The 50,828-nt window shown below is 32.8% G+C and overlaps 9 protein-coding genes across 11 annotated transcripts; 6 read left to right on the top strand and 3 right to left on the bottom strand.

Annotated features, from left to right (window-relative positions):
- Window positions 1-4,355: 4,355 nt before the first annotated feature.
- LOC114195485 (protein RADIALIS-like 4) lies at window positions 4,356-5,391 on the top strand. Its single transcript, XM_028085973.2, has 2 exons — window positions 4,356-4,734; window positions 5,162-5,391. Exons 1-2 carry the CDS (start codon window positions 4,457-4,459, stop codon window positions 5,184-5,186), a joined length of 303 nt encoding a protein of 100 aa, XP_027941774.1. The 5' UTR covers window positions 4,356-4,456; the 3' UTR covers window positions 5,187-5,391.
- A 4,249-nt stretch (window positions 5,392-9,640) lies between these two features.
- Window positions 9,641-14,256, top strand: LOC114193996 (Maf-like protein). Of its 3 annotated transcripts, XM_028084014.2 has the most exons (10): window positions 9,641-9,826; window positions 9,940-10,011; window positions 10,079-10,153; window positions 10,935-11,018; window positions 11,727-11,807; window positions 12,275-12,344; window positions 12,465-12,556; window positions 12,969-13,010; window positions 13,138-13,218; window positions 13,912-14,256. In XM_028084014.2, the coding sequence occupies exons 1-10, from the start codon at window positions 9,800-9,802 to the stop codon at window positions 13,981-13,983; spliced, it is 696 nt and encodes a 231-aa protein (XP_027939815.1). In that variant the 5' UTR covers window positions 9,641-9,799; the 3' UTR covers window positions 13,984-14,256. The 3 variants fall into 3 exon arrangements, with proteins under 3 accessions (XP_027939815.1, XP_027939814.1, XP_027939813.1); XM_028084013.2 differs by lacking the exon at window positions 10,935-11,018; XM_028084012.2 differs by lacking the exon at window positions 11,727-11,807.
- Window positions 14,257-16,592: 2,336 nt separating this feature from the next.
- KCS4 (3-ketoacyl-CoA synthase 4) lies at window positions 16,593-18,693 on the top strand. Its single transcript, XM_028084011.2, has one exon. It carries the CDS (start codon window positions 16,951-16,953, stop codon window positions 18,496-18,498), a length of 1,548 nt encoding a protein of 515 aa, XP_027939812.1. The 5' UTR covers window positions 16,593-16,950; the 3' UTR covers window positions 18,499-18,693.
- A 1,747-nt stretch (window positions 18,694-20,440) lies between these two features.
- Window positions 20,441-25,444, bottom strand: LOC114195595 (sugar transporter ERD6-like 6). The gene is made up of 18 exons (XM_028086113.2): window positions 25,049-25,444; window positions 24,903-24,965; window positions 24,711-24,800; window positions 24,565-24,624; window positions 24,366-24,431; window positions 24,213-24,278; window positions 24,061-24,136; window positions 23,268-23,332; window positions 22,769-22,861; window positions 22,575-22,655; window positions 22,393-22,477; window positions 22,016-22,062; window positions 21,872-21,934; window positions 21,720-21,779; window positions 21,539-21,604; window positions 21,389-21,448; window positions 20,976-21,090; window positions 20,441-20,894 (listed from the first exon to the last, which is right to left on the bottom strand). Exons 1-18 carry the CDS (start codon window positions 25,238-25,240, stop codon window positions 20,782-20,784), a joined length of 1,461 nt encoding a protein of 486 aa, XP_027941914.1. The 5' UTR covers window positions 25,241-25,444; the 3' UTR covers window positions 20,441-20,781.
- A 7,015-nt stretch (window positions 25,445-32,459) lies between these two features.
- On the bottom strand, window positions 32,460-33,825 carry LOC114195379 (uncharacterized). Its single transcript, XM_028085821.2, has 2 exons — window positions 33,281-33,825; window positions 32,460-33,076 (listed from the first exon to the last, which is right to left on the bottom strand). Exons 1-2 carry the CDS (start codon window positions 33,517-33,519, stop codon window positions 32,857-32,859), a joined length of 459 nt encoding a protein of 152 aa, XP_027941622.1. The 5' UTR covers window positions 33,520-33,825; the 3' UTR covers window positions 32,460-32,856.
- A 1,388-nt stretch (window positions 33,826-35,213) lies between these two features.
- Window positions 35,214-37,449, top strand: LOC114193597 (U-box domain-containing protein 6-like). Its single transcript, XM_028083468.2, has 5 exons — window positions 35,214-35,406; window positions 35,497-35,658; window positions 36,095-36,280; window positions 36,438-36,545; window positions 36,746-37,449. Exons 2-5 carry the CDS (start codon window positions 35,599-35,601, stop codon window positions 37,163-37,165), a joined length of 774 nt encoding a protein of 257 aa, XP_027939269.1. The 5' UTR covers window positions 35,214-35,406; window positions 35,497-35,598; the 3' UTR covers window positions 37,166-37,449.
- Window positions 37,450-38,400: 951 nt separating this feature from the next.
- NFD5 (pentatricopeptide (PPR) repeat-containing protein) lies at window positions 38,401-40,916 on the top strand. The gene is made up of 2 exons (XM_028084795.2): window positions 38,401-39,531; window positions 39,728-40,916. Exons 1-2 carry the CDS (start codon window positions 38,521-38,523, stop codon window positions 40,766-40,768), a joined length of 2,052 nt encoding a protein of 683 aa, XP_027940596.1. The 5' UTR covers window positions 38,401-38,520; the 3' UTR covers window positions 40,769-40,916.
- An 873-nt stretch (window positions 40,917-41,789) lies between these two features.
- LOC114194296 (uncharacterized) lies at window positions 41,790-43,675 on the top strand. Its single transcript, XM_028084424.2, has one exon. It carries the CDS (start codon window positions 41,859-41,861, stop codon window positions 43,533-43,535), a length of 1,677 nt encoding a protein of 558 aa, XP_027940225.1. The 5' UTR covers window positions 41,790-41,858; the 3' UTR covers window positions 43,536-43,675.
- Window positions 43,676-43,762: 87 nt separating this feature from the next.
- Window positions 43,763-47,320, bottom strand: LOC114194298 (tubby-like F-box protein 5). Its single transcript, XM_085665249.1, has 6 exons — window positions 47,039-47,320; window positions 46,763-46,879; window positions 46,036-46,444; window positions 45,827-45,914; window positions 44,774-44,906; window positions 43,763-44,692 (listed from the first exon to the last, which is right to left on the bottom strand). Exons 3-6 carry the CDS (start codon window positions 46,426-46,428, stop codon window positions 43,990-43,992), a joined length of 1,317 nt encoding a protein of 438 aa, XP_085521375.1. The 5' UTR covers window positions 46,429-46,444; window positions 46,763-46,879; window positions 47,039-47,320; the 3' UTR covers window positions 43,763-43,989.
- Window positions 47,321-50,828: the final 3,508 nt, after the last annotated feature.

The following is a 50,828-nucleotide window of genomic DNA, read 5'->3' as shown; positions in this document are numbered from 1 at the left end:
TTTTCTTCTATTTATGGCTTACCTTTTATTGAGAATATATTGCAAAAATGACATCCAATAAGTACAACAAGGTGCCAGAATATATCTCATCATCTATCAAATTTAATTCAATCCTTTATATTCGAATCTAAAGTATGAAGTATCAAACTATCACTTCTTATCACAATATAAGATTCTACTCATCTATTACAACCTGGCAGAATATATATATTATATATATATCAAATTGAATTAAATCCTTTATATATTCTCACTCATTAATAAAAATAGATGTTTCACACTAATGTATGTTATGGTGATAAAAGAGAAACTGATATGAATTATGTGTCTAAAGTTGGACCAAGTAAAAAGAAATAAGTGAAAGAGTACGAAAATATTGTGAAGGAATGCGAATTAATTCGTTTATGACATAACGACACTGTCATGTTTTTCAGCAAAAACGAAAACAAAAATATTAAACTAATCTTCATTCCTTCTTGCTCCAGAAAATTTATACGAATTTCTGCATCAGAATTTTTTCTTTTGGGTACGTGACTTTATGTCTCTTCTTTGAAAAAAATTCAAATATTCTCCCAGAAAGTTATGATCTGCTAAAACTTGATATGTGTAAGAAAAAGTGTGAAGTGAAAATCTGAGTCTGAGATTCTCTACTGGTAGCAGTACTTTTTAAAAGGAAATTGAGATCTGAGTTCAATCACATAAGGAATTGATATCATTCTCAACCAAAAATCTTTTTATGAGTCTTCATCCTTATATGGTGCTTAATTATTGAATATGGAACTTAGACTAACACTTGGATTCCCAACATTTTGAGAACATAACAGATGAATAGTCCAAAAAAACCCAGCAGATAATCCAAATTCAAATACAGATGTTGAGATAACATTTTTGGAATAATTTTTGAGACGAATTCTCTTTGACTAGTGTGAGACAAAGCATCAAGAGTTTGGAATGAGAAGATGGATCTCCCAATCTATGGTTACAAATGAGTGGTGTGGTCCTAATTTCAAGTTGTATAAAGCTTGTGAAGTAGAAACTAGATACTCTTTTGGTTGGGATATACGTGGATGATAAGGATTCCAAATGTATCAGCATCTCATCACTTCCACCTTGATTTTTGTCTTCAGAAAATCAATTTGTTTTAGTCTCCAATGAACACTGTTGGTGCCTCCATGGTTTAAATTCACTCACCAATTGACAAGCCTGGTTAGATATTCCATGCATAATGTAGGCTTAGACAAAGTAGCACGAGTCTAAAGATATAAAGATTCTGTTCTTCCTCACATGTAACTTTCTTTTTGCTGTCACATTCATTCCATGTAATTCAATGAATGTCTGGTTAGTTTACAGTTTGCATACCAACTATGATTTAAAACACTGCAAACTAGATTTCAATTTAACCATACACACTTATCTTACATAAACTGTTGAGGAGTGGACTTTAAGTTTAACTCAATCTTGTAAAATCGATTTATAAGGTAAGATTTGCACTCACTTATGCAGTGTAAATGAGTTTTATCTCTGGTCGATATAAGACTTCCAACTTAAACTAAGTTTTGAAATTGAATTAAAATTGTATATTGTTTAGCTTACAACCATTTTGTCGACATGAAAGAATGTATTAAGTGTTTTACATTATGAGTAAATTAATATAAGTAAATAAAATTATCCCATGTTACATGAATTAATCTTTTTCGCATAACCCTTGTTCCATGAACTAGCTTTTGTTTGAAAATTGAAGTGTGAGTCTAAGTCTTACATTAAGTAAAGATGAAAAAGTTGAACATCTTATGAAAAAGAAGACTCATGAATTCATTATCTCTTTTGTCCTCTCCAATTCCTCCACCTTTATGAACCTAGTTAAATTCTGCCATTATTGGAAGAACCCGAGTACTCTCTTTCGGATGCAGGAAAAAACTCTTATGGATCCTTTTTTCCTTTTGGAAGATAATGGAACAATCAACCTATTGGTATTGGAAGATTCAAATTATTCTTCCAATGTATCATTTTTATATTGGAAGTGGCGGCAATCCCTTGTGTGAATTAAACTCATGCATCATTTGATGTTGTATCTTCCCGGTAAATCTCCATAAAAAAAATCCATCAGATAAGTAGTTTCAGAGTTAAAGGTTCGTCTTGGTGAGTTCAGTATGTGACTTTGTACAAGATACTCGTGGTTAGCTTAAGTTGATCAAATTATAAAAAAAAAATTCATAAACTCATTATCTTAATTCCTCGAAACACGCAATAACTTTCTCGACAAAATTGTGTCAAAGCTAAAATTTTGAAGAGAAAGGGACATCAGATAAGGTGCAAGCTTCAAGATAAAGTAAAGTAAAAAACAATGTTTCTCCATGAAAAATTTCCTTTATTTGCCAACCATAAATCAAACACACCTTACTTATGTAAATGTGAAACAGATGGAAAGTGCCTTAAGCTCAATCTTTGAGGTACACTTTGCAGCACATAGCTTTTATCTTTTTCGTAAGGTTAAGATTCAACTCGACAACAAGATAAATACAGCTAGCCATGTTTGTTTTTCATCTTCAGCATATCTCTGAACAAACTGCTGATATACATATATATATATATATATATATATATATATATATAAAATTGTTTACAATGTCAAAAACCATGATGACTGGTGTGGACTAATAAACAATGCTAGACAGCTAAGAGAAAAAATGTTGAATTTGAATTCCCTGCTGAGTTTTGTTGTGCTATTCCTCTGCTGTACCTCCGTAATACACTGATTATCACTAATTTTGATGTTTTAAAATATATTAAAAAAATATATTTAAAATATTAACACAATGTATTTTTAATTTTCAGCGTAGGACATTACCCAAAAAAATTAGTAGAGAATCTGGATTAAAAAATGTTACTAGTACTTGACTATCACCAGATGTGTAATCTTGATTAATCTCTAAGTGACACGTTTTTAAGTTTCTAAATTTAAAATAAAGTAATTAATGATATTTAATTTCTCTGTCATGTAAAAATCGGTAGAACTACTCAGTGGTAGCTGAGAACCACCAAAAAATTTATTGAAGCAAGCCTGAGATTTTCATGGAAGATTGTTGGGTGAGTGAGGAGTTTTGTATGAATGGCAGGCACTTTTGTGGCAAAAACAGAAACACAGAAAGAGAAATTTGAAAACATCCAAATGTAAAAAAGGTGCTTTTGTGTTTTTGCTGTCTGATCCATACACAGAAGATCTTGGCATGAAATTTTCTACACTGCTGCATGATACCTGCGCCCGTGAACGTTTAATGGACCCTCTTGTCCTCTGTAACAGTACACCATGCTACCATCTCAATGCACCACAAGAGACAATAAAAATATCATGATAAAAACAGCTTAAGAAAACTGATTTTTTGATGTGAATTTACAATATATAAGTGATGCAAATTTCATCATAGATTTTAAAATTAAATATATTTCTGGTGTCGTAACTTTCGGTAAAAATTAAAGTTAGTCCCTTTTCAAAATTTTGGTCTAATTTAGTCCTCCAATTTTTGAAAATATATGAATGTAGTCCTTGTAACCACATTTTGTTAAGTTTATTTGACGTTTTAAATACTTTTTTCAGCTAATATTGAAGCGGGAAATGTGTCAAATGATGTAAATAACTTAAATGCTATCTGAAATGCGTTTGAAATGTTAAATAAACTTAACAAAAATTGGTTAAAAAAACTAAATCCAGATATTTTCTAAAATTGGAGGACTAAATTGGACCAAAGTTTCGAAAAGGTAGGGGTCAAAAACATATTTAACTCTAGATCTTATGAGGCTAAATTGGGTCTAAAGATCACTTCTTAAAATGGTATCAGGGATATAAATTAGAGTATATCTTAGCAAATTTTGTTGTCCTGATGTGAGGAGGAAGATGTGTTAGAAGTCTCATATGAAATAGAGAGAGATAAGGTCAATTTTTTCTTTCACTTAAGAATTTTCAAACCACGGTTCAGAGAGATTTACTAAGAAACAAGCCTTTTGACCGTCTGCACAAGTGATTTTTGAATGAAATTAGTGTTGGTAAAAAATGATTTTGCACAACTTGTCTTACCATTAAGCCAATAAATGAAAAGGTATTTATTTCTGGTTTCTGCAGAGACTACTTGAAGATTATTCCTTAAACAGACATAGAAATCACTAAAGTAAACACCTTTTTTTGCATTAAAGACTTTTTCATGCATATACACAAATGAAAGGAATTAACTGAGATTAGCATGGTCAAGTGAAAATTTTGAAAACACTAGTTGGTAGAAAGCAACAGCTAGCATAAAGTACAGAACCTACAACTCACACACACTTTCATCATCCACCAGTATATAAAGGGTATCACCAATGAGAGTTTCCTCATCCTCAAAGCTTTTGCCACAACAACATTGAACTTTCATTACCATTATTTGTCTTTTGATTGTTATCATTGCTATAACTTGTGACAACAATGGCCTCAAGCTCAGTTTGGACAACAAAGCAGAACAAGAAGTTTGAGAATGCTTTGGCCATCTACGACAAGGACACCCCAGATAGGTGGCAGAACTTGGCCAGAGCAGTGGGAGGAAAAACAGTGGAAGAAGTGAAAAGGCACTATGAGATGCTTGTTGATGATTTGAAGCAGATTGAGGAAGGTCGTGTACCCTTGCCCAATTACAGAAAAGTTGCTGCTGCTGCATCAGAAGCAGGCACCATCAGAGGTTACAGTTACATCAACGAAGAACAAAGGTTATAATCAAACCTCATTCAACAACCTCTTGCATATAAATTTTGTTTCACCATTGATGTTTGCTTTCCTTGTTTGTTTCACACCACTTAAAAGTCTTACATCTTTATATCAGTAGAAATTGGTGTCTGGTTTATTAATATCTTTACCTCTTAAGCAATCAAGACATTCTTTTACATGACTAACAGAAATGGTTTAAAAGTAAACGTTCTTAAAGTTTTTAAAGTTTTTAAGGTAAGATATGCACCTACTTATATTGTAAATTTGTCTTATTTTTTGATCGATGTAGTTCGTATACTACACTTATACTTGATTTTAAGTCATATGAGATGAGAATGACTTTTCTGCAGAACATTTTCCAATATAGAAAAATTTTCTTTGTTAACTAATGTGGGTTGAGTCTAATTCTGTGTTTTCATTCTCATTCAGGATGAAAGTCCTAAGCCTCAGGTGAAGGTGTAAGAAGGATATATATATATATTCTCATTACCAACCAATCAAGCTAAGTGAAGATTAAACTGCATGCAGTGATGAACCTACTTTGGTTCCATGATAACAAAATCAAGTGTAACTTTGTAGTTTTTTTTATTTTTTCTATGAATGTCATGTATCTGTGACTTTAAATGTAAAAGCAATCAAGTTAAGCTTTTGAAGGTAAAGCATGTATGTTCATGGACCTGTAGTTTGTGTGAAGTTCTTTTAGTAATTTCTCTTTTGGATGAAGATAATAATGATGGAAAGGACTTTCAAAACTGAAACGAAGTGAGAGATGAAAAAGTGCTTAAAGATGAGTTTAAGAAAGAAGAAAGTGCTTATTAAAAAATGGTGTTACATGCAAGTTTCTAACTCTATCCACCGACCATAACTTGGATTCATCATTAGTGTCAGGAAGGTTTGGAACCGCATGAAAAGGTTGTCTGAGTCAAAAAATACGCTACTTTCAAAATGCTGATGCAACAACAGTGCACCTTACATTCTGCAGTATGATTACTCTCACAACTTTAATCACTCATATTTTAGTGTAAAACATCTCAAATGGTAAAGGAAAATATTTTTTATTATTAAATTTTGACAATTTTTTCTTACAATTTTAGATGGTATTTCTTAAGTGGTTTTTTATTTTTCTATTTTTTCATTTTTAATATTATAAAAACACTTAAAAAATGACACATAATATTGTAAGAGAAAGTTGTCAAAATTTAGTCAAAATATTATTGTCCAATGATAAATCATATCAAGTAAGTGAAAAAAAAATATAAATGTTATAAGTATATATATATATATATATATATATATATATATATATATATATATATATATATATATATAAAGATAAGAAAGAACTTGTAAAGGTTGATTAGGTTTTCAAAAGGTGATTCATGTATCACTTATGATGTATGTATAACTACATTTTGAACTGTACTATATGTCTCATCGGTCAATCGGCCAAATCTAATTTTTAGGCCCATCGGCCAAAGTTGAAAAACTAGTACATGAAAGGCTATTGGTCGAACGGTCGAACGACCTCACGAATAAATTGCAGGACCACCGGAGAATCGGCTCTGTCAACTAGCCACGTAGCATTGTTAAACTATAAGACCATCGGTCAAACGGTTAAAGAAATAAGTCACGAGCCAACCATGTTCAGGCCCACCGGTCCATCGGTAACACCTGGTCGAGCGACACGGACCCTCGATGGCACACCGGTCGATCGGACACGTACGTGCAGCACCTAACCATAACACGACAATCAATGAACCAACCCTCGGTTGATCAATCTCTACACTTGTGTAGCCCTTCGCATATGTCTGTCGGTCGGCCAGACGTACATGAATGGTTCACTTATTAAAAACAATATAACTAACCCAGCCAAGCGGCCATCGGTCACACGATCAGACGGTCAGTCAATCGAGTTAATTAACGTTAAACGAGTCAATAATCTTGATTAAAGGATCATTGGGCCGTGATTAAGGAACCCTAATCACAGGCCCACACAGAAAACTATAAATAGGGCCCAAAGGTATGTTGGTGAGGATCTTAATTTCACATTTATTACAGCAGATATATTGATACACCGATCGGTCCTTTACTGACTTAAGCATCGGAGTACTTTAGACAGGTACCCCGATCGTCATCCCAGCCGATCGAGCTAAGGAGTGGATTTCGCTGAAGTTAATGGTGTGGAGAAGGATAGCGCAAGTTGAAGAGGTTCTTTTAGTAGGCTCTTGGTCCCTACCCCGAAACATGAATTATCTAAATGCCCTGTTCATTTAAATTATTTGTTTTAAAATTCATATTTAGTTTTTTAATATATATCTATATAGTATAATAAAATATTAATTTAAATATTTAGTAGTGTATTAAAAGCAATTACATTCAAATAAAGAGAGTGATTAAATAGTTTTTACTAAGTATTAAGATTTTGAAAATATATAAATTTGATGTTTCATGAGATGAAGAAATATTTCTAGAAGCTCGTGAACACTCCTTTTAAAATAAATTCCATTTATATAGTGAAATATATATTACGTATTTTCCTATAATTTAATATACAAACTATTCAAAACTTTATTTATGGTAAAATTTTATCTTTCATGATTTCCATAGAATATATTGTTTTAACAAAAAAATTAAAATAAATTAATTTTGAAAGTTGCGGAGGTAAAATGCAACCATGTTGATTTTCCCTTTTAAGTATAAAAAATTGTGATTATCAATAATTTTGTTTTCATGTTGAAAGAAATATTTAGGCTTAATCAACATTTTAGTGTCCTAATATATGTGGAGTTAATTTAATGTTAGTCTTAAAAGAAATTCCTCAGGTTTTTTTTATTTTATTTAAAAGAGTTAAATATGTTTTGTATCTTTAACTTTTACTTAAAATTGAAATTAATCTCTTTTTCAAACTAATTTAGTTGTTTATATATAAAAATGCGTGAATTTAGTTTTTTAATCAAATTTTGTTAAATTTATTTAACATTTCAAACATGTTTTGTGATAGCATTTAAGTTATTTATATTGTTTGACATTTATTCGCTTTAATGTTACCACCAAACACGTTTAAAACGTCAAATAAAATTAACATAATTTGATTAAAATAACTAAATTCACATATTTCTAAATCAAAACAAACTAAATTTAATCAAAATTTGAAAAATAGACTAATTTTAATTTTCACCGAAAGTTGATGGACAAAAAACATATTTAATCTTTTTTAAAATATTTACCATAGTGTCTTCCGTGACATTGAGATTAAAAAGTTTAAAAGATGATCATGTCACTTTATGTTTTTTTTTTTTGGACTTTTTGTTACTTTCTTCAACAATTGTTCCAACTTTCTTGTTGGAGACCTGAGGCTACAATCTCTCCCGCGCAAAGGGTGTCTAGACTCTTCCAAATGGAAATTGATCCCATTTTGGACTTTGTTGGTTGCTTCGTCTTCTATTTCCTAGATTTCACAAATTCCTCTTTAAAAGGGAGTAATGGATTAAACAAGTTGTGATATAAGTTCGAAGATTTTAGAGTTCGTTGTTAATTTAATATATGAAATATTATTAAGTTTTACTAACTAAAATATCTGGATAACAAATGAATCATAGATAAATTTAGACTTAGTTAATATTTTGATCTCAATATTTATAGGGTTAATTCAATGTTATTTATTGAATTATATTTGTCTTCAATTCAGTTTCCATTTTATTTAGAAAGGGTTTAATATATCCTATGTGTTAACACATTAAGGTGAGAGTGATAGTAACACGAGCTGAAACAGAAGATCGAAGGATTAGTACAGGAATGTATTAAAGAATTCGTTTAACTTTTTATTTTTTTATTTTTAATATTGTATTAAGTTTATATTTTATAATGTATTTTGAAAAACAATTTTATTAAGATTTAAGAAATGTGAGATGAATTAATTTATCTCCAATTATTATTATTATTATTATTATCATAAATACCTTATGATTTAAGAAATTTGGATTGTTACAATAGCTAAAAATTGTCAAATAAATCCCAAATTATCTTAATAATATAAATTTTATAAGAAGGTTGTTATATTTTTATTTACATATAAACATGTCATTATCTATTTGAAAATAACATCTTTTTGATTATATTTTTTATGAAACCAATTTAAGCAAGGCAAAATCAGCATAATAATATTTAGATTTTGATGACACATGTTTCCTTTGATAAAGGTAAAAGAAATTCTCACATTGTTATCTTACTTTTTCTGTGTGTGAACATTTAATGAAACATTGAATGAAAGTTAAAGGGAAATATCACAACATTGTGGTCCTAGATTGGCAAAAAAGACTTGTGCAGGGATTTTATTCACTGTAACACCAACATCAAATAATTAATTCATTTATTTCAATTTTTATCAACCAGAAAAAACAAAATAATTAAACATTCACGTTTCTATTCTAAAATGTCTATTACAAGCTCTTCAATTTAATCACAGGAAACAATGATGATCGATTCTAAAAATATAAATAGAAAGAGATTAATTAATCAAACTTAATTAAATTTGAAATCTCTCATAAATTCAATTCAAATATTAATTTTTTTTTCAAAGTGAATACTAAACATTTTTTTTTTACTTTTCAATTGACTGGATTAACATAACTATTATTCAACACATTTTAAACGAAAGTAAGTCATCATTCATATAAATATTAATATCATTAATCACATAATATCAAACTTATTAATACATGTAAACAAATAAATATAAGATGGAATATAATAATTCAATGACAAAAAAAAAGTCAATATTTAATTTAAAATATAAAAATATAAAGTAATCAATAAATTTTGTTTAGAAGTCAATTAAAAATGTTTAATTAATTAAAATAAAACTTAATCAAGCTTTATTATAAATTATCATAAAGAATAATACACTTACATACCGTAGAAAAAAGAAACGGGCACAGGAAAAAAGAAAGTTGTAATTTGCGTTTAGAAATCCCAAATAGAATTTGAATTTGGTTAGCGTGTTTGTGTAATTCGAATCCATTTTGCATAATTTCCCGCCATCCATTTGATTCCATCGGAGAGGTTGCGATGGAAGCTTCCACTTCTTCCTACAAGGTACTCTTTGCGTTCAACCTAGGGTTTCACTTCAATTTTTCTCCACTTACATTGTTTCTTCACTAATCACTCATTTTCCTTGTTAATTAACTCGCGCTAATGGTTAATTGCAGATTATATTGGGTTCATCTTCCGTCGCACGCCGCAAGATATTGTCCGAAATGGGATACCAATTCACACTAATGGTTCGTTCATGTTTGTTTCATCGTGCTTTCAGGTTTAGCTCTAATATTCGGTGTCTGTTTCGTGTAGACTGCGGATATTGATGAGAAGAGCATCCGAAAGGAAACTCCAGAAGAGTTGGTTATGGCTCTCGCTGAAGCCAAGGTTGGATTGTGCTTGTTTTGTATTTTCGGTTCATCTTATTCTAAATAAATAACTGCGTATTTTTATTATTATTTTTAAAAAAATATTCTAAATATGAGTAATGATTCTTTAAAATAACCGGAGTAGACCACCATTTTGGGCTTGGAGACAATAACAAAATCATATTAGTTCCTGGAACTACCAAATTTCTATAACTCCTTGGAGGTGCAATTTGTCAATTGTATTAGTTCATCTTTAAAAAAATATGACATATGTGAGAATATTAACTTAAATGATTTGAATTTTCTTCATTTTAAAGGTGTTTTCACTTTAATAACTTGTGTTTTCATTAATTTATACATAGTTTGGTAAATTTTTTAATTTGATCTTATTTAGTATTAATGTACTGTTACATTTTATTTTTTGACTTGCTATATTGCTTTCTTGTGATGTTGAAATGTTGAATTGTTGTTGTATTTGTTAAGCCTATATGTCATTAATAGGTTTTGTAATATTATTTTTTTGTCACACAAACTCTTAAGAGTTTACAAGTCAATTCCATGAGTCGACTGTACAGAATCTTCGTGAGTGTACGTAAACCTCCTCAAATATGACAACCTTGTTCTGGGACCGAGATGGTGGTTTACTCTTGAGCTCTAATTTTTCTTGAGAGTAGAGACACCTTAGAAAGATATCCTATAACTGCTTTCTGTAGTGAATTGTCTTGGTGCCTTTTCTTTGTGGAAGACTGTGTTTTAAGATCAATTGTTCTCTGATTATGAATGTGAATTATATGTATCAGGCCAATGCCATTATATCCAAACTGCAATCTACCAGTAATCAAGAGAGGGTTGTTGAACCAACTATTTTAATTGCAGCCGACACAGTATGTTGCGTTCCCCCTAGTTAAGTGTTGGTGGTTATTAGGTTCTATGTCACCTGGGCCATTTATTGAGGATATACAGTTTGTTAAGGATGAAGTGTACTCCAGTTTGTAGATTACAGATCCGGCTTCTTCGATCATTCTTAGGAAGAAATCACAAAATACAAAACTTGCCCATTTCCATAAGTACAGGCCGAATGCTGTCCTAGTGAAATTGCCATAGAAACTTCAGTTTTTATCTTCTTCCTTCTTGTTTTCAGTTCTTATCTGACTATTCGAGGGAACTACCAAACTCTTCATAGTATCATTGAGCAACTATCTTTCTAACACTATAACAAATATTGGAATGTTAAAATTGAATACAAAAGTGGAGGTTTTATGCTCTTTATCGTTAATATTTGGGTTCTGATTCCACGTGCTTCTATTTTTGTGGAAGATGTGTTTGTATTATTGATTACTCCTCTTCTTATAAATAAAGCATGAGCAATACCTAATAAGAGTAATTTGTTGGGTATCATGGTGCTCATAGTTTTGACAATAATGTCAGTCGTTCCTATTTTTTAAAAAAAGTGATATCATGGTTTCAGTTTGTCATCCTCTGTTTGAAGTTGTTACCTGGTTAGGTCATTTAATTATTAGTGCTACTGTTCTCTTATAGTTATGCAGCTGATACTCAGGCGCTTATATTAGTTGCTCTCATCTTTTCCTTAGGCAGAAGCCATCTTGCAAAGGCTCCCTGTTGATGACTACTTAAAGGATGCGGAGCCAACATTATTAATTACCTCCGACCAAGTATACATTATATTCTTCTTATTATTTCGTTTCTAGTTTACTATTGTAAATCTTCAAAATATCACCATGCATAAGAAACATGGTTGAGAAAAAAAAATGCGGGTGAATTTCATAAAAATTCAGTAATGCTATAACAGTGCTTCTTTCTAAACAATTTCCTCCTTCTCTCCCATGCTTCTTGTGGTTGTTAATAATAAAGTTTTTCTTTTTGGTTCATGGACTGTTCTAGTGTTTAATGTTTATTGATACTCTAAAATATGTCCAGTCCAAACAATTTGATTCCTTGTATTAAGAAAGCCTAAATGACTTCCACTCTCTAATGCTCAAATTGGCAAGTTTGTGCTTGTTACCTCAAATAAATGGCCTTACGGTGACTAGACTAGTTTGTAGCAGAAACTGTCAAGTTTCTTTTCTTCTGAGTCCAAGTTTGCTTTTATCTTACATTCATTGTCAAATGTGATTTGGAGGTGGTGGTGTACGAAGGTGTGATTAGGGAAAAGCCAACAAGCAAAGAAGAAGCTCGACAATTCTTGAAAGGTCTGCTTAATGTTATATAGTCCTACCTTATTTCAACTAATAAATAGTTTTCTCTCTTACCTCTCCTGTGATTATGAACTTCTAAACATATATATCTACTGGACTTTTGTACAATTTTAGATTATTCTGGAAGGCATGCTGCAACTGTGGGATCTGTACTAGTTACTAACCTCAAAACAGGATTTAGAAAAGGAGATTCAGATCGTGTGGAGGTATATTTCTTCCCTACCTTTGGTTTTCTTGATGATTATTATTTTAGTCGGTCTCCTGTTTTGTCTGACAAAAGTCCAAAATCGAATGTGATACCTATAAATGTCCAACAAACAATAAGGGAATTCTTACTCAATGATCTTTACTCTCATCTATGCTAATTATTAGGTAAAAAGTTTCCTCCATTCTCTGGTAAAACAGTGACATCAAAACTCAAAAGTGGTTCTAAACTTGTATTATTATTCTTGATTATTCTGACCTTTTATCAATACCAGTGAGGAACCTGTTTTTTTCAAACTTGGACCTGAACCTTCATTTTTTTTGTTTCTTGGCTTAGTGATGTTCATGGCTACATGAGTGTGCATTCTCTACTGTTTATTGTGTAAAATGATTTTGTCTTGTGATGTTTTACAGATATATTTCAATGAAATACCTGATGAAACCATTGAGAAGCTGGTATGTATTGTTTCTTGCAATTTGTTTCTTTTTGTGGATGTTTCTTATACGGACAGTGCTTCAGTGCGGAGCTATATTCTGTTGCTGAGTAGCTAATCTGCCTTTAATCCTTATTCTTCGTGTTTAGGTTGACGAGGGAATTACTCTCAATGTTGCTGGTGGGCTGATAATAGAGCATCCTTCAATATTGCCATTTGTCAAAGAAGTGGTTGGTTGACTCCTCTTTCATACTTAGGAATATCAATGCATCTTAATAATAGCTATAGATTGGTGGACATGCTGCGTTGATCTTGGGGGACAAGGACAAGGACAAGTCGGACTCATGTCCCTGTCTCACGCTAATAGTTTAGTTTATAGATAATGCCATCGTATATCTGGTCTGGTCTATTAGTTACGTTTAGCTGTTCTTCAGTATGAAGTGGCAGCATTCCATTATTCAATGTTCACCACTTAGAACTATTCATTCGTTGTCATGAAAAGAGAATCTGTAATTCACTTATGTTTCTGTGGTTAGAGATTTGTGTTTGGACTTGACCAAAAGCTAGAAAACCGATTTAGAAATCTGTAGACCATATCTAGTTTTGTTTAGGATTTCCTTACTTCTCAAACTAAAGCAAAACTAGGACAATGACAACAACCAATACTTTTCCCACTAGCTGGGATTGACTGCACGGATGAATTTGCATGCTGATTATCCTCAAATCTTGGTGAAAATTTCCACGTTTACCTAAATTAGCAGTTTAAGTTAATTGGTATATGTATACTACTGCTGATGGCACGGGGAAGTCTAATGCTGGCTGTTGATGTGGCTAGCTGATTTCCTGTTGGACACAATTGCTGGCATTTTACTTTCTAGTTCCTATCGGCTGTAAATGAATCCTAAATGATTGTATATTTGCAGGTGGGAACAACCGACAGTGTGATGGGACTCCCCAAAAGTCTGACCGAAAAACTGTTGAAGGAGGTTCTGTAGCTTACTTTTCAGGGGCTAAGTAATAGCTTAAACTGTGAATCTTAACCTTTGATCGGAACATTTTTTCTAAACTTATACATGTCTTTTCTGGTGTTGGTTATTTGTAAGCTGGGATGTACTGTGTGGCAGCTATGTCTGAACTTTTATTGGGTTCTGATCCAAGTTAATCGATTGGACCATCTTTTATCAGCAACATATGTCTGTATGATGACTATGCATTGTTTTCTTAGAATAATAATCGCATGCTGACATTGAATTTATTCAGATTCAATACATAGTGAAAGCATGGTGTCCCGGGTGGTTGAAAATTTCATTCTGAAATTAAGGGTGACGTATATGCTGTGATGTTTTTCTTCCTGGACACTTTTGGCTGCGAAGTCGTTAGTCCCTTATCTTTTGTCATTGACTGTGAAAATGCAAAGCATGATTTAATTATAGAAAATTCAAGAATAACTTGTATTTAAAGATCCACTGACGGCATGTAAATAACCCAAATCTTTGAGTTTGGGTTCTGTTTATTAATCACGGTCCCTTTTTAATCATTTTACATCGTTTTTTTATGCATTTGAATTATGAAGGTATTGCTAACATTGCCGCCAGTTGTTGGCTTTCCCCTGGACTGACTTGTAAAGCATGGCTTGTTCGTTGTCAGGAATCCAACGTAATTTAATGAGGTGACCTGTATTTCATTTCCTGCACTTGTAAAATATCCTTGCATTCTTACTTAGTCGGTCACATTTATTTTTAGTCCCTATCAAATTTAAAGCGTGATCAACGATAAGAATTTCGTTATTATTATTGTTTATCTGATGTGAAATTTAATATAGTATCAATTTTGCACATGTTTTATTTTTGTTATTCTGCTTCTATTGAATCCCGATTATATTTATGAAAGTCCTGATTAGATGTGATTCAATCAATATAAATAAGCACATGCAAAGTTGAGGAGGGTGTATTACAATAATTTAAAAATAGAAAAAAAAAGAGAGTAGAATATTAGAAATTGAAGGGACAAAACTTACAACTTAATTATTTTAATTAATTTTTCATAAATGTTTTGAGTAGTTCAGATAAATCTAGCCTCTGAGGGTTTTAATTTAAGAACCTAAACGAATGTGCAAATACCATTTTTCAGTAGAAAAATGACATCCCCAAAAAAAATGTGGTGGATGCATTGATTCGATAATACTTATTGAAAATGACATGAATGACGTAACGTTGATAACTTGTCATCCCATGGATTGAAAAAATCAATTTGTCAACTTTAATCAAAAGATTATTTTTTCTCGTGTGGCGTTTTGATTTGAATCAACCATTTCTGCTGGTCAGGGTTTAACGCCCTCCAATCATCCCATCCAATGCTTTCAATTTCAAAACTATGGATTTTGAAATGGTAGGAATCTTGTATTTTCTTTTTTATATTTTTCCGCTTGTTTAAGTTTACGTCTACGCTCCTCAATTTTCCTACACCATCTAATACTTAAATAAAAAAGTATTCTACTTTTATATTTGATTCATCTTCATCTATTTTATATGTTAAAACAAAAAATGTCATATCATTAATTTTTGTGAGTGTGTATTGGAAAATGAAGTGTTTATTTATCATCACCATTTTTTTTTTCAATAATAAAAATCAGGGTTGGCGCAGTGGAGTTCCTATGACATAATAATCAGGTTGTATTTGACTCGGTCATTAATTATCATGCACATTTTTTGACCACTGATTTAAATATATCAGGGTTGGCTCGGTTGAGTTCCTATGATATACTAATCAGTTTGTCTCTGTCTTGATCATTAATTAGTCTACATATTATTTGTGGTGAGAAATCGGAAAACGGAAAAGTAAAAAAAAAAGAAAAAAAAAATCTGTGAATGTTTAGTTAATTGGCATGGTTAAATTAGAAATAGAGTAAAAAAATGTTTTAGTAGTTATGCAACTTAATTTGATAAAATGTTAAGTATATAGACAAGTTGACTGTAGTATCCTTGTCTATGACATACAAAATTTGAAACTTGCTTTGTTTTAACCTATTAAATTGATTGTTTAATCTATTATTGATTATACAATTCTGGTAATGAACTAATTTAGAATAATGTTATTTTTGCATGTTAACTTTAACAGATGCTGATTGCACATGATTAATTAAATTTATAAAAATTAGGTCACAGGAAAACAACTTATTTGCTTACTCGATTCAAATAATTGATCAAAGTGAATTTCTTGAAGGGATAAAATGAGGAGTTTACTTTCTTAGCAAAAAGCCTGTCTATTCACATGTTAATGCCAGCTACCAACCAACCAGTCTCTAAGCCCAACATTTCTGCATTTTCTGGATTTATCATAAATCAATATTAATGAGTGTTAAAAATGTGTCTCTGACATTTTTTTGTTCTTTTTACACAAATAACATCCATCTTCCGTAGGAGAGAAATATTTTCAGAAGGGACCAATAATCATGGACCATAAAATTTTAACTCCAAATATAATATGAATTTGCCAAAATAACAATAAATTAAAAATAAAATTGAGGATTTTTTTTAAGGACTATCCTTAAAACCCTTATTTATGATTTGTCTAAATGGATGAACGTTATAATATGCAGATTGAAATATGAAAGAAAATAGACGGGACATAGAATAATAATGTATGAAAGTTTTGTCTTTTATTTAAAGAGGTGTGAGAAAGAAGAGAGATGATTTGCGTTGAGCAGCAGCAGAGGTGCACATTGGTTGCTCTCTCCTTGTGTTGAGTCCCAGTCCCAGGTGTTGGTGCTCAGTGTACGGAACACTGAAATAACCGTTTTCCCAACACTCCAAACTCCGAACCTTCCCAACGCATAACATTACAACGTAACCCTCTTTGGACTCTCACCACACTATCCATATATATAACAAACACAACAAACCAACGTTTCTTCATTCCTTCCTTCCTTCATTCACTCACGCCGCATCCACATTCACATTCCGATGACCACCGGAGGAGGAGGAGGAGGAGGAGGAGCCGTCGGCGGCTCCGCAGTGGGAGTTCAGATCCAGCAGCAGAGCCGAATGGCGCTCCCAGATTTCCTTCAGAGCGTGAATCTCAAGTACGTGAAATTAGGTTACCACTACTTGATCTCCAACCTCTTAACCCTATTTCTAGTTCCTTTGATCCTCGTCACGCTAATCCAGGTCTCCCAGACCACCGACCTCCACCACCTCTGGCTCCACCTCCAGTACAACCTCCTCACCATCCTCACCTGCTCCGGCGTCCTCGTCTTCGGCCTCACGCTTTACGCCGTCACGCGCCCACGCGCCGTCTATCTTCTAGACTCCGCCTGCTTCCGCCCCGCCGACCACCTCAAAGCCCCCTTCCGGAGTTTCATGGACCACTCCCGCCTCACGGGAGACTTCGAGGAGTCGTCCCTGGATTTCCAGCGCAAGATCCTCGAACGCTCTGGGCTCGGGGAGGAGACCTACGTCCCCGAGGCCATGCACTCTATTCCGCCGCAGCCGTCCATGGCTGCGGCCAGAGCGGAGGCGGAACAAGTCATGTTTGGTGCCTTGGATAATCTCTTCCAAAACACCAGCCTTAAGCCTAAGGATATTGGTATTCTTATTGTGAATTGTAGCTTGTTTAACCCTACGCCCTCGCTCTCCGCCATGATTGTTAACAAGTACAAATTGAGAGGGAACATTAGGAGCTTTAATTTGGGAGGGATGGGGTGCAGTGCTGGGGTTATTGCGGTTGATCTTGCAAAGGACCTTTTGCAGGTTCATAGGAACACTTATGCCGTGGTTGTTAGCACCGAGAACATTACTCAGAATTGGTACTTTGGGAACAAGAAGTCCATGCTCATCCCCAATTGCCTCTTCCGGGTCGGCTGCTCCGCCCTGCTGCTGTCGAACAAGCCGGCCGATCGGAGGCGGGCCAAGTACCGGCTTGTCCATGTTGTGAGGACTCATCGCGGTGCTGATGACAAGGCGTTCCGGTGCGTTTACCAGGAGCAGGATGATGCTGGCAAGACTGGAGTTTCTTTGTCAAAGGATTTGATGGCGATTGCTGGTGGAGCACTGAAAACCAACATCACCACACTTGGTCCTTTGGTGCTGCCAATCAGTGAGCAGCTTCTGTTTTTTGTGACTTTGCTGATGAAGAAGTTATTCAAAGCTGATGTGAAGCCTTACATACCGGATTTCAAGCTTGCTTTTGATCACTTTTGCATACATGCTGGAGGCAGGGCTGTGATTGATGAGCTGGAGAAGAACCTGCAGCTGCGTCCTGAGCATGTGGAGGCTTCTAGGATGACCCTGCACCGGTTTGGGAACACTTCCTCTAGCTCCATTTGGTATGAACTGTCTTACATTGAAGCCAAAGGGAGGGTGAAGAAGGGCAACAGGGTTTGGCAAATTGCATTTGGAAGTGGTTTCAAATGTAACAGTGCTGTTTGGCAGGCACTGAGAAATATTAAGCCTTCTCCTAATGGACCATGGGAAGATTGCATCGATAAGTATCCTGTGGAAATTCTCACATAGTTCAGTTACATACTCTGGTTGTTACAATTGAATTCAGGGTACCCTTCACTAGTTTCCAGATCCACTATCTATCTATGTTGTAGATTTCATAGTGTATTTCACTGCCTCTTTTGTGTTTGATGATTGTGGATTTCCATTTGGTCAAATTCATGTATCTGGAGTAATTATGATATGGGAATACCTGAATTTTTTTTATTCTTGTTGATGCTCTTTATATCTAGAGAAATACATATATATATATATATATATATATATATATATATATATATATATTTTTTAAATTCCTAGCCTTTAAATGTCGTGCTTCTCGCTGGGTATAATCTGCAACTGCATTGTAATCTTCTAAAAAAGTCTCATACCTGGTTTCTTGAAGGGTTTTCCGATCCTAAAAATGTGCAGCAATGCTGGTAATATCTTTGCTTATTTCTTTAGAATTTTCTTTCCTTAGTTGTTAATATTGCACTTTCCTCTGCAATTTGCTGGAACAGTTTGGCCAAATCAGTTTATCTTTGCCACACCAAATATTCAAGTGCTTAAATCACAGTAGCAGTATAGTTATATGTTACACAAGCCTCCATTATATAAGAGTATTTTTTGTAAACTAAACAAAGTGCTTGATCATTGCTTTGATGAAGTACACAAAAAATTTCGTTGTTCTCTATCTACATAGTTTATTCAAACTTCGAAGTAATTTTTAGCACCCAAATGGGGCATGCACTGCCCCAAAAGCTATAGGAACTAGCATTTTGGCATACCAATGGAATATTGAGTGAAAAGAAGCATAGTCATTGGAAATGAGGATTTGATTTACGTTGTGAGAAGGACGTGGTGATCCTGGTTTGAGGGTACGTTGCTGAGACCTTAGTGCATGTCCTTTAAAAGTTGTTGCAACTCGCATTTCTAGTTCTCGTCTCTCTGATTACGCATTAAGCAACTGTGACGTACATTTCACGTGAACTCTGTAGCTGAAAGCAATGTAAACACACATCCCAATCACATTTAACCACTGTAACGTCTTCTTTCCTTTTCGATCCTGTTGATTCTTGAAACAATTGTATACCAAACCCATTCTCTAAGCCCACTTGTTTTATTTTTTTACTTGCGGCACCCATAAATGAAGGACATACACGTTCTGATTGTTCTTGCCACAATCATGAATAAAAAAATATACATCCAAACATTTCTTTTTTTAACATGTTTCATTGGAGATTTTTCTATTTTTTTAACAAGTTTTATTTATTTCTAATAAATTGTATCGATTACAAAAAGAATATTGGTTGCTTGATCAGTGGAGCATCAAAATTAGTATTGTATGTGCTAGAGTGTGAAGGCAACATGGAGCAATGAAAAAGAAAAGTGAGGTTCCAACGTAATAAAAACCACAACTTTTTGTTATTTATTTATCATGTATAGAACACACAAATTTATACATTCTTCCTATTTCTTTTCTATTCTTGCTGTCTCTGTTCTACCAAAGAGAGTGTACGTTTCTATTTTTCTCCCATTCTCTTCCTTTCTTGCTATCTCTATCTTACCAAATTGTACATGTAGAATTTCATTCTTTTCCTTTCTTGTATCTCCATCCTACCAAATTGTACTTGTGGAATACCATGGCTTGGATGGTCCATACAGCATTTTCCTTTTTCACTTGCCACAACCACCCAAAACTAGTTATGACACAAGAAAGTACTGAAAAGATTCCTTTTTTCATTTTATATATACATATATATATATATATATATATATATATATATATATATATATATGTATGTGTGTGTGTGTATGTATTGCATGAAAATCCATGTAAATACTACAATTAACAATTTCTCTGCTTATAATCTGTCAGGTTTTGAGTTTCACTAGAACTGTAGCTACACTAATGTCTGAAGCCCCATTTTTAAAAACAATAACCAATTCCTTTAGCAACACAATACCAAATAAATTGAACTGAAACTTCAAATAAGTTGACATTTATAATCAATAGCAACACAATTTGCAAAGGGGGCATAAATAGTAATACAAATTTGGCTTACATTTTCCACAAACCAAAATAAGATAATGAATTAATTAATAAGTAACAATTACGGGATGAACTAGTCTAAGTGAATGTCTAAGGAAGGAGCCAATCCACACAAAAACCTTCAAGAACTTGCCGGAGGATTCCCAATTTCAAGGGATGGAATCTAATGAATAATACATGAACCACATGATAATGTCAGATACCTTACAAACTCTGAAATCAACTTGTGTAGAAGTGGAAAGAAAACTGCTTGAGGAGAAACTTCATCTGAAAGACAATTGGATTTCTTCAATGGATCTTCCCTTGGTCTCAGGGACCCAAATGGTAACAAATCCTACAGTTAAGGCACATACTAATGCATATATGGTGAATGTACCTGTGAAGAACAAAGGTGGTTTCAGGTTAACAAATGACAAAAATGTTCAGAGGAAAATGTAGGCAATGTATACAAACAAACCTCCAGAACTCCAATCCAAGAGCATATTAGCTGTTAGTGTAACCAGCCAAGAAATTAACCAGTTGGCAAGTGTTGCAACACTCCCTGCTAAGCCTTTGATGTTTAATGGAAGAATCTGTGATATGATACATTGAACAAATTAACTTTGACAGTGACTTTAAATGCAATCAGTAATAAAGAACACTACTAATTTTATTTCAACAATTTGTGTTACAAGCAAATGCAATCGTGCAATTCTCCATTTCAGAAGTATAATGTTGATCACAAGAAGAAATTAAATAATCAAAACAGCTTTATCCATGCAATCCAAAAATGTTAGTTTACTGTTTTTTGGTACCAAAAGGGTGTATTGTTTTCAGGTTTTCAGATATTCTAACTTCATTATTCCTAATCATAAAACCACAGAAATGTACCTCAGACATTATAATCCATGGCATAGCTCCCATTCCCAGAGAGAATGCAATAACCATGGCCTGAAACAATTGGAAGTTTGAAACTCAATACTCAGATAACAAGCAGTCAAAAACATTATTTGAATAATGAGTTTACATGTTTCCACATACCATAACTCCAACCACTGACGTTGTGCTCAATATCCCATACAAGGAAGAAGTTTCTGATACAATAGCCTGGGAGAAAATATCAGAAAAAATATAAATAAGAGGTGGCAAATTTCAGACAAGTACATACGTTTAATAAAACAGTTCATGATATTTACCTAGCAACAAATAAAAATAGTATTACCTTTACATAGAATGAGATTGCAACAAGCAAGAGACTAAAAGTCATTCCAGATGCAGAGACCTGCAATGCAATGGAAAATTTGACCATTTTTATTCTAATCCTCCAAACAGATAGTCAGATTAACTAAACATGATAGAAAAGTTTAGACTCACAATAAGAAGAAGCCGGCGTCCAGATTTATCGGCCAACCACAAGGTTAAACTAGTGGCAAGAACCTGGGCAACATTTAAATATTTATCAAGCAATGAATTGAGAATACTGGATAAAGGATATTAAAAAGTTCATTTCAGCTGAACCTGAACTGCACCAACTCCAAGTGTTGCTGCATCGCTCGAACTAATTCCTGTTTAATGTGTGTTGAAATGATGAGAATAAAGGATAATTTTATATGTAATTGCATGAGAATATTGCAAGAAATAATCATGAGAAACAAGTTTTTGTCATGACCCCATCCCATAAAAGAAAGTTCTGATCATTAAGGTGATTATTCATTGTCATACCAATTGAACAATTGTAGGCTTCATTAAATACTTTTCAAACATTTGAATTCATCACTTCAATAATTTCAGTTCATGGTTTTGAACAGAAAAGGAGTGTTATTGAAAGTCACGGTTCCCTCATATTACTCCTGATACAGTACTTCTGACTAGTATAAGAAATCAGCATAGCATACCAGCACTTCGAAAGATGGTACTGGAATAAAAAAGAACACCATTAATTCCAGAAAGCTGTTGCAACATAAGTAGTCCAATGCCAATCTGCAAGATGAGTAAGTAAAAAATGGTTAGACTCTAATGGTCAATGCTAATTTGTTATGCAACTCAACTCCATAAGGAAGATGGATTTTTGAAATACCATTAAAGGAAGCCAATATCTTCTTTGTTTGAGATCTGCAAATCGAATTGTTGTTCTTCTGTTGCTTGAAGCAACAGCCCTCTGAATAACATGATTCCACATAAATTGTTAATTTTAGGATACATTAAATGGCAATAAAAATGTAAGAATCATGAGGGTTATACATTGGAATAAAACTGATGAATGCTTATTACCTTAATTTCATTCACTTCAGCAGAAATATCAGTATCAAAGCCTCGGAGTACTTGCAAGGAAGTTTCAAATTCTTCTGTCATTCCCATTTTTGCCTAAATTCAGTAAAGCAACCACACTTTGAGAAACTATCAACACAAATTTGATTACTATCAAGGCAAATTTAATGACTAGGGGAAAGACCAAATGCATGAATTAAACTAAATTATTATAAAACTAAACTAATTTTTAAAAGTGGTTAGAGAGAACTGAACTACGTTGTGTACTGGTTTAAATGAATTGAATTGAACTGTATTACAGTTTGAGTGAACTGGACAAAATTTAACTACTCTAAATTGTTTTTTTGCTAAGCTAATTTTTTATGACAATTCAATACAGTTTTTTTAAACAGTTCAGTTCTTTCATACAATTTGATTCAGTTCAGTGTTAATTTGGTTCAATTCAAATATTGTTCAACAGCCGTATCAACGACACTAATGAATACAGATTCGCAAAGCTTACCAGCCATCTAGGAGATTCAGGAATGAAAAATAGGCCAGGTATCAACAATGTACATGGTAAAATTCCTGCAAAAGTAAGAACATAGAGGAGCTTAGTTTGAGTTTCCTGCAGAACATACAAGTCAGTAGTGTGTTATTTATGCTTAAACAATGTCTTTCTTCAGTTGATCTGAAACAGTGAATGGGGTTTAAAAGTTCCCAACACTCCAAGCTTAGACTAAATATAAGGCATGTCCTGATTGTGATAAAATCAAACCTGAATTGAATGACCTTAGAATTTGGGTTTAAGATGTAATTCAACTTCACAAAACTTTCTTCTAAGATGAGAACTACTCAAACTTTATCACAAGGATTACATTGATCATATCTCTAGTCAATTTGGGAATCTCAAACATGAATTTAGATTTTAGATTTTTGGTGCTAGCTCTCTACTGTGCCTTCAAAATATACTAATTAACACTTATGTTGATGTTTGAAAATATATTGAAAAGAATTATAATATACCAGCATCGGTGTATTCTTAATGTTCAAGAGAGAATAACACTAAAAAACCCAGTAGAGAATCTGGACTCGATCTCCTCTAACACAACATGGGCAAATGCATTTGCCTAGTACCAAAATCCATTCAAGCCAAGTAATACACATCTAGAGCATAGAAATTATGTGTTGGCCCAATAATAATCATAGGATACAATCTGAATCCAACTTAAAATTTGAGTAGAGGATCTAATTCAACTTCACAAAATCTCCCAACTTAGTTTTATTTATGACATCTGATAACAAGAGGGTATTACCTAAAATTGCAAGGATTCTCCACTCAACAAAAATCCCCAGCAGATACGCCAGCATAATTCCAAGCGTGACAGATAGCTATGCAGAAAAGAAACAATAAGGATCACTAATCTAAGAAATGTTAACTATCTTTCATTATATCACATCAACCAACCTGATGAACTGAAACCAAACCACCCCTCAAGTTTGGAGGTGATATCTCAGCTATATACACCGGAACCTGTGAATTTGAAGTTTGAACACTCAATAATTTTTCCATATATAACTTAATCCCACATTAGCATAATGAAAAACATTTCACAATTACCGTGTAAGATATTATTCCTACTCCAAACCCTTCCAACAATCTTCCCATATAAAGAAAAGAAGAATCCTGAAAATGAAGAACATGTCAAGCTCAAGCTCAAGACCAATTTATTTCCTGAACAATTGCGTTTTTCGATTCACATCGAAATGCAACTAATGTGATTCTAGGTAAATAAAATATTACAACGATTCAAGCTTACATTTGCAAAAGAGATAGCGAGCCAACCAATAATATTCGGAATGGATGCAATCATCAAAGACTGCAATTTCAGACAAGAAACTGAAATTAAAGCAAAAGCTCACACTTTTACACAAGAAAAAAAGGAGAAACTAAATAAAAGGGTACCCCTTTTCGCCCTATATACTCCGCAATCTGACCACTAGCTATTGCTCCAACCATGGCACCGACATTGGACAAAGAACCAAACAAAGAAAACTGCCCAACAAACACATGAAGTTGTGAAAAACAAAAACAAGGAACCATAATCAAACAATTCAACACTTGATCAATTCTCAAGTTCTCATTGATGCATCATACCTCAGAAACAGAAAGGCCGAGATCAGTGATGATAGCAGCTTGGGTCGGCGAAGTGTAACCAGCCTGTGAGAAAACGATGAAGATCATGTTTTTGGAGTTACCCTTTTGCTTATGCCATTGATTTTGCAAGAAAAATAGATTCTTACAGTGAAACCAAACTGAAGAGGACCCAAAGCAACGATTAGAACACAAGCAATGACTGAGATGGAGGAATCACGAATTGCCTGTGTGGAACCAAACACACTGGATTGTCTCCCACTCATACGATACCAACTTCCTGTGTGAAGAAATGGCTTCTTGAGATCCCTTCCCTCTTCATTTTCCTCTCTCAAACTCATTTTTTCTTTCTCTGTTTTCTGCTGTTACTTCTTAATGTCAACACCTCTTTCTTCAATCCAACACACACCTGCATAAGAGGAAAATTAGATATGACATGACACCACGTGTTTTATAATCAAACACCCATTAAAGATCGACATAACAAGAAAGAAACAAAGACAATGTTTTCTCAACGTGCTGCTTCTGATTTTCATCTTTTGAATTTTCATCTTTTGCATATGATAAGTATTATTAAATATGTTTTTAATTTCTTGTTTTTCTTTCTATTTGATATTTTTCTATTTTAAATTATAAGAAATGTTTTTAGTTTCAAATTTATATCATTTGACTTTTATTTAACGTCATTACTTACTTAATGTTTATCCATTTTGTAGATTTTTGAAGACATTACATGGATACACGTCATGTTTATACATATCCTAAAAATAGTCAAAACTATGAAGAGATTATTATGCAATCCTTTTTGTTAATTAATGCTTTCTTTACAAAGATTTTTTCCTTAAGATAATTTGCATAAAATTTTAAGAACCCTAACTTCAAATTGACCGTTATAATAACATGTAATTTTATTTATTATTATTAGCATACACAACTGTATGCATTTTTAAAAATATATAAAATAAAACTATATTTATTAAAATAAAGTAAAATATATAAGAAAAGACGAGAAAAATAACCGTTGATAAATAGATATAAGAAAAAATAACGATCAATTTTCAAAAATTTAATAAATAATTATATTTTAAAAGATAAAATTGATATTTTAAAATGTAGACACAAAAAAAATTCTTTTCGTATATTGTTATAAATTATTATTACCGGTCAAAATACGTCCATTTGTATTTTTTTATAATAAAAAGTGATAGGATTATTATTATTATTATTATTATAAAAATAAATATAAATAATTTTATTGTAAATAATTTTATTTATTTTGTAGATAATTTTTTAATTAAAATTTAATCAAATTTAAAAAAATATCAAATAAAAAACAGTTAAATTTAAATAAACAATTGCTTAAAAAATAATATTTGATAAAATAATTATTTTAATTTAAAAAAGTATTTAAAAGATAAAATTATAAATGGATAAAAAGAAGGAATTATAGATTATACAATTTTTAATAGGGTTAAATATGTGTTTGGTCCCTCAAGTTTAAGTGAAATTTGGAATTAGTCCATCTTCGAAACTTTATACCAATTTCGTCATTCATCTTTAAAAATGCGTGAATTTAGTTCTTTTAACCAAATTTTGTTAAGTTTATATGACGTTTCAAGCGCATTTCATGATAATATTTGAATTGTTTATACCATTTGACACATTTTTCGCTTTAATGTTAACTCAAATATTATCATAAAATGCGTTTAAAATGTCAAATAAATTTAACAAAAATTGGTAAGAAGGACTAAATCCACGCATTTATAAAGATGAAGAACTAAATTGGTATAAAGTTTCGAAGAGGGACTAATTTCAAAATTTACTGAAACTTGAGGGACCAAAAACATATTTAACCCTTTTAAATATTATGTGTACTTCTTTTTACAAAGTTTACAACAAATCTCACCCTAAATAGGATAATTGGTTATTATACGTTTATTGAGGTTTGCGATATTAATTACATTTTTTAGAAAAAAATAAAGTTTTTAGTTCTTTTCATTCATTTTTTTAAAAACTTGATCTTTATCTCTATATTTTCAATTTGATAAGTTAGTTTCTAAATTTAAAAATATATTAACTGTCAGGTTTTACAGAGGGGTTTCACTGGGGAGATACAATACCAATGAGACCCGAGCCTAACCACATAAGACACTGACACTACTCTTAACCCAAAACCTTAAGACATTAGGTTGATGGGTCTTTATTTTTACATAGTGTTCTATTTTCTCATTTCTAATCAATATGAAACTTAGACTCACACTTGGATTCCTAACATTAACTATCTCTCTTCTAACTTTCAATATGAAAAATAACTTACTTAATGCTGAATTTGGGTGTAAAAGGAAAGGAACAATTTAATATATTTTAAAAAAATTTAGAATTAATTCATGAATTGAAAAAGGGGACTAAAATCAAATTTAACAAAAATATTTATAAATATGAAAAACAACTTTTTCCCAAATTTAAGATAATTTCAATCCTTCACAAAATGTTAAAGAAGAGAAGACTAAATTAATTTTTTTATTTAAATTGTTCGGTTTAATCACTTAATGATTAAAAAAATAATTTTTAGCAATTAAAATCAAATAAATACTGTCCCTTCTCCTCTAATTAGAGGTAAAATGCTAAATTGACAATCTCCATGCATGAGAATTGTCTCAAACATCAATTGAAAAGCAAGAGAAAAATATGGATTCAGTATTGAAAATTAAAGAAAAAATTAATAAAAAAATGGATTCAAGTATAATTTTAACTAAATTAATTGCATTCAATATTTTAAGGATATTCAAATTTAATTAAAAATTGAGTTAAATATTTTTTTTGTCTTTTAACTTTAGGTGAATTTTAGAATTAGTCTATTTCAATATTTTGGACCAATTTAGTCATTCATATTTCGAAATACGTGAATTTAATTCTTTTAATAAAATTTTGTTAAATTTATTTAACATTTCAATCGTGTTTGATAATAGTATTTGACTTAACATTTAGGAAAAAATGTGTTAAATATTAAAAATAACTCAAATATAATCATGAAATGCATACAAAACATTAAATAAACCTAATAAAATTTGATTAAAATAATTAAATTCAGGTATTTCAATAGACGAAGGATTAAATTAGTCTAAAGTTAAATGAACTAATTTCAAAATTGACTAAAAGTTAAGAGAATAAAAACATATTTCACCCTTAAAAATTTAATTTGTCATTTATTTGATAAAACTTTTCGACTCAAAGACTCAATTATTTTGGCTGCTGTTCAATATCTTGTCCACCAAATCTTCTTTCTTCTTCTTAATTTTTCCATCTTTGGTGGGTTTGAGAAAGAGACAAAGTTAAACAAACAATTATGTTGTTATCGGTGAACACTATCGAAGAAAAACAGAGTTTATATAACTTTACGGAAAATAACATAAAAAATGCAATTTTATTTACTGCAAACGTTACTTAAAGACATTGAAAGAAAACCGTACCTTATAATAATTAATGCATACTTTGACCATTTTTTTTATTTTGCCACGGATATTCCGTGTTGAATAGATTACTATTTGTTGAATAAATTTTTGCACGTGTCATGTTATTTGTGGTAGGTATATCCAATTAAATTATCTTCATAAATAACTTCAACTACAATTTTTTTCTTTTATAAAGAGATATACGATAAAAGGAAAATAATTATTTAACTTTACAATTTTTTAAATAATTTTTTATTTTTTTATTTTCAATATTTTAAAACTAATTAAAAGATATCATATCATATTATAAGAAAAAATTGTAAATTTAATAGTTAAAATATTATTTTTCAACGATAAAATTTACTTTTTTCATCAATTAATTGCTTCTGATAAAATGTCTTCAGATACTTGAAAGCAGAAAAGTCAATAAGTTTCAATTGAGCTGACTTAGGTTAAAAAAGTTTAAACACTTCCCAGTTGAGTCAAGATAAACTCAATTCATTTAATTTGGTTAAATAAGTTCAAATTAAGTTTAGTGACACTTATTTTCTGTTTAAATTCTTCAATCTATTAGAATAATTTTGTTTATTTAAATTCAAATTAAAATTCAATACAACTTCAACATCTTTATAATGTTTTTTATTTGAAATGAAACTGAAAATTAACAACTAGTAGATGAAATAAAACAAGAAACAATATGCATAATTAATTGAGTCAATCTACATAGAGTTAGATTGAAAATTTTTAAATCGGGATAAAATCTCGTTCTATATTTTAACAACTTATATGAGTCAAATTTACTTATTTTTCATATCTATTTAAAAGATACATGTTCAATTTCATAATTAATTATTTCAATAACTTCTCAATACCACAAGTATTAATATAACTCACTATATATTACAATCTATGTTATATTGATTTTAAATATATATTCTTTCTGCAATTTTCATTAATTTAAACACTTTAAGTCAACTAATTACGTTTATATTTTGATATTTTCTTATAAATATATAAATAATATTTTGATATTTTCTTAGATAATTGAACATGTGATCTACACCCCTATATTTTTTAATCCCCTAAGTTTTCCCATTTATATCAAATCCATGTGTTTCTATTATTATATATTATCTGGATTTGTCACTTTTGAAGATTAGAATATGTTTATTGTTAAGTCACTGACAAAACCAATACCATTATCATTAATTAAGATTATCAACCATAAAAATAGTACATGTTATAAAAAAAATAGGGTATTTATTATTTAAAAATTGTGTTGTGTAAAAGAAGTTATAAGGGAAAGAGACACCATATTTCTCTATATCTTTTGAGATATAAAATTAATAGTAGTGGTTACATAAAAAATTGATGGTTTATATAGTATTAGGAAGACTAAACCGAGAAAGAAGAAAATTAGGAGAAAAAAAAATTCCACTAGTAGACAAATTGATTTGGCTATAAATGTTTTACATAATAAAATGAGACAAAAAGAGAATTGTTAGGTATGTACAACACCATACATCTAGGAAAATGAAACATACTAAGCTACAAATAAAAATATCTAAAATAAACTTAACAATTCTTTTAACAAATACATGAGCTTCCAACAATAAGTTCTATTTTTGTAGTCCACAAATTAATACTAAATGCTTATTTGAAAATCAACAAAATCAATATTGATATAACCAATAATTTGAAAATCTCCTCCCTCACAACAAAATCATGTGGTTTGAAGTGAGATAAGTAAAATTTGTCATATACTTATTAATAAGGTTCATGGGCTCAATTAACTATTAATAAACTGTTAAAATGGGTTAAAATATGTGAGACAACTTTGTCCATCACGTATTAAAGTTGGGTTGGATTAAAATAAATTTACAATTTTAGTATGATCAACAATGAATTTGGTTCACTAAAAATTTGACTTATCTGAGTTCAATCCGTGATGAGTCGGGTTAGTGAACCAACAAAGACATAAAAAATAAAATAAAAATTCACCTCATTCATAACTTAAGAGTCCAACCCAAAGTAGAAGCAAACTTGTTTTCAAAATTTTTTTGGATAAAGAGGTCCATGTCCATGACACTTCATTCGGTCTCTACATTTGTCTCTCGTCAGTCATTGTCTTTTTCCTAAGGTTGTAAGGTATAATAATTATATCATTTTCCATAGAATGATCATTTAGGTTTATAGAGTTTAAAACCTTCATAAAACATTATTTCGACATGAAATATATATTTGGGTAGAATGAAGTATTTTATTGACAAAGAAGTCACACAAAGGTCTAATGTTTTTTTATGCAAAATAAAGAGTCATATAGATATGGTATGAACAAGAAAAGTAATTTTATGAAAATTTCAAAACACAAAACTTGTAAATTATGAAAATGGATTCAAGGAGGAGTAGACTTACTTTAAAATGATTGTCTATGTCTCATGTGTTTACCTCCCAAGTTAATATAATAGTCCAAATAAGATCATATTAGACATCATTATGAACCGATAATTAAAACGGTTAAAATAGGTCACCCGACCCCAGTCCATTAAGGGTTGGTCACTTAGTAACCCAATCTGACTTACTTATTAGTGAGCTCAAGAAATTTGAGTTTGAGTTGGGCCGACCCACCACTGGTTGGTGGGTTAAACGGATTGATTCACTTAATTAAAAAAATTACAATTTCTTTTTCTTCAATTTAACATTTTTTTTTAAATATGTAACCAAAATCTAAAAAGTTCAAACCTATTTTAAAAATTTGTTTTTTCTCATTTTAGACAAAAAATAAATCATTTATCCCAAAAACTAAATCATAATTCTAAAAAAAATCTAAATAATCTCACAAGTCAATCCAACATATTCATCTTAAAGTTAGAAAAGAAACTCAGAAACATTAGGTTACAAATCAACAATTAACATATAAAGTATGTTTATATTTACTCTTTGTCTATTTTAACACAGTTGTCTTCAAGGTGGAATTCAAGCTCAAATAAATTACTTGAAAAAAAATTAAAGGAAATAAAGATAAAATTAAACATGACTAATTCATGATGAAAAGATATGGGGCACATATATTGGATTTCTATATTTAGTAAGGCATAGCAAACAATTTCAACTCTTATCTTATGTTTGCATGAAAAATATTTAGAAGGTACGTAGATCATTCTTATAAGAATATAAAAAGTTTTATAACCAAATATGTTATTTCGATATAAATTTTTTAAAAATTGAGATTTTAGAAATTTATATAAGTATTTTAATTTCTTTACAATTATAAAATTTCAAAAAATTCATATAAAAAATAAGAATTTGAAATCTCCTTTCTCAAAGTTGTGCATCTTTTCTTTATTTATAAATAGGGTTAAATATTTTTTTGTCCTTTAACTTTTATTGAAGATTGAAATTAGTTTTTATTTGAAACTTTGGGCCAATTTAGTTTATAATATTTCGAAATGTATAGATTTAGTCATTTTAACCAAATTTTGTTAATATTATTTATTGTTTCAAACACATTTTTTAACTAATATCGAAATAAATATGTGTTAAATGGTATAAACAACTTAAATGTTATCATGAAATATGTTTTAAAACGTTAAATAAACTTAACCAAATTTGATGAGAAAAAAATTAAATTCATGTGTTTCTAAAACGAGGGACTAAATTAGATCAAAGTTTTAAAAGATGAATCAATTCCAATCTTCACCTAATTAAAAGACTATATATATATATATATTAACAATTCTCAATTCTTTTTTTTTTTGTGTTTTTAATTGAACAAATAACATACTGAGCAGTTATTTTTCTACTAATTCACAAAGTAACAATGGGAATGAATGCGGGTATTCTACTATAAGACTTGTGCGTTGCAGGTCTTCAGCTTAAAAAAGAAAATTCTAAAATAAAAAGTGTGGTTTGAGGAAATTTATTGGGAGAGATATGATACCGACAGGACATTAGTCAAACTCAGAGATCATTGAAATCATTTGCAATTCAAAATTTCAGAACAATGAATTATATGATTTTTAACTTTATTCTGGGTCCTCAATGTTTAACTTAATCTCTATTCCTAACACATTCAGATACAAATTTTAGTAAATTTAAAACTATTTCATTTCATAAAACAATCAAACTTTATCTCTATGTACATCAGTGTACTGGTCAAAGAATAAAAAAATGATGGGTGTGCATCCTCATCACAAATCTTAAATACAATACTTTTTATGTTAACAGCACCAGAGTGTGATCTTTCTGTACATCTTATGCTAACATTTCTTTCCTCCCACACCTTGTCTTTGGGAATGATTCTGCTTCATTCATTCCTTGATGACAAAACTTGTGTAAATTAAGCCAATAATCAATTGACATATTACAATTAACTGGCATTATTTTGCAAACACCATAAAGCATGTTTCAAAAAGGTTGAAATAATTATACAATACAGAGTATTTACTTAAAACTAATATTGACTTAACCTACACAGTGTTTTACCAATTCTGTATCATATCTCATTATGCAGAGGGTGATTGTGCTTGGGGTGCCTCTGATGCTTCTTCCTCTCTTAGTTCCATTGTTAGTTCCTCTAATAATATTTGCTCTGATGGTGCCCATGCCGGTGCCTCTGATGGTCCCTCTGATGGTGATCTTCTTGGTGCAAATTCTAGTTCTCCTAAATTGTCTTCCTCTTCATCATCAAGAAGACTCTGTACTGCACCAGATGAACCCATAACACTGTTTTGTGATAACAGCAACAATCACAATCAATTTTTGAGTAGTTTTATATTTTAATCTTGTAAGAACACACCAACATCTAACTACTTTTGTTTCAGAAACATTTCAAATTACCTTTCAAGATCACAGTTTTATGATTACCACAAAAAGTTGATGGTGTGTGTAAAATGTAAAAGGAGATAAGAATGAGACACATGTTCTTACCGAGCTTCTTGAACCCAGTCATTTAGAGATCCTGAATTTAAGGCCTCCTCAGCAGCCCTTTTAGCAGAACCATCTGATACAGCTTTCTCAGCCCCAAATATTGTGTCCTCAGATAAACCTGCTTTGGCTGCTTCGCTTTTTGCTTGCTCAATCACACTCTGCCAAGGATTATCATCACACAAAACTGAATGCAATGTCACACTCAAAACCAATGCAAATACCAAACCTATATTTGCCATTTCCCTGTTTTGCTAATTCCTTAGAGACAATTCAACAAACACCTTCGGGACAGTATGGTAGCCTCAATGCAGCAACGATTAAGTGAAACTTTTATCTATCTGGCTAAAACTAGGTCCTTATATGATGCAAAATCATTGGATATAATTGACTTAATGAGGATCATGAAAGTGCTTTCTTGGGTTGAAATGGGGTTCACACAAGTGTAAACTTTTCGGCTCTCACATCCAAATTTGTTATAATTGGTTAATTTTATGTGTTCTATGTTTTCAACTATTCGGCATCAACCATCTTACAATGTTTCTTTTGCAAAACCTTCATTTGCGGCTTTACTAATTATACACTCTAATCTTTTCCTTAGTAGTTTCGTACAAGATTGTTACAATTTTTTAAAGGATTGAGGTTTAGTAAGAATATTAACAATTTTATCTTCTTTTGTTTGGTTATAAGGAAAACTGTAATTTTATTTAAATTAATTTACTCATTTGTATGAGTGATGGTTGTAGAAATTAATGATGTACTCAACCTTTTAAAAAACAAATTTATTTTTTGATTAAACAATAACTAATGACATTAGAAAAAAAATAAAATTATGATAATATTCATAATTTTATGTGTATTGTTCCACACTTGTTTAGTTTTAATAAGTTGTCTCGGACATGAAAAAAGAATCAATTAATTTTTTAATCTTCATGGAAGTAAAATGGATTTCATATATTTTTGTTTTCTCAAATTTCAGTCAATTTTAGAATTAGTCTCTTTTCAAAATTTTATATCAATTTAATTATTCATTTTTATAAATACGTGAATTTACTTCTTCTTACCAAATTTTGTTAATTTTATTTGACATTTTAAACCCATTTTATAATAATATTTGAGTTAATATTAAAGCAAAAATGTGTCAAATAGTGTAAACAATTCAAATACTGTCATGAAATGTGCTTGAAACATCATATAAATCTAATAAAATTTGGTTAAAAGAATTAAATTCACGCATTTTTAAAGATGAAGTAGTAAATTAGTCAAAAATTTAAAAAAGAGACTAATTTTAAATTTTACTGAAATTTGAGGGACAAAAATAGATTTAACTGAAGTAATATTATTATAAGAATATTTTCAATATTTAAAATAATTATATATTTAACATTTAAATTGGATATCAGTAAGTAAACTAAAACGTAACTAAAATTCGCACCAGCAATAAACACGCAAGCAATTATTTTTTTTTCTTTTTATTTTTCATTTTCCCAACTCTGTTCGACCATGTCTAGGGAACACACGTTGACCTGTGGGACCCTCCACGTTCCTTTTTTTTTCTTGTATTTTTCAGAGACTACATTTTTTCTTTTCTAGAAGCACTTTCATTTCTCATTCACATTCATGTTTCTGTGGACCCTCTTCCTTCTACTTATGATTATTACTCATGGTTTAATTCCACCAATCACATTGCTTAACAAATATAATAAAGTAAATGTTACCTAAACCAGATTTTAAAGTTAAGAAAAAAATATACAATGTAATCAATGATATTTAAAAAATTCAAGAATGTTATCTAAAAAAATATTAAAAAAATGATAATTTTTATACTTTCTTATGAACCTGGTTTAGATTTTTCTTATGGATCTTCCCCACACACCGAGATAAAAGTCAACAAACAAGAGCCAACCTGTGAGAAAACTTTTGAGCAAAAGGAAGAAAATTTCTAACCAAAACATACTTTTTTTCATGTGTAAGTTGGTGATGCTTAGTGGGTTACTGTAAAAATCTTAAATTTCTTCGTCAATATGATATGGTCAATGGTTGAATAATGCTTCAGAAACTACAGAACCTACCCTTCTTTACACGTCTTATCCAATGTGAATAAGGTCCAAGAGCAAAAGAATCAAAAGGTACCATTTTTTTTGTTTATGTGCTGCAAAATGACTCAATTATTGATTAAGATATGTAGCTGCTGCTATAAAATGTGTCTTTCTCTTTAGTGTGTGTGCCGGCTGCTCAAGATATCTGTTGGGTTCTGCAGCATATGATCACATTTCTTCTTCTCTTTGTTGCTCATTCCATGTTCTGTCTCTGACTTTATCATGTCAAGAAACTCTGCAACAGTTTTAGAGATTCCAATTGCAAGTAATTGTAAAGATAAGGTACCATCTTATCTCTGTGATGGTTATCACCAGCAAGTTTTTATTTTTAAGCAAAAGGGTGTGCCTCAGTTATCAGATTTTGTACCAACAGTCTTTGAATTCAGGAATTTAAAGATGGTTTTCAACAGTTCTGTGTTGGTGTTTTCAGTGTCATTCTTTAATCAGAAAGCTGTTTTAATCTATGTCAAGGAATTATCTTTGTGAAACTTTAATTCTGGTAAAAAAAGACACCAAGTTATGTCTTTGAATTTGAAGATTGAAGAAAAAAGTTCATCTGATTGTAGAAATAGCAGTGTTAGTAAGGTTCTCTCTCAAGATGCTGAATAAGTGCAGCTGAAATAGTTGATGAATCATTTTGTTTATTAAGTGCTAGAAGAGATGAAATTCTGTAAAACCTTGGTGTGATTACACTTCATTCATATTTTCATTTGTGCAGGTACACAATTCTTTGTGCTCAGAGCTTCATAGACTCATCGATAGAATTTCACTGGTAATTTTAGATATTGAATCTGCAAGACCAAATTGCAAGTTAGCGATAGAAGCATTGTGTTCATTACACCTCACTTTGGCAAAAGCCAAGTCAGTTATCAAAGATTGTTCAAAATGCAGTAAACTCTACCTGGTAGGTACCCTTTTTGAACTTCAAACCTTCACTCTGATGATGATGCTGATACATCAATTCCAAATTAGTTTGATACATAATCTTTGAACACTTCACACTGTTCATACTTTGAAATGTTTTGGTCTGAAATGACTAACCTGGATTACAAACTGGTTAGGCAATCACATCCCGAAGGATACTTTCAAGATGTCAAAAACTAAGAAACGCTTTTGAGTTGTATCTGACAGAGATTCAAGGTGCAGTTACAATACCATTGGCTGATAAGGTTGGTTATTCTGCATAACATGAATGTGTTTGAGTTTACTCCTTATGAAACACTAAAAACTATAGTTTTAGAAGAATTAATAAAGAAGACAAGCATGAGTTCTAGTTTTAATTCTTCATTTGTGTTTTGTTTGTACTAGTGTGACTTGTGATTTTTGAAACTTGGTAATATCTGAGACTGGGAATTGAATTGAAATACAGATATCTGCAATACTACATGACCTTAGGAGTGCAAAATTTTGCCTGGAATTTGCAGAAGAGGCTAGGAAGGTACTACTTTCACTGTTTGAGAAGAATTTCCCAGATGAAGATTCTATGGAAAAGGAAGAACTTGAAGCTATACAGATTGCAACTTCAAGATTGGAGATCAAATCTGCATTCTCTGTCTTAGTAGAGAAAGCAAGTATTAAGAATCAACTTGATGAAGTGAATGAAACAAACCCAAAGGAGAAGGAGCTTCTAGAATACCTGTTGTATCTCTTGATCAAATACAGGAAATCCATTTGTGAGTTTGAAGATGGAGATCACTCACCAAAACATGATTTTCATGATCAATCCTTTGAGGTTGTTGAAGAAGCATTATGTGAGAACCAAGTCAATGATGAAGTTGGAGATTTATGATCATTTGATTCTTCAGGTTGTGTTACTTGTGCTTGTTGTTAGTGTGTAGTGTTCATAGAAGGTGATTTTTGAATTCCAAACAAGCATTTGTGTTTTGTTTTGTTAGGATCCTAATTGATTGGATTTGTCCCAGAGTAGCAGAGTGGAATAAGTTTTAGGAATTCAGTTTTTGTTCTTATGTAATTATCTAATCTCAGAAACAATGACCCCTTCCAGAAATTAGGGTCAGAACATTTTGGAATTTGTGATCAGAACATTTAAAAGGACCAAGTAATCTTTGATAATCAGAAGGTCTAACAAATAAACAAATTGGAGTAAATATAAAAAAAAAAATCTTTGGTTCTTTAAAAAACTGTTATTTTTGAATTGATTTTTCATGTTTATTGGAGTTTAGGAATTTCACTATATTTAAATTTAAATAACTCAAACTGCAGTTTATTTCAGGTTGGACTATGGATCTCGTTGTTTTTTACAAAATAGTTGTCTTTTTCATGTATCTTGTTATTAAGTCTAAATTTTACAACACTATTGTTTTTTTTTTTGTAAAGAGAAATAAATTCTGAAAAGAGTTGTAAAATTATTTACAATTAGGCAATTTTTTTCCGTCATCTCCATATTTTTCGTCCTTTACTTTAATAAATATAAAAGTTTTCTTTTGGTATTTTCAATTGGATAATTCAAAAGTTAAGAAATGACTCTTGAATAATATGAAGTTAAATATCAATCGTCAAAGTTAAAATAAACTTCAAAATTATACAAATCTAAAAATATTTTTTTTTTGAATCGTACAATTTAAAAGAAAAAAAGCGTCTAAATTATATAATTTAAAAGTAAAATGACTTTAGAAGTGTACAATCTAAAACTATTTTTTCATCTTAAAATATTTTTTATTTTTTTAAATTGTGCAATTTAAAAGTTTCTTTTAAGAAAAAAAATAACCTCTTTGAATTGTGTAATTCCAAAGGTAATTTTAACTTTCATGTAATCCAAAAGTTATTTTTATCTTCTAAATTTTGTCATCAAATAAATAAATAAATAAATTTATATATATATATATATATATATATATTTATTAAATGACTTTAGAACGAATTTTTATATTTATTAAGTTACAGGAAGAAGATTTAGAAGTGTAAGAAGAATTTGACTTACATTTAATTTTTGGTCACAATGTTGGGCTCAGTTCATTACAAAGAATTTGGGCCTATGTCTTAATTACACTCTCATTTCACTTTCTTCTTCACGTTGTTGTTGTTGTTGATGAGTAAGCACGTTACTGTTGCAGAGTGAAGCTCCATAAACCTAAAACCCTAACACAGTCCCATTAGGTTCTTAAAATTTCAATCTGAGACACCATGAGTTGGAGAACCATAGCTTCCACTTCAAGACACACCTTCAAGAGACTCAATGCCATCTTCCGATCCCATTCCGCCACCTTCCCTTCTCCGCACCACTCACGCGCCTCATTTCCCGCCTTCCTCCACGCGCCGTTCACCACCACCACCACCACCCCTCACTCCTCCCAACCCACCAACGCCCTCATCGACCCCAAACTCCATGCCACGCAAAACGACGCCGTCGTCGACGACGAAGATGCCACGAACGAGTTTCTATCGCGATTTGTGTGGATAATGCGGAAGAAGGTGAAGGAAGCGTACCCGGAATCCGACAAGGCCACCGTGGATGGCATGCTCGTGGCGATCGTGGAGAGGGTTACGGCGGAGATGGAAAAGGGCAGGGGAGTTGAAACGGCGTCGTTGGGTTCGGGGGATTTCAGCGAGGATTTGTGGGGAACGGTGTGGGAGGTGAGCAATATGGTGTTGGAGGACATGGACAAGGAGAGGAAGAAGGAGAAAATGAAGGGCTTCTTGCAGTGCGAAGAGGTTAAGGAAATGTGCAGATTCGCCGGTGAAGTTGGCATTCGCGGCGATTTGCTTAGGGAGCTTAGGTTCAAGTGGGCGCGTGAGAAGATGGAGGAGCATGAGTTCTACGAAGGTTTGGAGAAAATGAGGAAGGAAAGTGATGTTGGTGAGGAGGGGAAGAAGGAAAATGTTGCTGTTGGACTTCCCAAGAGGAAAGGGAAGATAAGGTACAAGATTTATGGGCTTGATCTCTCTGATCCCAAGTGGGCACAAGTGGCTGAAAGGATCCATGAGGCAGAACAGGTGTTTTGGCCGCAGGAGCCGAAGGCAATTACGGGGAAAGCTAAGGTTGTTAGGTCGAAGATTCTGTCGTCGAAGGAGGATGATGATGATGTTTTGCAAAGCCTGTTGAATGAGTTTGTGGAGCTTGTTGAACCTAGCAGGGTGGAATGGATAGATTTGCTTGACAACCTGAAAGAGCAGAATCGTAGTCTGTACTCGAAGGTATGTGTGTGCACGACAATGCTTATATGAGCTTCTTAATTTTGTCACATTTTTTTCACGTTATGTGGTTATATGAATTACCTATTTGAGAACATGGAATGATCCTAAGGATATGTTTCCGTATGCTGCTAGTGAAAATTGTAGGAACTTTCATGCAACACACGTTTTTTAAGTGAATTACTTTGATTCAACATAGGTGGCTGAAATGATATTGGCTGAAGATTCTTTCCAAACAAATGTCTCTGACTACTATAGGCTTATTGATACCTATGCTAAAGAGGACTGCTTTGATGATGTTGAGAGATTGTTGAAGAAGATGAGGGAAAATGGTATACAACTAGATGCTTCAACGGCCAGTGTGTTGGTCCACATGTACTGCAAGGGAGGCAATCATGACCGTGCAAATGAAGCATTTGAAACCTTGAAGGGACTGGGTTTCCAACCGGACTTCCAAGTCTTCAATTCAATGATCATGGCATATGTGAATAATGGCGAGCCTAGTTTGGGCGAGAAATTGATGAGGGAGATGGATTCAGGAAATATTAAACCAACGGAGGAAATATACATGGCATTGCTCCGATCTTTTTCTCAACAAGGTGATACTAAAGGAGCTGACCGAATTTCATTAGCTATGCAGTTTGCAGGGTTCCAGCAGAGTAAGGAGGCATGCACCCTACTTATTGAGGCAAATGCACACATTGGTGACCCTTATCAGGCAAAAAGCCATTTTGACTACATGATAAAACTTGGGTATAAGCCTGATGATCGCTGTGCTGCTGGCATGATTGCAGCTTATGAGAAGAAAAACTACTTGGACGATGCATTGGAGCTTCTTTTGCAGTTAGAGAACGATGGATTTGAGCCTGGGGTAGCCACTTATTCTGTTCTTGTGGACTGGTTGGGTAAGTTGCAGCTTGTTGATGAAGTTGAGCAGCTTTTAGGAAAAATAGCTTTGCTGGGTGAGGCTCCTCCTTTTAAGCTTCAAGTGAGTCTCTGTGATATGTATGCAAGGGTTGGAAATGAGAAGAAGGCCCTTCAAATTCTAGGCGTACTGGAATCTAGGAAAGATGAATTAGGAAAAGCTGATTTTGAGAGAATTATAAGTGGCCTTATTGATGGTGGGTTTCAGCAGGATGCACAACGAATATGTCGGATCATGGAGGCACAGGGTTTCGATGCATCAAAGGTTAAGATCAACCTTTTGAAGCCTGTCTCTAGAGCACCTCGTAAGAGATAGTTTAGTGGTCATGAATTGGGACATTTTGGTCTTTCTCTGCAAGTGAGTTACAAATGTATTGCCTTATATAGGAAGCAATGTCTGCATGATTTATCATACCATGTAACAAATAAGAATGAATTTGTTTATGGATTTTTTCCATTGCTCATATTCTGAGTTTACGTCTTAATTTTTTTTTTCTTTTGAACTTTAGTTCTTTGTATATACAAATATCTTCTGTGGCATGTTGGAATTTTCATTTCAAATTATACAATATTCTTATGCGAGAACAATAGAAGGCAGTGCAAGCTACAGTTTACAGTACGTCACACCATACTCTGGTCTTGTTTTAGTATTAAAATTTTGCTTGAAACAAAAAAAGAAGGAATATTTGAATTAAGAAACCATCTTTATTAACATGATATGTTAAATATTAAAATTAAAATCACAGTAGGATTCACAAAGATTGATATTAAATTATAGTTTATCTAAAGAAATCCCTACCACACACGGTTGGTTTCTCACATTGGCAGTGCCATGAAGATAAGAGAATAGCTTGCTATAACCGCTTACTTCGTGAAGTTGTGCTGTGATTATCTTGTCTCTGAATTATTTTCTTAAAGAAGATATGAAAAAAGGCACTTTTTGGTTGCTTTTACATGCAATCACTGAACCCTGAAATTAGTTCCTAAAAAGTGAATGAACGGATGACTAAAACAATAGCTCTATAACCCATATCAAGGGTAAAGTATATACCAGAATTTCTTCTGTGAGAGGTAAGAGAAATTTCTTTTCTCTGCTGTGACAATATTGGTTATTTGAAAGGGTGGCAAACGTTTGATTAGAACATTAATTAAGGCAAGAAACAAAGGAGAATTTCTCGAGGGGAATCAATGTGAAATGTTCTGTATGAAGCAATAAGAATTTGCTTGATCAAGTCTAACGAAAGTCCCATTGTACGTCCAAGGTATAAACATACACTTAAATTGTGTTTATATATATATATATAACAATCCTATGATTGTTGCAACATGCAGCATTGCATTAAGGTAGAACACCTCAAGAACATCACCCATTTTCCTTCTGTTGAATCAGATATTATCAACCATCCATGGCACAAAGGAGTAAATCATTTCGCTTTAGGATCCCATGGCTATCAGTACCTTCTGAATCATTCGCTCGTCGTGTGAGAGATACACCAAAATCTCCTCCTCACTCAGACACTAGTGTACCTATTCATAGACCATCTAAGCCTTCTTTGGTGCCACCTTCAGAACCATCTCCTCCTAGTCCTACAAAAACTGAAAAACCCTCAAGAGCTGAACCTCAAAATCTTTCACCACCTTCATCTCATGCAGATTCACCATCTAAGTCCCACATCGCTCCCTCATCCCCCAAAACTAGTTTGGCCTCAAATAATGGAGCCTTGAAAGTGCCAAAGCCTGTTGCTGAAGCATCATCCACTCCTCCCGCATCATCTTCCTCCGAAGAAGAAAAGAAAAAGATGATCTTTTCTGAACCAACACCACAAGAAGCTGAGCCGAAGGTAGAAGCACCATTGAGAACAATCTCCAAGTCACCAGAAACATCTTTTCAACCACAGAGGATCTCAACTCAGTCTGCAGACACCGAACAACAAGTTTCTTCTGTGCCCTATTCATCTCCTTTGGCCTCAAAGGACGTGAAAACTGAAGAAACCACTCCTCAAGAAGAAAAGGAGAAGATGGAAGAGCCAGTTCCAGAACAAGAAAAACCAAAGATAAAGTCACCTTTGAAAACCATCACCAAGTCATTGGAGACCTCTTCTCAACCAGAGAATCTCTCCACACAGCTTCCAGCAATTGAGCAAAGATCAACAACATCAAATAGCAAGTCCCTTAAACCTGAAGAAAAGGAAAAAGTGGTGCCAGAAACCTCTAAGGCACGAGGAAAAGGCAAAGATACAACAGCAACTACAACAACAACAGCAAAAGCTAAAGATTCATTTGGCAAGACGTTTCGTGGAGATAAGAAGCATCATGGAGTACGAGAAACTGTGGAGAGAAAACTGATGTTTGCCACAACCAACCCCATCGAGAAAGACACAAGAGTTGTGAATTCAACAGATGAAGGAACAAGGAACGTTTCAAGCTCAAGCATATTTTCTGAAAAAACTGTCTCATCCAGTGCTGAAAAGGCTCCTCCACTGCAAAAGGGCATCAAAGATGATATCACAAAGTTTGTACACAAACTAACAGCCACTGTGCACCCTTCACAACACACGGATGACAAACAGTTTAGTGTCATAACCTTGGTTGGTGACAATAGAGGAGCCACAATGCACTTAGGTTCTGAGACAGCTAAGAAAGAGGATTCAATCCACATACACCGAGCCTACAAGAGTGATCCTGAAGAGACCAACGAGGTGACCACTGATGGAGAAGAAAACACCAATGAAGATGAAGAAGAAGAAGAAGAAGAAGAGCTGGGGATGGCATATGTCAACAGCAACATACAAAGCATCAATAACTCACTCATGTTTCATGGTTCAATCTCTGAAAGAGACCCTGGTGTTCAAATTGCTCTTCCACAAAAGCCCTCCGAGCCCATCAGGCCCCATGATAAGCCTAAGCCGGGCTTGGAAACTCAGAGGACTCAGTTCAACATCAACCGGGCCGAGAAGTCCACGTACCAGCCCACGGTTGGAAGAAGCATCAGAGGGCCTTCCCTCGAATCACATGATAAACGTCGCCGTCAAAGTTGCAAGTTCAGTTGTGACAAGGATATTGAAGACATTGAGATAATGTGAAGAAGAAACAAGCACATGTATCCCTTCAAAAATCCAAAATAGACTGTGTAGTGGAATTACAAACACTCTTAGTAACAACAATAAGTGTTAACAACATCCACATTATGTAATTTATCATATATCATGTCATTTTTATGTTATGCTCTGTGATATTTTTATTGAGTTGTTCATTATAAGAAAATTACGAAGATGGTTATGTTCTTTTATGTGGGTGATGCTTGAGGAAATTACGCTAACAAACTTGTTTACAGTAGAGTTGCCATTAAACATGAATCCTAAAAGATAGCATTACACAGATTAAACTTGTGCATGCAGAATTAAAGTACTCATTAGAACGAGAGCTGTTTGTTTGATCCAGCTTCTTCTCTCCTTCCTTACGAAAATATGTACATTTTATATCAAGGAAGAGTGACACAATCGACAACAATGGTGTAGGCACCAGTCGTGATATCAATCATTCACAAGCTGGTTTTGTGTCAAAGCTGCTCAAACATATTGCAAAGGCTTGAAAAGCTGAGAGGGGGTATCGGTAATCCATGGTGAATATGTCCTTCCCGATTTTTCCAAATTGTAGAATCACTTTTTCATGTTCAGCAGCTGAAACATTTTGGCATGGTTCAGCAGCTGCCACGAGCTGGAAGTTCTTCACAGAGGCCACTGTAACCCTTCCCTTGAAATTCAAGCACCAGCATTGCAGTTGTTCATGCCATCTCGGGGCCTTGTTTTTCAAAACCAATGGTTCCCTTGCCCTCTGGCTTGATTCTTGAGTACTTTCAGTCTCATTTGTGTCAAACTCAACAACTTCTGACTTACTTCCTTTTGAGTCTGAGGTGGTGGTGGTGGTGGGGGTGGTGACAGATACATGCTCATTAAGATAATTTGTAAACTTCAAAGGAGTTGGAGCACTTCCTCCTTCTTGGATTGCAGATATGGGAATCAAGTGCATCGTACACCGCATTCGCCTTGGTCCTCTTGTTCGGAGGACATTGAGTTCATAAGATACTGTGGCCACTTTGTAGTTAGCAGCAGCAGCAGCAACCTTGGGAAGTACCTGCTTCAGATGGACTCTTTGCTGCAACTTGCAGTTCAATGGAAGTGAAGAATCATGTGGGGACTCGCCATCCAGGATCATGAACTTGGTGCCAAGAAAATTAGACCTGTTCATTGCTTACAGATCAAGTCAACAAAAGAAAGTAGAATAGTATATCAGAAGATGAGAGCAGAGATGTGAGACTAACCTCAACTTTCCAATGTAAGTGTTGCTTGTTCGAGAGAAATCATCTGCAACCAATGATATTAAAAATTCTGTACATGTTGCCCTTCGAATCTTCTTTGCTGCCAGTAGCAGTTTGCTCATATCACCAGAAAGGGCTGCAAATACAATATTACAATTCTCAAACAAAGTGCAACGAAAGAGTAGAAATTGAAAAGGAAAACAGATTCCAGTCAAACGTATATCAGCAGAAGCATACTGTGATTCACTTCCAATAAGGTGATTTGATGAGCATATGAAACAAAAGGTAACTAGAACATAAAAGAAGTCTCGAAATCAAAAATATATTTTCATACTAGGTAACAAAAAAAGGACAGAACTTAGATGCAATTTCTCAGGTGCTTTTGCTAGTGTTCTTCCATCAAGATTAAAGTTTGGATAATCCATGAAATAGAAAAGTTGTATTAAAGGTGTATATAAGTTTGTGAGGTGAAACTTCAAGTTTGATTAGAGAATAGGACTAAAAGTACCAAAAAAAACTACATCTAAGTTTTGTCCATATAAAAATCTATGCCATCCACTGGTGCAGTACATTTCCAAGTTATAACAAATAGATTCGAAGAGGAATCACGTATGTTTTCTGAATCTCTAACAAAACTATATGCAAATCAAGAATAAATTTTGTGAACACAAAGATCATATAATATTTCATCACCGTCGCTACAGTTACATTTATAGCAAATATCCTTGAATCTTCATTTGTCAGTACAAGCTATATACAGCAAGATAAAACAAGGTTTTTTGTATTCTCACGAATTTATCCTGCCAAAGCAATGATCCAACCTATTATCGTCACAACAAAGTTTCATGAATAAAAACTAAGACACGCTTCACCAGAAACATAGCATGATGATCAAAGATCTCTAACGAAGAAACTACCAAAAGAAAAGATCCTCAGAGGGTGATTTATTCAAGATCCGAAATCTGACCTTAGTTTCCCAAAAATCTCAACATTTTACTGAAATTCTTACAGAACTATTTGCAAGTGGAGAATGGATAATGTGAATACAGAAATTACCAGGGCTCAGGCCGAGATATAAACAATATGTTGAAGACACTCTTTCTCTCCTAATAAAACACTGGATTGGTGAGTCTCTTGGACCAGGCTGATAAACGAAAGGGATCAACACAAGTAAAAGAAAAACAAAAGAAATCAGATATTAGTATCATTTACTACCAACCCTGAAGTAAATAAAGTATAAATTATCTAGAGAGTTTTAAAATTACCTGCTTCAGTGATATAGGAAAAGTGAGCAAACCACACTGTTCTGGTGTCTTCACCACATCCTTTGTTATCTCTCTCCACAGCCTACAAACTGAGGAACATGCCACAAGTGCTCTACGTGCAGGCCATGATGTTTCACTGGCTTCCAACCTTTGAATTATGTCTAAAAGCAACTCTGGTGGTAAGTTAGCCCAACGACTCTGTGATGAAGAAGAGGAAGAGGAAGAAGAAGATGAGGAGGAGGAGGAAGAGGAGGATGGTGGTAGAGAACATTCTGGTGCAATGTGAGATTTTCCATGGCGATGCACATGTTTTCCCTCTCCCCCTCTTCTATACATGTTGCTGATACCCTCTCCAATCTCCTTGAGCTCACGCAGTATGCTTCTGAATGGCATTATGATAAGTGCAGAACTATCACAGCCATTGTGTTGTTTGAAAGCAAAAATCAGACATCAAGTACAATAATTGCGAAAGTATAACAACACTTTGCATGAGTTGAGTGGATTTATTGATGAGAAAAGCGGTGAACGTGAAGCAATACTAATTACAAACAATGATGGAGTGAGACACATATATGTTGCTGCAGTGATGGGAGGTTTAACTTGAAAGACAAGTTGTGTTTCAAGAATCAAAGGCTTGATCCAAAACACGGATTCCCATGTTGAGATTTGGAAGAAACAAAAAAGAAATGAATGAAAAGCTCAAAGATTTAGAGGCAGATGCGTGTACCGTGAGACAAGGGCCTAGAAAGCGAGGAAATGTTGCAGAGAAGTTGGAGGACACAAAGGGTGGTGAGGAATGTGGTGAATCCTTCCAAGACTGTACCTCGGACTCCAAAGCCAATGTCTTGGACAAAGAAAACAAAAGAAAAAAGAGTAAGAGATGAGAGGGGTGGTGGAGGTTGAGGTTGTGTGGGTTTATAGGTTACAAAGTTATTACAAGTCACAAAACAAAAGCTTGTGGATAAAAACTAAAACTAGAAAAATGAGCATCACATCCTCATGCCTTTTGGTTTTGTTTTTCCAAGCATCAAGCAAAGCATCACTTCCTCACAGCCACACAGACAAAAGTTTTGATCTTTGCAGTGCCACACCTCAAAGCAAATGTAAATGCTACCAAGCCTACAACTTCCATTAAATGGAAACCACTTTTCATCTTCATCACTCACTGCTTCTTGCAGTTGCACCATACAAATTCCTTCTTTCAGTTACCATTAAATGAGTAGGATTTCACTATGCTACTTTTTCTAGAAAATTTCTTTGGCAGACTAATATTTCCTTTTATTTTATTCTCTTGCTTTAACCATGCCCAAGATCACACCTAACAAGTTCTGGCACAAAAATAGTTAAGCCAAGAGGGCCCCACCTGGATATTTAATTTTTCCATAATTGCCATCATGAACTCTCTGAGTCAATCAAAGACCAATCCAACGGTCATAGGCTCATAGCCAAACGTGCACCGAATATCTCAGTTCTATGGTTTGGTCACAGTGTAAACTGTGAACAGCTGTTTCTGTCTTCTTTTTTCTAGTTTTCATTTTTCCCACAAATATCTACAATAACTCACACCCTCCTTACCTGAATCACACTCACTGATAAGCCATGAATGTCAGGATCCAAGCTCAAAATCTTAGATTTATTAACATGTAACATAGTTTGTTATATTATATATATATCATTCACGCATCAGATGATATTAAAGTTTAGTTTATATCAGTTTATTATAGTATATATTCAAATTCAAAGAATAATATTAGATGGGGTGAGCTTTGGCACATTAAAAGTTTGCAGCAGATTTGGATTCACCATAATGTGGCAGCAGGGATGGAAGTACGTAAAAGAAAGTTGTGCAGCAATGTGTTTGATCAAATAGACCAAGTGTCAAAATCAAGCAACTACTGCTACCACTACACTATACCAATTCCATGTTACGTAGTTTTATTAGACAAAACCACCAGTGTATGTAGAAGTCCTTGGTCTTTAATGTTACACAGTTTTATTTATCTCCTTTATTTATGGTCAAAAAGTAGAGACTGACCCTTAAGATGTTTGCATGCGAAAAAGTTGATGAGTGTGGAAAAAGATGGAAGCATATATGGACGATGATTGATGTCCCTTTCTTCTCTAACCTCTTCACTGATTCATTCTCAAAATTTCTTCTTCCTCCTGGATTTAGGTGTTGTTGGTAGATGGATCCTATGGCCACATATTCACATTGCTATCTTGAAGAGACACATTATCTACGCGTCCTTAACTCAAGAGACTTTCTCTACAAATGACTTGTAGTTGATGATAGCTGTGTCACTGTCACCACTCCTAAAAATGTTTCTCACACACGTGCCCTCCCGATACCCCACTTCATTAGTCTCACAAAATTTTCACAAACACTTTTACTCACCCCAATGCTTTCTCTGCAACAAAACTCAAATTCTTCTCTTCTGATTTCATGATTCAAAGAAAAGATATGTATGCAAATTACTCATTGAGATCATTCACTAGTAAAACTAACAGATACTTTACTGATAAATATAATGCAAAGAAGGTTTTCTGAGATTCTTCTGTCATGGACTAAACTTACATAGAATTTCTTAAGAACCATTGCTGATTTTTAAACAAAAATGGATTTTAATTTGCTTGCAAATCTGTTAAAATTACATATTTCTGAGGATAAAGTATCTCGTATCATAGTTGAAAGTCATGAGACTAAAATCTCTCAGTATGCAAAAGTGAATTTTGTTTCTTTTAACAAAGTCTTTTTCATTCACGAAGTGAAATAATCTATTCTTTTAACATGTTTTAGGAATTCAACTATCTATAACCTATCTTGTGAGAACTCTCACTTTTTATTTAACAACCCAGTTATAAAAAAATGAACTTCTAGGGATGGTAGCAGAAAAAAAAAAAGATCATAAGTTCTAATTCTGGTGTCTGTTACTGTGAAAATGTATTAAAAATGAAGAAGTGCATTATAACATTTTTGTGCAATGGGAATGAGTATCTTTATCGAAAAGTTTGGAAAGGTAGCTGACAGATAGATGAGTTAGCGTAATTGTACAGCATGGTCCACTCACCAACTTGCTCTCTGCAATAATACAACTCAAATTCATTGATGGTGAGTACTTGTTCTAATCACCATGTCCCCACAAAAACCTCTTATTCACTCTCCCTCCTCATTCTTTTGCCACATCCACTTTCTATTCTATGCATCTATTCTTAAACTCTAGCATCATGGAATCAATTATTGCTTTCTAGTTTCATCCCATTTTCCATTTCTTCTTTCTCATTTTTCTCAAAACCATATGTTTATCTACCTAGCTGTGGCTTAATAGGCTTTTTACAGTTCACCAAATGGATGTCACAAACTAAAATACAGACATTACAGTCCACCAACCAACTGGATCATGTGTGTCAGCTCTGCATGGAATGAATCCTAATATAGATCCATCAATCATATATGTGGCAAAAACATTATCCACTTTTGGTATGTCATTTTCATTCTCCCCAAACCCTTCCCTTGTTTTTTGGGTTAACCTCCGTTCAGGTAACGAAAATAATAGAATGAATGATAGTAAATATATAATGAACACTAAGTTTATGATTTCAAACGTCCCAAGTGAAAGACATTTTAACTTGTATTTGACTTTTTTTATACTTTTGTGACGTTTGGGTTAAATTTTTGTTTTGAAGACTGTGTTTAGTTGAAGTTAAAGAAAATAGAAGAGTTGTCTATATTACAAATTTTCACATAGTGTTAGTATCATGTTTACGAAATAAACACTTATTTAATGGTGGTGAATGAATATGACATTCAACTTCAATAGGTTAATTAATCTGATGCCTACCTTGTTGTAGGATAGAATCTAACAAAACTAAAACATGGTCCTGGCAATGATCATTCGACGGGTTGGTTTAGGTAAATTCTGAGGACAATTACAGCAGTAACAACACAGAAAAACACAGCAAAAGTCCTATTTCGTTAGAGTGGCAACATATATGAGTAAATCCTAGTTTTTCTCTGAATTTTTTGGAGTGTTTGATCGTTCGTGTCAATCAAAATAAAATAGTAAGATAATAAGACAAGGTGTTTGTGTGTTAGTTCACTCACTCCTTCGTCACCTTCTTGTAGTCTTTTTGTAAACTACTATGCAAATTGTGGCTGACAATAAGTTAAATAATTGATTAAGATTAGTTGGTGATGATAAATGTGGCTCAGAGGTTAATTTTACTGCGATGCTAGTTGATTGCTACAATTTGTTTTGTTAGTCCACCAGTTAAATAGGATATATAATCAAATCTGAGCTATATATGTATATTCTTATTTGTTTCTTTTCTCCTATTTTAAGTTCTTTAAATAAAAACATATTACATACAAATCTAAATTTATTTAACACTTTCGTGAGTAAAAAAATATGAGCATAAACGGTTATAAATTTATGTATGAATTTGAGTCCTAAAATAAGTAAGAATAAATAAACATATAAGGAAGACGTTTTGTAAACACGTTATCTTTGAAGTTTATGGTTAAAGCTAATGTCATACTTGGTTCATAACTCATGATTAAATTTCTTCGTTAAACCCTAATTAACCTTATAATATTGTTGACAACCGGTCTTTATTGAATACTCTCTAATATTATGACTTATTGAGTAAAACTTTGAGTAATACATGCATTATATTACGTCCTTAGTTTTAATCCTTTAACCACGTGAAATAAATGCAACTATTACCAAAATACAATTAATACACGTATACCAAAATACTATTAATAAACTTTTAGTCTTAAATTTAACTACGAC

The sequence above is a fragment of the Vigna unguiculata genome, chromosome 8 (genome assembly GCF_037176805.1).
Source record: "Vigna unguiculata cultivar grain cowpea cultivar isolate G323 ecotype 2 chromosome 8, ASM3717680v1, whole genome shotgun sequence".
Taxonomy (NCBI): Eukaryota; Viridiplantae; Streptophyta; class Magnoliopsida; order Fabales; family Fabaceae; genus Vigna; species Vigna unguiculata.
The sequence above is the reverse complement of the archived record's forward strand: the minus strand, read 5'-3'. Positions and strand labels throughout refer to the sequence as shown.

Coding starts and splice junctions, on each gene's coding strand:
- LOC114195485 (XM_028085973.2), top strand. CDS start 4,457: ATGGCCTCAAGCTCAGTTTGGACAACAAAGCAGAACAAGAAGTTTGAG. Junction 4,735..5,161: donor TACATCAACGAAGAACAAAG/GTTATAATCAAA, acceptor ATTCTCATTCAG/GATGAAAGTCCTAAGCCTCA.
- LOC114193996 (XM_028084014.2), top strand. CDS start 9,800: ATGGAAGCTTCCACTTCTTCCTACAAG. Junction 10,012..10,078: donor GATACCAATTCACACTAATG/GTTCGTTCATGT, acceptor TGTTTCGTGTAG/ACTGCGGATATTGATGAGAA. Junction 10,154..10,934: donor TGGCTCTCGCTGAAGCCAAG/GTTGGATTGTGC, acceptor TATATGTATCAG/GCCAATGCCATTATATCCAA.
- KCS4 (XM_028084011.2), top strand. CDS start 16,951: ATGACCACCGGAGGAGGAGGAGGAGGAGGAGGAGCCGTCGGCGGCTCC.
- LOC114195595 (XM_028086113.2), bottom strand. CDS start 25,240: ATGAGTTTGAGAGAGGAAAATGAAGAGGGAAGGGATCTCAAGAAGCCA. Junction 22,478..22,574: donor GATATTGGCTTCCTTTAATG/GTATTTCAAAAA, acceptor CTCATCTTGCAG/ATTGGCATTGGACTACTTAT. Junction 22,063..22,392: donor TACCATCTTTCGAAGTGCTG/GTATGCTATGCT, acceptor CACATTAAACAG/GAATTAGTTCGAGCGATGCA.
- LOC114195379 (XM_028085821.2), bottom strand. CDS start 33,519: ATGGCAAATATAGGTTTGGTATTTGCATTGGTTTTGAGTGTGACATTG. Junction 33,077..33,280: donor GACTGGGTTCAAGAAGCTCG/GTAAGAACATGT, acceptor ATCACAAAACAG/TGTTATGGGTTCATCTGGTG.
- LOC114193597 (XM_028083468.2), top strand. CDS start 35,599: ATGTCAAGAAACTCTGCAACAGTTTTAGAGATTCCAATTGCAAGTAAT. Junction 35,659..36,094: donor CAAGTAATTGTAAAGATAAG/GTACCATCTTAT, acceptor TCATTTGTGCAG/GTACACAATTCTTTGTGCTC. Junction 36,281..36,437: donor AATGCAGTAAACTCTACCTG/GTAGGTACCCTT, acceptor CAAACTGGTTAG/GCAATCACATCCCGAAGGAT.
- NFD5 (XM_028084795.2), top strand. CDS start 38,521: ATGAGTTGGAGAACCATAGCTTCCACTTCAAGACACACCTTCAAGAGA. Junction 39,532..39,727: donor ATCGTAGTCTGTACTCGAAG/GTATGTGTGTGC, acceptor GATTCAACATAG/GTGGCTGAAATGATATTGGC.
- LOC114194296 (XM_028084424.2), top strand. CDS start 41,859: ATGGCACAAAGGAGTAAATCATTTCGCTTTAGGATCCCATGGCTATCA.
- LOC114194298 (XM_085665249.1), bottom strand. CDS start 46,428: ATGCCATTCAGAAGCATACTGCGTGAGCTCAAGGAGATTGGAGAGGGT. Junction 45,915..46,035: donor TTCCTATATCACTGAAGCAG/GTAATTTTAAAA, acceptor TTCGTTTATCAG/CCTGGTCCAAGAGACTCACC. Junction 44,907..45,826: donor ATATCTCGGCCTGAGCCCTG/GTAATTTCTGTA, acceptor TTGTATTTGCAG/CCCTTTCTGGTGATATGAGC.